This window comes from Quercus suber, unplaced genomic scaffold (genome assembly GCF_002906115.3).
Source record: "Quercus suber isolate HL8 unplaced genomic scaffold, Cork oak 2.0 scaffold_50, whole genome shotgun sequence".
Lineage (NCBI taxonomy): Eukaryota > Viridiplantae > Streptophyta > Magnoliopsida > Fagales > Fagaceae > Quercus > Quercus suber.
In genome coordinates, this window is record NW_027069515.1 from 1,768,111 (window position 1) to 1,840,199 (window position 72,089).

The 72,089-nt window shown below is 35.9% G+C and overlaps 2 protein-coding genes and 2 pseudogenes across 8 annotated transcripts; 2 read left to right on the plus strand and 2 right to left on the minus strand.

Moving 5' to 3' along the window:
- The first annotated feature begins 6,038 nt into the window (after positions 1-6,038).
- LOC112038130 (probable serine/threonine-protein kinase WNK9) lies at positions 6,039-12,246 on the plus strand. Of its 7 annotated transcripts, XM_065771876.1 has the most exons (8): positions 6,039-6,144; positions 6,288-6,468; positions 9,011-9,117; positions 9,407-9,455; positions 9,746-9,966; positions 10,161-10,318; positions 10,401-10,818; positions 10,932-12,246. In XM_065771876.1, the coding sequence occupies exons 2-8, from the start codon at positions 6,353-6,355 to the stop codon at positions 11,951-11,953; spliced, it is 2,091 nt and encodes a 696-aa protein (XP_065627948.1). In that variant the 5' UTR covers positions 6,039-6,144; positions 6,288-6,352; the 3' UTR covers positions 11,954-12,246. The 7 variants fall into 7 exon arrangements, with proteins under 7 accessions (XP_065627948.1, XP_065627946.1, XP_065627950.1 ...); XM_065771874.1 differs by lacking the exon at positions 6,039-6,144 and having other exon boundaries at positions 6,184-6,468; XM_065771878.1 differs by lacking the exon at positions 6,039-6,144 and having other exon boundaries at positions 6,184-6,468; positions 9,011-9,048.
- Positions 12,247-15,907: 3,661 nt separating this feature from the next.
- On the minus strand, positions 15,908-22,304 carry LOC112028567 (FLUCTUATING-LIGHT-ACCLIMATION protein 1, chloroplastic). Its single transcript, XM_024061262.2, has 6 exons — positions 21,665-22,304; positions 19,823-19,925; positions 18,519-18,574; positions 16,784-16,948; positions 16,316-16,429; positions 15,908-16,208 (listed from the first exon to the last, which is right to left on the minus strand). Exons 1-6 carry the CDS (start codon positions 22,058-22,060, stop codon positions 16,116-16,118), a joined length of 927 nt encoding a protein of 308 aa, XP_023917030.1. The 5' UTR covers positions 22,061-22,304; the 3' UTR covers positions 15,908-16,115.
- Positions 22,305-25,863: 3,559 nt separating this feature from the next.
- Positions 25,864-28,149, plus strand: LOC112017202 (calmodulin-like protein 8; annotated as a pseudogene).
- A 7,621-nt stretch (positions 28,150-35,770) lies between these two features.
- Positions 35,771-39,639, minus strand: LOC136066888 (protein BPS1, chloroplastic-like; annotated as a pseudogene).
- Positions 39,640-72,089: the final 32,450 nt, after the last annotated feature.

A 72,089-nucleotide genomic window follows, 5' to 3' on the forward strand; every position in this document is an offset into this window, starting at 1 on the left:
GGCTGGGCTAGTTCTGGTTTATATATGGAGAATTACTTGGTGTAGTTGGGCCGATTTGGGTGTGAGTCTGAATGTTCCTACAAACTGTACCTTGGGCTTTTGGGTTCATATTCTCACTCAGAAAGGGCCCAAAAAAGAAAGGAGCTTGGACTCGGTTGCTCAAAAATCAGGCCTACACTCACTCCTCCTCATATTGTGTCCCTGCCTTTTGTTAACTTTTTTGTTGGCATATTATAAGCTGTATTTTTTATTTTAACACAAAACTTAACTACAATTCTTTATGGGTTATACTTATATCTTTCGTTTATCAATTAAATTCAACTATTTGATTACATTGGTCAAAGAGTCACATGATTGAATTTGAAGATAACATTGTCTATGCTATATTACTAATTCTATCACATGGTGGAATTTATTGAGAAAATGAAATATACATAAGAACAAAAAGTATTTCAGTTTAGATCAAGAGAAAGAATGCATTAAGATCTAAATAGACTAGCTTCTGGTATATCAACATTTAAATGCTCAGACATTGGTGTTTGGATTGCTCTCAAAATTAAAATTTTAATTAATTTCACTTGAGTGAGAGTCAAGTGAGTGACTTGCAAAGTCTCTGACTATTTTAATGTTTTTCTCAAATGGTCTTGAACTTTGCTTGAGCAAACACGGTAATCTTCAAACTCTTTCAATAACAGTTTGACAGAATTTCTTACTCATAACCCTAGCCTGAAATTGGTTGAAATTCTTCTTCTTCTTTTTATAAATAATTCCATCTTTTATTAAGAAAAAAAGATCTGACCTACAAGCCTCTTGGATAGGAGCAGGCAAAACATGCATATTACAACAAAAACGAAATGTAACAATAGTATTACTAATTTGGATAGTAGTCTAAACCCAACAGAAATCACTTAACAAAGGAAATACAAAGTTCAACAATATTACTAAAAATGATTTTCACAAAGACTAAAGTTTAACCTACAAATACGTTGAAATGCAACCCTTGATTTTTTGTCACATGAAATATGCATGCCAACCTGAAAGTTAACAAATTGGGAATGCAAAATGTGAATGAAGTATTTTATCTCTGTCCACTTCAGTAAAAATATGTCAAGAGATTCCAGATGCACCGACAAGGCGACAACCTTGACTGTTGTGGATAAACTAAACTAATAATATATATATATATATATTTGATATTCTTTTATTCACGTAAACCTTTAACTCTTAACTTAGTCTAGGTGCTGCATATATATATATATATATATATTTAAATTCTTTTAGTCAAGTTTGTTTGTTATTTATTTTGAGATTTCCTAGGTTGATGATTGTCATTACTCATTATTATAGTCTTGAAGATATATATTGGATGTCACATGGAACTTATCCCTATCATCCTCTCAATCTTCCATTTTCTTGATTTTAAGGGCTTTTGTGTTGCATTCACAAAAAAGAAAAGGGCTTCTGTGTGTTCGTCTTTTTATAGACCTTCTTGATCGTGATGGTCTTGAGATAATGGAAACTGTTCGTGTCTTCATGATCAAGACTTTAATCCAATGAAGCAGGGCAGTAGGTGGAATTGTGTAAAAAACACAATAAAAAAAATTTATATAAGGCCATTTATTTTTAAATTAGAATTTGAGTGAAAGATGATACAAAATCATCCCCTCCTATTAAATTCTTTAATTCCTTTATATTTTTAATTAAATGTAAAACATATGACATTTTTGTTTTTATAAAGCCATTAGATTTAAGGATTTAAATGGTGTGAGACTATTTTCCAAAAAAATAGAACACGAAGGAAAGGTGTTACTTATCTTTTAATGAATTATTTTTCTCTGTAAATAGGGTGAAGTGGGAGGTAGGGTTCCAACTTCCAACCTCTAATACCACCTGACAATACCAAGGGTATCACTGTCACTGACTCAATAACTTGAACACAAAGAACTGTAAAAATATATATGTGGGGGGAAAAGCCCAAAGCTACTTAATGGGCCCGGAACCCCCTGTTAGGGGCCGTGGTGTCTCCGAGAATTAATAGGTAGGTTGGGGCGGCCCATCTAAAGCAGGAAGCCCAGAAGCAGAAGGGGTGTGTCGTTCGAGGAGGCCACCATTTGTCCGAGGTTGTCTTTCTCCTCGGCTGTGATGAGCCTAGATCAAACGAACGTGTGGAGGGTCCGACTAATCTTCCCAACGATCCCAACAGTGATGATAGGTCCTGAGTGGATCTGGAAATGATTAAAACTAAAAAATATCTGAAGGAAAAGCTAGTACCACCGCATTTAATGCGCTGCAACAGCTTTTCTGGCCGCATTTATGTGGAGAAGACCCCTGAACAGTGCAACCTCAGTTACCGCCACTCACAAAGAGCTAAAGTAGACACACGACACGACATGCACTCGAGTGGATGCGTGGATGAAGAACAAGTGGACGATGGAGATGATAGGAAGGGATGCTATATAAAGAAGAAGGGTCCCTGATAATAAGGGATCGGAAAAAAGAGGGAGAGAGGGAGAAAAGTTTTACTATAGTTCTGAACGTTGTAATCGCTGTTCATCCAATAAAACACCTCTTCGGACATTCATTCTTGGAGTTATCTGAGCTTTAGCTCATACTATCATTATTACATGTGACCTAGTCAACTGTTCTGTGCTTCATAACCAGCCCAGCTCTTTCGCCCACTCTCTACAAATTCATTGTTCTGGGTTCGTTGGGCCTCCAACCCATATCCTTTGGGCTTGGGCGACAAAAACTGACCCTACAATATAGTTTATATATATATATATATATTTAAATCATTATTATTAGTAATATTTATCTTCGTCAACAAATATAACAATATTATATTATTACAATCCAAATATATATATATATATATATAGAGGGTGAATCTTTAACATAGAAACTACCTCTAGGCTTTTAGATATTTTCAAGAGTTTTATGTGCAATTTTTTACTTTCAAAAGTTTGGAGTTCAAGTTTCCAAGTTAATTAACATAAGGTTAGGTTTATGTCAAAAATTAAGTTTACTAAATCAATGTGAATTTTTATGTACATACAAGCAGATTGTCACATTTTCAACTGGAGTAGTTGCAAGAAAAAAGTGAGGGATCAAAAAAATTCACCAGTGCTTCATGACAGAATCATTACAAAATGTCTAAAACAGTGAAAAGCTTTGAATGAGTGGAAAGAAATTATGTGCAATAAAAGTTTGAATGGCACCAAATTCTACGAGTCTATGAGTTTGATATGATGAGATAAACGCTTCCAGAATTCATTTGTCGTGCGCGTTATAATTGGATTTTGGTTCATGTCTTAGTCTTCAACACCAAAGGGACCGACCATATATGTGTGGATCCAGCTAGCCTAAAAAAAAGGCACTCCTCAACCAAACCATATAGATTTATGTGAATCAGAAGCATATACCAAACAAAAGGTAGTTCTTGATGAATAGCCTGTTGGAAGATATTCTTATAAAGAAACATTATCTGATGAGCAAAATTTGGGACCTCAAAAGAGATAGGCCAATAGTTTTTGAGTGGATGCCCTCAATTCATGGGTGGACATGTAGTCTTTGTTTGTTTCTTTTTACGGCTTGCTTGCACAGTTGCACCAAGTTTGATTGGTGTTTTTTTTTTTTTTTTGGGGAAAGTGACTCTGTTATATATATTTGTTAGAATTAACATTTCCTAAGATTATCAACGACAACATAAATTAACATTTGGTGTCACTTAAGTATTGTCAACGTCAAGAACTTTATAACTCGACTGACATTTTTGAATGTTTTTAATGCTAGTGTCCAATGTTAAAATCTCATCTTCTAATCTAAGGCTGCGTTTGGTTTGGCTTCAAACCACTTTCAGAAAAGCATTTTCGTAAAATTGGAGTGTTTGGTTGATTTGAAAACTTCAGTCAACTTCAAACCATTTCCCCTTTGACCAGAAAATAACCCAAAAATCCTGTAAAACCATTTTCGTTCCTATTTTCACTTCAAATGACTTTCGGAGAGAGAGAGAGAGAGAGAGAGAGAGAGAGAGAGAGAGAGAGAGAGAGAAGATCGCACGCACCAGTCCGACGATCACGCCTTCGATGTTGTCGGCGAACCCCGAGCTCCAGTCTGACAATCGCACCTGTCTTGTCACCGGCGAACCCCGAGCACCACGCCGATCAATCTCGCCTTCGATCTCGCCTCCGCTGCGCTTTCTCGCCTTCGACCCAGACCTTCTACCCACCGATCTTCGACCTTCGACCCACTTGATTCCTGTGTGATTTTTTATTTTTGTTGTTGTTGTGGTGGTGTGATTTGGCTAAGAAAAATTTGGCTGTGATTATTTCATTTTCTGTCATAAAATTTGGGTGTGGATTGAGATTTGGTTGTGATTTTGAAATTTTTTGCAATAAAATTTGTTTGGATGCTGAGAAAATGTGAAAATTTTGTAGGAAAATAATATTTTCAGAATAGAACCAAACACATGAAAATATTTTTTACAACAATTTTCATAATACAACTAAACACTTAAAAATATTTTCCTTTTTCGGAAAATAGCATTTCTGGAAAATATCTATTTTTCAGAAAATATTTTACGGGAACCAAACACAACCTAAATATCAAATTGAGTGGTGATAGCTATAATGTTATACAACGTATGTATGAAACAAGAAGGTATTTGGTATCAAACAATACTATGTCAGCAGTACCAAAATCCAATAAATATGAGACATGTTAGTAAAAAATAACTACCTTACTAATAAGTAAAAGACATAATGACATAGTATCATTTTATACAAAATACTTTTTTATAAAAAACACATAATGACACATTATTTAAAATCATATTTTAAAAACATGATTTCACCATTTTATAATTATAATTGAGATAAAATACGAAATCATAAAAAGTGCGGACAAAAGTGGGCAATAAGAAATATATAACAACGAGTAAACTAACAAACACACTAACACAGTCACACATAAGTAGAGCAATTCTTAGGTAAGAATTGCTGTGAGTTCTCACAAAATGAGTGAACCTCACACATGAGTACCGTCATGGAGCCCACACACCTTTTATGAGAGTCCAGAGCACGCTGCGCGTCTACCTAGCTAAGTTTTTCCCCGCATCTAGAGCCAACCACCTAGCAACAACCAGCATTTGATATGGGACCGCCGTGCTTTGTTACAAAAAGTACGACTAGAAGTAATTTCCATTCATGTAACCTAACTTCCGTACACGCTGATGCAGCCAATCGCTATGTTGAAGTCAACGAACGTTCAACATACTGTCGATCCCTTGGTCGACATTTAAAGAAGATCGACAATTCAACATAATTAGACACGTCGGTCTATGTTAGGCTATCATTTTTTTGTTGACTGAACCTTTTTTTTTTCTTTTTTTGATTAGTGATTTAGGCAATGACAATATATTAGTTATTATTAATTTATTATATGACAGTATAAGATCATTCATTTTGAACTGTTTTTTTTTTATGAACATTTTGAACTGTTATTAGCCCCCATCAGTTGGGTATAATACTATAATTATTTTAAATACGATAATATGATGTTCAGCGTATGGGGTTTGTAACATAAGTCTAATCTTATTTTTAGTTTTTACACGCATAAATAGTTTTTTTTAAATAAAAAGAGATAGAGGTAGTTTTGTAGCTTGAGTAAAGGAGGATTGAGTTATCATTAAGTTAGTTTTAACTCAAAATGTATTGAATTTATCTTCATCTTAATAAAATTATTAATCTTTTTATCAAATTTAAAATAATAAAAAAAAGGGTCGATGCTAATTATCAAGATGTAGGGGTCCGTTTGGATTGAATTTATTGTTGTTGAAACTGAAAACTGAATACACTGTAACAAAATAATTTTTAAATGTGTAAATAATACCGTAGGATCCATTTTTAATATTTTTTAGTGCGTGAACAGTGATGAACAATGCGTAAACAGTATTTTTTTTGTTTTCTACAAGATAAACCCATGTGATGATCCGGTGTTCATGCGCAGGAAAAAAAAAAAAGAAGAGAAAACATGAAACACAGACACAGACATAGGATTCAGTTAAATCCATACACATACAGAAACTACAAAAAACGTACTACCTTATTTATGGGCCTCCTTAAAAATGGTTTTATTTTATTTTGGGTAAGTTTCATTAATTATCCCTGAGGTTTTGGTAAATACCAAACAAGTCCAAAACTTTTTAAAACTCTTAGCACAGTTTAGTCCTAAACGGTGTCAACAAGGACGTTACTCTCTAACTCTCTTTTCTCTCTCATGGATCTCAGACCAGAAATTAAAACCCACAGAATCAGTTATTGAAGGCGATTAAGTGAAGCTTGAGGTCTCCGCAATGGACGTCGGCGATGGTCTCCGCAAGGTTGTTGCAGCGAGAGTTGCTTGCAAGTTACCACCACGATCTACTTTGAATCTTGGTTTCTCTACCCTTATGGTTGAGGATTGGCTTAGGTATTTGTTGGGTTTGATTTGGTATTTCTCTATGGGTTGGTTTTCTTTTTTTCTTTTTGAAATGGTGGTGGTAGTCTTCTCTATGAGTTGCGTATTGATGAAATTTTTGGTGTTTCTGGGTGTGGGCTTATGAACGGTGTGTGTGTGTGTGTGTGTTGTTTGGGTGCTGTGTATTTCTTGTTTATGTGAACAATTTTTGTGTGGGTATGAATTCAAACTTGGACTCTCTTTTGCTTGGATGCTGTTTGTGTTTGAATTTGGACTCTCATGGCTGGGTGGCTGGAATTGGTTTAGTGTGGTTTGGTTTGGCCGTGTGGGTGGCTGTAAGCGTGGGTCTGTGGGAATTCTGATTTATGGTTTTGGTTTGATTTGGGTGGCTGTGAGCGTGGCTTTGTAGCTATGGTGGTGGTTGTGGTCTCAACTAGCAGATCTGTGGGCTGTGCGTATTTTTTTTTTTTGTCTGATGAGATAGAATGAGAAAGGGGCAAGAGAAGCAACAAAGGAGAGAGTCAAGAATAGTTAACGTTCTTGACGCCGTTTAGGACCAAATAGTGGCCAAGGACCAAGTTGGTTAGTTTTAAAAGGTTTTGGAGTACCATTGCACATTTTTGGTGCCACAGTAATTCTACAAGTATAAACGCTTGTGGAGTGTGAGGAGTAAGGGCCGGATTTCAAGTCTCTAGTAGTAGTTAATGAAATTTACCCTTTTATTTTTATAGTCAAAATGGGGATGAAATTTTTGAACAAACAGTTAAAAATAATATGAAGTGTCATACTGGCTCTTTAAAAATACTTAATTTAGAGGTAATAATCGGTGTCTATCAATATTGAAAGATGCCTAAGTAAGGCCCAAACTTTGTCAAAGTATTGAATATTTAAGTTTTACTTAATAATAAAAATAAAATGTTCAACCTTAGCTTATGCTATTTATGAACACAGCCCTAGCCTAGAGTTAACTACTTGTTTTGTTTAGAGGGAGAAATTACCGTAGGCCCGCGGACAAGCCGAGGGGCTAAGCCTGGACCCAACTAGGTCTAAACCAAGATTACAATTTACAACTATTAGACTGACAACCTTGTGAGTTGTGACGCCGAACCATACTCAAGGCCTTTAGCCCCTGTTAGATTTTTCCCACAACGTTATTTTTCATCTTAGAATAATTAAAATAATAAGTAAAAATTCGTACAGCCTACTGTAAGCTTGTTATATTATATATATATATATATATTGTGAATTGTTGAAATATTTTATCATTTTTAAACCACAAAACAAGCTAATTTTTTTATCGATGATCAAAAGATAAAAGGGGTGGGAGACTAAACCAAAAATGCATAAGCTAATTAGAGTGTTCTTTAGTTTTTTCCATACTAAAAAAGATGAGGTAATTTTGTAAATTATAATCTAGTAGACATGCTAGAAGATATTCTATCTAATCTTAATGTTGTAATCTTATTCAATTTGACTATCTTTTCATAATAATATTTACGGTGTTCTAATAAAAAAAGATAATTTTGTAACTTATAATCTAGTAGACATGCTAGAGGATATTCTATTTCATTTTAATGTTGTAATATTATCCGATTTGACTATCTTTTCTTAATAATATTTACGGTGTTCTAAAAAAAGGAGGTAATTTTGTAACTTATAATCTAGTAGACATGCTCAAGGATATTCTATCTCATCTTAATATTGTAATCTTATCCAATTTAACTATCTTTTCTTAATAATATTTACAGTGTTATTCAAAAAAAAAAAAAAGGAAAAAAAAGTGTTTTTAAGGTGAACTTGGGAACTAACTTAAGGAAAACCATAATTCCCATTTATGTCACAAACCACATATAATATTGTAAAATATATTATTAAGTATTGGATGGTCCATGTCATGCTACATGCTTTGCAAGACACGAGAGAGTGACTGCGTTTGGTTTTACATACAGCTCGTGAATACTGATGAGATAGAAGTAAAAGAGGAAAACAGAGTGAGAGGATGAGGGTGTTTTGTCAGGTTTTGTCTTTGAGGTCACTTTCTAGTCCCTAACCCTTGTGAAAATCTTTGCCGAGTTGCCTCTGAGTAGTTGGCAATTAAGAACTTCTGGACCTTGTCCTATTGATGGACTCTCCAAGGTCCACTACTCTTGGTCTTACATATTGCTCTTCTTCAATCTTCCTTCACACATAAAAATAAAAATAATTTATTTTTATTTTTATTTAATACTGTATGACTCATCTCTCATAATTTCTCTCTCACTCACACGCAAAGTACAAACACCAGGAAAAATAAAACATTGTATAGAGTAAAAGAAGAAGCTTGTTAACAAAAGAGAATAGCTTAGAAAAGAAACTTAGGAATGAATGGTGTTACAGCTATTGAACCAGATTACACTGAGTTTGTTGAAGTTGATCCCACTGGAAGATATGGAAGAGTATGTTAATATAACCTTTGTTGCTCACTTTTGGTTCTTGCTTTCTCTCTGTGTTTTCCATTGCCTGTTGGTGTTTTATGCTCTTATTAACATGGTCTGATTTTTGCTATTTTTTGCAGTACAATGAAATTCTTGGCAAAGGAGCTTCAAAGACAGTGTATGGGGCTCTCTTCTCTCCATATTTTGCATACCCTGTTCAAATTTCTGCATGCTACCTACTCTTTTGGTATTCTATTTGTTATTCTGTTAATATAATGGTTTTGCAAATGAATGGGTGGTTGGGTTGTATTGGAATTGTTGCAGTTATAGAGCCTTTGATAAACATACCCTTTTGAAATTCTGCAAGTTAACTACTTTTTTTGGCATTCTATATGTTATTCTGTTAATTGGACTTGTTGCAGTTATAGAGCTTTTGATGAACATATCCTTTTCAAATTCTGCAAGTTATCTACTTTTTTATTTGGCATTCTATCTGTTAATATACTGGTTTTTGCAAATGAATGGGCTTGTTGCAGCTATAGAGCCTTTGATGAGTATGAAGGGATTGAAGTGGCATGGAATCAGGTAAAGCTCTATAACTTCCTGAAAAGTCCTGAAGATCTTGAGAGGCTGTACTGTGAAATTCATTTGCTCAAGACCTTGAAACACAACAACATCATGAAGTTCTACACTTCCTGGGTTGATATTGCTAACAGGAACATTAACTTTGTCACTGAGATGTTCACCTCTGGTACTCTCAGACAGTAAGCATCATAAAGTTCAAAACTTTATTGTTTCTCACCAATTTTTTTCTTATTTTTCTGATCTGGGATTTTGAAATTTATTGGATTTTCAATACTGGAATTGTTTTGTAGGTATAGGCTGAAGCACCGGAGAGTCAACATTAGAGCAGTGAAGCATTGGTGTAGACAGATTTTGAAAGGCCTTCTATATCTCCACAGCCATGACCCTCCTGTTATCCATAGGGACCTCAAGTGTGACAACATTTTTATCAATGGGAACCAAGGGGAAGTCAAGATTGGTGATCTTGGCCTTGCTGCAATCCTGCGTAAAGCTCATGCTGCTCGCTGTGTTGGTAAGCTGAAGTGTTTTAAGTTTCCCTCAAAGCTAGAAACTTGCTTACAATTTCAGAATAGTTCACTTAGAATACAAGTATTTCTGTATATGTAACCACCATCAGTTTGGCATGTTATTCTTAGACAATGAATCAATCTGGGAAGAGTTTTAGTAGTTTGTGATTATATCCATTGGTTTTCTTTTCTTTATCAGGAACGCCAGAGTTCATGGCACCAGAGGTTTATGAAGAGGAATACAATGAATTAGTAGACATATATTCTTTTGGAATGTGCATCTTGGAGATGGTAACCTCTGAATATCCATACAGTGAATGCACCCACCCTGCTCAGATATACAAGAAAGTTACCTCTGTAGGAACTCAGAACTTCAAATTTTCTTTCCAGATTGAGTTTTGTCTCCACCAACTAATTACTTATTGCATCTTGTATGTAGGGGAAAAAACCAGAGGCTCTTTATAAAGTAGAAGATCCTGAGGTGCGACTGTTTGTTGAAAAATGCTTAGCAACTGTGTCCCGTAGGCTCACTGCTAGGGAGCTTTTGAAAGACCCTTTTCTCCAAATTGATGATTATGGATATAATTTAAGTCCAATAGGGTACCGAGGAGATTTTGATGAATTAGGCCCTCTCTTAAGAGAACCCCACTATGGAATTTATCATAGTAACTGCTCTTTGATCAATGATTATGGCAATTATCTTGGTTATATACCTGAAAATGATTTTGAAACAAGTGAACTTGATCTCTTCACTTGTCAAGGGGATGAGCATTTGGCAGATGTTGACATCACAATCAAAGGGAAAAGAAGAGAAGATGATGGCGTCTTTTTAAGGCTCAGAATTGTAGATAAAGAAGGTTAGAGTTATGACATAATTTGTTTTATTATTCCAAAATGCCACTTTTCTTCTTTCCTTAAATGATATAAGTAAGCACTGAGACCAAATTGAGCCTTACTTTCCTCTGTGCAGGCCGTATTCGAAACATCTACTTCCCATTTGACATTGAGATTGACACAGCATTAAGCGTTGCGGCTGAAATGGTGACAGAGCTTGATATCACTGACCAAGATGTGACAAAAATAGCAGATATGATTGATGGTGAAATTTCTACCTTGGTGCCTGAGTGGAAGAGGGGGCTTGGCATAGAGGGAAGTCCACATAACACAAGTGCAAGTTTCTGTCACGATTGTGTTTCAAATGGTTCTCTATTGGATTATGTGTCATCAAATAATCCAGGTGCCAAGAATCTGCAAGTTCTTCAGTGTTCTAAGCAAGGAGGTGCAGCTGTCCATAGCCGTTTCGAAGAAATTACTTATCAGGTAGAAGAGTCTGAACAATGTGTCACTGAAGGTGCACCAAAAACATCAAGCCAGTCTGGTGGTGGCATCCATTTTGCTGACATCTGGGCTCAGCTAGACGGGCCGGAATTGAGTTCACAGAGGTCAAGAGAGATCCACTGGGATGAAGGAAGTAAAACATTGGACCAAACACCCTTTGGATCAGTTGAGAGAATTATAAATGTGGATGATCAATGTATATCCAATGCAACAAACTCTCTCTCCACAACCACTTCAGCTGACTATGCCCTCTTGGATGATTATGAGAATGATATTAGGCAAGAATTAAGATGGCTCAAAGCAAAGTATCAAATGCAGTTGAGGGAGCTTAGAGACCAACAATTAGGAGCAAAATGGAAATCTTCAAGCATGTCTCCAAAATCGCCATCATTGGATTATCCCCCACAAAAGAGAGCGAGCAATGAAACTCTCCTGGAATCGTTGTCCTCTGGGAAGCATTTCACTTCAGATTTTCCCATTGCTGCTGATAAGAAATGCTCCAGTGTGGCAAACCAAAGTGAAAATTCTGAGGGAATCAATGAGTCTTTTAGTCCTGAGAAGATGTTTACAACCAAGAATTTCTATTCAGGAGTTTTGCTTCCACACTCTCTTCACAGGGCAACTTCTCTTCCAGTTGATGCTGTAGATGTTTAAAGCCTGCCAAATATTCAGTTTCTCCCAATGCTGACACCGCAACCTCCAAGTTTTACAATCAGAGATGTAACTTCCAAAGATTGTAGGTCTGTTCCCAGGTGAGATCGTTTCACTTGGTTTTTTTGGAATTAATGTGCATTACTCACTAACTTTGAAGTAAACAAGGTTTCCAAAATTTTATGTTCATCTCTCAAAAGAAGGGAGATCCATCGATGACACTCTGATACTTTCATTGAATCCAATGACAAAATGAATTAATGTAATTTGAAAGAATGGCCTATTGCCTGTGACGAGGTTACTTGTTTTATTACTTAAAGAAGGTGAGAATCTGGTTTGTCTTTGCCAAAATGTGAGATTATATCAGTCTTTTGCATTTGCTTGTTTGATGATTTAGTTAATAATTGACACATGTCAGCTCTGCTTGGCTTACAGAATGATTTTGGAGAAGCACATATATGGATTATGGACCTCTACACGACTTTTCCTATATATGGACTTACTGGGAAATTAGACGTATCTCATAGTAGATGGAACCCATGGGACATCCCAACATCATGTCCAAACACCACCACAGGCACCCCTCTCAAGGCCATGTTCCACTTTTGTCTTCTGTATTGGCTGCACACCTTCTTGATGTGTGACCATAATGCCAACCTCCCAACCTCCCAATCCTAGAGACAGAAAAATCTCAACTTTTTTCACAATCCTAAAGACCTCTATCAATGTTACACGCAGTATCATTTTCAATTTTATACTGACACCACTTTTATTATTATACCAATTACAAAATGTTGCAAAACTTTTTTTGTCACTTTACTTATTGTATCAATGGACAATGGACAAACGGCACCACATAGTTCCAGCCTTACCAATGACCTCTACCTCTTTTCTTCTTCATCTTTTTCCTCTGTTTTTTTCTTCTGTGGGGACTCGGGTGGGGTGTTTAAGTCTTCTATTTTATACTTTTCAATGGTAAATCCTAAGAAAAGCATCACCTCAGGACATGGCGGTTTTAGTTGGATAGTAAAAGTCCAATGGTTTCAGTATTTGGATAACTACATATCACGTACCTAACTGCTGGACCCATGTGATTCTGCTTGCCCAAGTTGCCAACTTGGGTTATGCTAAATATATATAAATATATATATATATATATAATTTTTTTTTTTTTTTAAAAAAGGGTAAGGGGCCGATTTGAGTAGGCATTTTTCATCTGGGTGTGACCATAGTGACATTCTACTCACTAGAAAAAAAGGGTAAGGGGCCGATTTGAGTAGGCATTTTTCATCTGGGTGTGACCATAGTGACATTCTACTCACTAGACCTGAGCATGCGGGAGCAAGAAAGAAGGGTGTTGGAGCATAGAATATAGAAAAGCCATATGCCTGCCATACTTGATGACTCTTCCTAGTAGATGCCACATATTATGTTTTTCCTCGTAATGTCACTGGCCAATGATCAATCCCATTAATAAGGCAAAAGGTGTGGAGAAATTTCCATGCAATGCAAGGAGATGTAGATGAAGTATGGCAATTGATTTAGTCAAGTACCACGTAAAAGAGCTAGTCTCAAATTTTAATTAATGTATTATAATGTTAATGGTGGATATAAAAAGGAGGATATGATTGATTACTAGCTCTAAATTATTAGATTCCCATATTCAGTCTTATGCTTTTTCCTATCTCCTACTATTAATATTGCTGTTGAAGTGGAACTTTCACTTTTAACAACTAATTAGGTTTGCTTCCATGACTGTCTATGAAACTTTAAAAAGTTGGGTCACGGAAAAGTGATTAATATAATAACACGTAGACAGATTCCATTATGACTCTCTTTTAAAGAGGTCTTTACTAACCAAGCTTCCCATGTTGAATTTGGTTGTAGAAAAGCACAAGAATAAAGATACCGTACAACTATAACTAGTGCATTATCACCTGGACTCAATTATTATTGTTGTTTATAATGTCTAGTTTCTGTCATCCTCGGCCCCCCAATCTCCAATTTGTGACTCAAACCCCCCAACCTTTTTTCTTGTCAATTTAGGTTTGTTTTTGTTGTATGAAAATTGAATAGTCTCTATGTGTTGTAACATCATTCAAAGGTTAGAAGCTACAATCTACAATCACCTAAACAGAAATTTAACATGGTATCATGATTATTTTAATATGTGCTATGATGATATGATGTTGTACGATCAACTCAAAACCATTTTAATATGTGCTATAATGACATAACGTTGTACGTTAAATGATTAATCTATTTTGAAGGAATTCAACGATTAATCCATTTTGAAGGAATCGATCATTGTGTTGTAAGAAATAAATAGTCAAAGGTGTTTGATTCTCATTAGAAACCTAAACTTGCATGCACTACTTTTTTTTTTTTTTGCCTTGAATTTCTTTTCAATTAGTTTCAAATAAGTCTACAAGGTAAAATCTCTCTCCATGACTTAAATAGTGTTGGGTTCTTTTTCTTGTTAGCACATGCGTCACATTTTGATAAATAAATTATTGGACTAAAGTTTTTCGACATAGTTGAGCCTGAAATTCATGCTAATGGGTCATCTATGAACTGTTATCGATATATTTTCCTTTATACAATTAAATAATGTAATGAGTGAGGAGAGTAGAAAATAATGAAGAAAAAAATATATATTTCAAGAAAATAAGTAGGTTTTAAAACATGGAGGGGATGGGAATTAATACATGAGCTTATTGTTAGCAATGTCAAACAAATATATCTAAGAAGGTTAAATAAATATATTGGAAGATGAGTGGAATGATAATATATCGCCTAGGAAAGAATTAATGACATGGAAGCTTTTAGCCATTCCAAATAGCTTTAGCCGAAGCATGACAAAAAAAAGTGATGAAAGTCCACTAACCCGCAATCAACTTCATAGGTAGCCTTGGACTAGACCAAGCCCACGATCAACTTCATTGTCATTGGACAATGTCCAAAAAAGCATGTTCATCATTTAATCCAAGTCATATCGGGAAGTGGGCTTTTTGAGTTTAGGATGTTGTTGCCTTCCATGCTAAACAAGTAAAGTTTGTTTTTTGTTTTTTGTTTTTGATTTTGTTTTATTTTATTTTTTTAATACAAGGTAGAAATTCTACTTTAATATAATCTAAATGCATATGTGTGTGAAATTTCGTTCTAAAGACTTAAATCATAACCTTTGTCTCCTACATCCCACAAGCACTTATACTTATAGAGTCATTACTACACCAAAGATGCACAGTGACTCCACAAAAGATGCACAGTGGAGTTGAATGCTAAGTGTGATTGCATTGTGGAATTTAGGACAAAGGTAATTTAATGGTAGATTAGGCTAGCATTAATTATGGTTTGAGACAGTTTGCACTGTTTTATTAGAGGGATTTCTCACGTGTTTAGCTATGCAGCAAATGCTAGTTATGGGCTTCCCATGGGTAACAAATATTCTAAGATTATTTGCAAGCCCATTTGTGGGGCCAAGATGGTTTTATTTGCAAGCCCATTTGCAAATATACCGTGCAGGTTTTATGTCAATAATGCCCATTATTTTTATTTTTTATTTTTGATGAACTCAATGATGCCTATTATTTGGCAATTATATATAGTGTAAACTTATAGAATTTATAGCCGGTTTAATGGTTATAAATGCCCATTATTTGGCAATCGTAGATGTAAAAGTGGCTAAAAGTTTGTTAAAAAATTTATTCTATCAAGTAATTATGCTGCAAGTAGCTCAGCACCATGATGATGCCATAGAGAAATAAGAAAATTATTGAATACTTTGGGAAATATCATAAATGCGTACTCCCCCCTCTCACATAACTGTAGGTCTCACTAATTAAATTTATGTTGAGACCCACAATTCATGTGAGAGGAGAGAGTGTACATTTATGGTATTTCGGAAGTACTCAATAATTACACAGAGAAATATCACACTATCAAGCAAATAAGCTATTGACATAAGTGCCTAATGGCTAATATGGCATTTCAACTAAGTTAACACATTAATACATTTAGGTGGAAATGTAAAATAGGTTAATTTTGTACTTGAAAATATGTTACAAAGAGAAAGACAATTTCATTCCTCTTAATTGCCTTTGCGAGTCAAAAAATAGTATGTGTGTATCCCATACGACCTCCGAACAGATTGCAATTATCATTATCATATTGGCCTCAAAATCGGGTATTTTTCAAGCAATTCATCTTCTGACAATGTATCATGTTCTACCTGCGGGGTCCAAAGCACCTCTACAGCCTGCAAAATTATTAAACATAGAATTAGAGTCACAACATTCCTAACAAATTCTTAATGTTGAATTGTTAGAGTCGTGTTAGTGGTGGATCTATATATTCCAACTTTACCAATGTTTCTCTGGAAGTAATGGAATTCAAGTGATGCAAGGCCTTTCTTAAGTCCTCTGTACTTCTAATTGCAGGTAGATTTGGTGCACCTCTAACAGCAACCACGAGTGTGACCTGTGAATCAATTTACATTAAAGGAATAAAGACTAACGGACCTGAAAAAGACATAGAAGTGGGAACAAACTAGTACTACAGATCAACTCTACATGACCCAAATCATTGATTCTTGGTTTAGTTCTAGTAAGGATATTCCATAACTCAAAAAGATAAATTTCATTATTTAACAGCTTATGCTTGAAGTAAAGACCCAAATTGAATTATCAAGCTCTAAGACATGCTAACTCAAATGCTAACGTAAGTATTTAAAAGGAAGCATATGCAGTATGTGCCATGAGAAATTATGGCAATCAAGTAGCTTGAGGCACAATAGGTATGCATGATATCTAGAATCCATAAAAGATGACATACCACTATGAAATCATTTCTAAGTTTGTTGTCCTTTGGGATAAAGGTTCTTTGAACTTTTATATTGTCAACATTGACAAGTGACTCGATTTCAAATTTCTCCCTCTCTTCAGCTGAAAGTTGTCTGAATTCCTTTTCCACAGCTTCAACACCCCGCTTTTGTTTCACCTACAAGAAAATTTTAGTATGTGAAAGTGCTCTGTCGTTATATAATCTTTAAAAAGAAAACTTCTTTTATATAAGCCTATGGAGTTTAGTTGGAGTGAATGGCTGGAAGCAACACAAAACTTGAGCATCTTTTTCTCAGGATTTTCATTTCTCTAAAAAAATATTTTAGGCATTCGTTGGTTTTTGCAAATCCATTCACTTAAGATGCTTTTACATAACATCGAAGAGAATGAATTTCTCATAGGGCAACAATAGCCAGACTGATGGAGTAGAATTAAAATAACATAACTCTTCCAGCACAAGTTGTGGAATTAACCTGAAGGACCAAAATACAAGAGCAGCTTAACTTAATCACTTAACCCCACTGTTCTTTTCTTTCAACCTCACTCCCTAATACAATGTCATCATCACTGCTGTTCAAGCATAATCTGAATTATCAGATTCCAATTATACATTTTTTTTTTTTTGGTTTCTTCTATCAAAACCAATGTATTGTGCAAATGATATTGTCATCATATTAAATTCTAAAAAATCCATACAGCTGACCCAGCTTCAACATGTCCATCAAATCACCATCTACACAGAAACTAAAAGATGCAATTGGCCATTTCACCATAAACTGATACCAAAGGACTAACGCAATTCACTTAACAGGGAGAAAAATGTTTTTCAATTTATTTAAATATCAGAAATTAAGTTATAAATTATGGATAAGAAATTAGGTGAAAACAAAAAAGCAGCATTAATCATTTTCCTCTCTGTCAACATTGGGAAACCTGAATAACAGATATTAATTATGCACAAAAATGACAACATAGAAACCAAAGAGAAGTCATTGTAACAGAATATAAATCACAAGTATGATGAGTTTTAAGTGTTCTGATACACTGTTATCCAATGAAAGTTAGAAAACTAAAAAGATCAGCTTAGTTCAGATATTGCAGAATTGAATCGACTAACAATCCTTTCATCAACTTGTGTCACGTGTGCCATAGTAAAAATCTAATGCAACGAGAGGATGCAAGCCATGGAAGATGTATATGAAAGGTTAAAGAAGCTCAACATATTGAGGGAAATTCTAAAAAGAAAAGTTTGTGAAGATAAAAGTAGGCCCAAAAACTTTGATAAAGAATACTAGAGTACTCTTTCTAGTCCAGAAAAGGCAGAGAACCAATCATGTTTCTTTTTCTTTTTTTTTTCTTTTTTTTTTTTGAGGAACCCAATCATGTTTCTTATGATCACATATTTGCATTTACAGATCAACAAGAAATATAACCCCATCATACTAAAGTTAAAGTACACAACTTGAAAACAAAAGAATAGTTGGAGAAATTAAACAGGAATACTTTAACATTTAATATCGGTTGTATTAGCTACCCTATGCGCAACAAGAAGCTTAACACTATGGTTTAAATTACAGGATTTTCAAAATATAAGAACAGAATTGAAGAAATATCTAACTAATATCACTTTCAAGCTCAGCCTTCTCATGTATATATTGATTAAGAAGAACAATGACTTTCAGGGCTACTAAGCACCATCTAAACCTTCACAAGATTATTTGACTTACAGATGAATAACCAGAGATCCAGTAATTTTGATGCCGAAGCAGGGCTACTATGGACTCTGCAACCATAATAAAAAAGGAGGAGAACATTACATAAGATAACATGTAAAACTAGCTAAAGTTAAAGCCTTTAATGTAATGCAGTGATAAGCATGACTAGCAGACAAACTAGTAATGGCTATAATAATTAACTTCATTTCAATATTAGTGACATCAAACTATGCATTTTTGCCTGTCACCAAGGAAATAATAACATCAGAATTTATCTCACACACAAAGAACCAACCATAAACCATGCACAGGAAAATTGAGGGGAAAACATATTTTGACGTTAACAGAGAGGAATTTGTTGTCACCACCCACAAACTAAAAATTTCATTAAACCACATAATCATGCTATCCTGTATTGTACATGGACTAGTTTAAGTTTAAAAAATTTTAAAGCCATATTTACAAAAAGGGCATAGATCTTCAGTACAATTAACTTTTAATTTATTCTCATCTCCACCTTGTGTGAAATATGGTACAATGCTGCATATCTTTTCGGAAAAAAATTAAAAAAAAAAAAAAAAAAAATTCCCTCATAGGGTTTTGATTTTCACACATCCACTATTTCACATCTCTTTAATCACATCCACTTTTGAGTGATAAAATGTGGACATTCCCGCATCAATTGCGCGTCAATTGTGAATATGTGTGAAATAGTGGATGTAAATGTCCATGAAAGAATATCTAGCCTTCCCTCATCAATAGCTTCATCAATCACTGAAGGTACAATTCCTTTTTCTTTTTCTTTTTCTTTTTTTAATTTTGTGCTCTCATTTATTATAAGCTGTAAATATAGAAGTGATTAAGAATTCTTAGAAAACTTCTTGGGCACAGGAATTCCTGTGTACCAACCTTTCTGATACACTCCTTTTCCTAACTCCATTTAAAAAAAAAAAAAAAAACACTCCTTTTGAGAAAATATACAGAAGTAGTAATGTAAATATACTGCATATCTATACCCATGTCAGATCACATCCAACACAGGTATTGTACTCATTCTGAAGTGTCCATGTAGTAATGTGCTATAGGCTTACTCATCCTTGAAACAAATTTTACCCTATTGGGGATAAAGTACTGGAGTGGAGCAAATGACCATGAGAATACTGGATTATATGGCCGGTTGAAAAGAAATTGGATATATAAATTCATTTATAATGGTTGGTTCCTAATCCTTATGGTTCCTAAAGGAATGAAAAACATAGTCTAGTATAAATTTACAATATCATCAATGAAAAATATGCCATTAATTCCATATGAACCTGTTAATATGATGTGGAAACCCTTCTTTTCAGATGTGTCTCCAGCTCCAGCAAGATTATTAAGATCTCTTTGAAGTGAATGAGCCTTGCCTGATAGCCCAACCTGCAAGTGAAAAAACAAAATATCGGGAGTTTTAGAATTCTGGGAATGAGAAGGTCACAAAGATGAGGATGCAATACACACACACACGACCCACAGGAAAAGGATCTCAATTTGAAGTGAATCCATTTCATTATTCTGATTAAATAGAACAAATCCAAATGGTGTATCTAGTCCATGTCATGTTTGCCAAGAGCCTTGTAGTTCAGCTGGTTGGCACCTCCCGGTATGCATGACATCCACAATTCAAACTCCCCATTCGCTGTTGTAGCTATCAAATGATAGGGGGGGAAAAGTCTAGAAATAAAATATGAACCGTGAAACACACTCTTCATTTCAATTGGGGATCCTATCTCCTAGGGTCCACATGGAGACCTGATTTATCAAGTGGACTTGAATTTAAAAACAAAAAATTAGAAATTAAGAGAGAGGGGGGTGGGGGGGCTAATAGTGTAGAGGTCTCTCTTATTGGGATAAAAATCAGCCACAGACTGCATACTGGAAAAATAATAAATAATGTTTTCAATATTACTTAACCCTTCATTTGGTATTTCAAAGAAGAGGATGATTGAAAGGGAATACAGATCTCAAGATTTTCAAACTTTATTTTCATATTCAATTCACAATTAGAAGTACTAGTGTCATTATGTTCTCCTTTCTATTTCCATGGCCATAATTGAAAACACAAATTATGCACTTTTGTGAGTATATATATATCTCACTCTAACTACTTAAATTGTTACTCCATACCAGTATAAGACTCTAAGTTCTATTTGAAATTCCTGAAATTCCTAAACAATAAGTCTAGGCACACAACATTTTTCATGATTGCTGATGTGATGATGAATAATAAAAGTGATGTCAATGATCTATTTGGGTGAGGAAAAACAAATTTTGATGAACATCGAGTATACATCCTGTTCAATCATAACAGGCCATATCAATACTTATGAAAAATGTTTACAGCAGCTCAAGGCCAAAGGCACATTAATAAGAAAAGGCCTTAAACTGTGAATGAATAATTGGTTTAAAAAAAAGAAAAAAATAAAATAAAATAAAATAAAAACACAAGCATAGGTGGGTTGTACACTCTCTTCCTTACCCTCAAGAAGGTCATCAAAATTGTTATCCAATAGAAATCAAACCCAATTGAAAGTCAAAGTTGTTTAAATAACAAAGGTTATGATTATGCCAAATCATTAATTGATGATGAATTTCCCCTAACATCTTGAGGCTTCAATTTTTGTAAGTCAGTATCCCTACCATATATTGTCAATTTACCCACTCAATCTCCCACGCGGCAACATATTAAATATAAAATTGGAAATTATATTTCATTTTTCCTTCTTCATGCATCACCTTACCTCGTTTTTTTAATAAGATAATAAATTTTGCATCTCTTTAGTTAAATTTGATGCCTAAACCATGATATTTGGTACTCTATATGAAATTAATTTTGGTTTGGTTCACTGAATTTTTATGTGTTGAATCCATCTTTGTTTGAATAGGTTAAGGCTATTGGGTGATTCTAATGTGAAGTTAAGTTGATATAATGCATTTCATGAACATGATTCCTACTCTATTGAAATGTAAAATTACTAATTTAAATATATATGAATAGCCAGTATACATGTTGTGTGTACTTTGTGATTTCTAGTTTTTCTAATAAAATTTATTATGCATTAAAAATAAAAACTCCACACATATTTGATGAACTAGGAACAAGCAGAAGTAAACAATACCTGAATCTTGACAACACTCGCTGCTGTATCATAAGTACAAACCATCCAAAGTAAAAACCCACCAAAAATTCCCAATGGCAAGAGAGCAAACCACGAAAAAAAACCCTTGCCACTCTTATTCATATCGTTCTCTCTCTTTGGCTCTGCACTGACCCTTCGGCTATTACCATCATAGGATTCATAGCCACGACTGTACCCTGGTTTACCATAGTGATAATGATATACATCGTAAGAATTAGACGAGGAATATGACGATGTTTCCTCCTCTGAAGAGAAGGAAGTACCACCCATTCTGCCACCAGAGGCAGCAAAGGCTGTGTACAAAATTTCATGGGTGAATAACAAAGCTAGAATGAAAGCAAGAATTGGGTGGTTTTGGAAAATTTTGAAGGCCATGTTTGTTGGGCTCTGTTAGGAATTTTTATCCCATAAAAGATACTATCTGGGATTTGGATGAGAAAGGCCGAGAGAAACAAGGTTCATAGGATTTATATAACATGTACGAGAAAACTTGGAACAAAAGGTTCCATTTTTAATTGGGATTTGAAATTACTTGGAACTTGTTTGGAATTTGGATGGGAATCACTAGGAAGCTCGGTGGGAGTGTTCTTCTTTGCTTCCAATGTACCGAACAAATTGCTTTCTATGGGTGTTCTTTATTCGGACGAAATGGGTAAATAGCCATAAAATTCAAACTATGTAGTTAGTTGTCACTAGTTTCAAACTATATTTTTTACTAACATCTCGAGTCTAAGAGGCTCGATTTAGGGGCTATAAATCGACTGTTTGAGGGTCGATTTTCATATTTTGATCGAGTCTGAGTTGGCACTTTTTCTACGTGGCGTCCACATGGAAATCGAGTCTCTTATAATCGATTTATAAGCCTATATATAAAAGAAAATAGCAGCAACACAGCAAAAAAGAAATTAGAGCAGAAGAAAAAAAAAAAAAAAAAAACCCGAAGAAGAAGGAAAGAACCCAGGCCGGCGCACCCAGGCCAGGCGAGCTCAGGCCGCGCGACCCTGGGCTCGCCGACGCGGGCCTAGGTCGCGCGAACCCAGGCCGGGCCTGAGCTCGCGCGGCCGCTGGGTTCGCGCGACCTCAGGGCGCGGCCTGAGTTCGCACGGCCTGGGTCGCGCGAGCCCAGGCCGCGCGGCCTGAGCTCACGCGAGCTCTTTCTCTCTCTCTCTGATCTCTGATCTGGACTTTCTCTCTCTCTCTGATCTGATCTGATCCGATCAGGCCTCGCGAGCCCAGGCCGCTGTTTCTGGATTTTTTTTTTTTCTTCACTGATGAACATATCTGAGCTTGATATTTTTCTGGATTTTTCCGGAGGAAATAGGTAACTATTTTTTTTCTATAACTATCTAGTTAGTTGGTCCGTTCGGAAATTATATCGATTAGTAGCACCTCGAGTCTCAGAAAGTCGAGTTGTGCGCTCATACCTCGAGTCTTTAAGACTCGATTTTTATAGTTTGACCTGGCCTAGTTCCACGTGGCATCCAACGTGGAACTCGAGTTTTTGAGACTCGAGGTCTAAGCCCATATACCCAGAAAGAAACCAGAAAGAAATTAGAGCATGAAGAAAAAAAAATTAGAGCATGAAGAAAAAAAAAAAACCCCGAAGAAGAAGAACGAAGCCGAAAGCCAGAAAAAAAAAAAAAAAAAAAAAAAAAAAAAAAAAAACCCAGAAAGGCCGGCGCGACCGGGGCCGCAGTGCGGCCAGGGTCGGCGCGACCCAGGGCTCGCGCGGCCCGGGTCGCAGCGGTCGCGCGACCTGCGCGACCCAGGGCTCGCGGGCGCCTGCGCGACCCAGGGCTCGCGCGGCTGCGCGACTCGGGCCCCGCGAGCCCTGGGTCGCGCGACCCTGGCCGCGCTCGGCGCCAGTCGCGCCGGCCTGGGGCTTGCCGGCCTGGAGCTTGTTTTTTTTTTTTTTTTTTTTTTTTTTTTTTTTTTTTTTTTTTTTTTTTTTTGATGAACACATATATGGTATTTAGCATCTTTTTCTAGATTCTTTCTCTCTCTCTCGTGATCTGATTTTTTTTTTTTTTTTGGTATTTTGGTTTGTAGATGAGAGACTTGGATACTTGAAATATTTTCAAATTTTTTTGATTTGGAAATCGAGTTTCTGAGACTCGAGGTCCACGTAGACGCCACATAGACCTCGAGTCTCAGAAACTCGAGTTCCATGTGGGATGCCACGTGGAACTAGGCCAGGTCAAACTCGACTTTCTGAGACTCGAGGTACTACTAATCAATATAGTTTCTAAACCGGACCAACTAACTAAATAGTTATAGAAAAAAAAATAGTTACCTATTTCCTCCGGATTTTTCCCTCTCTCTGATTGTATTTTTTTTTTTTTTTTTTGGTATTTTGGCTTGTACACGAGGGACTTGGAGACTGAAAATTTTTTCAAATTTTTTTGAATTATAAATCGAGTCTTTGAGACTCGACTTTTAGGTGGTCTCCACGTGAGCAAAAAATGCCACATCAGACCATAAAAATCGAGTCTTTAAAACTCGATTTATAGTCTAAAATCGAGCCTTTTAGACTCGAAATGCTAGTAAGTAATATAGTTTAGAAACCGGAACAACTAACTAGATAGTTAGAAAAAAAAAATTAGTTAACTATTTTCCCCTTTGTTTTGTTTTGATTCAGGGGAAGGGAACGACGACGTCGTTCCTCTTATGTTTTTTTTTTTTTAATAGATTTTTCTTATTTTCTTTTAATTCTTAATTAAAAAAATTGTAAAATGGTATAGTTTTAGAAGTTCTAACAGCAGTTACTAATTGAGTTGTAACGGAACCTTACATTGACAAAAATTGAAAATTAGAGGATTGAATTGACAAAACTGAAAGTTAAAATACTGAAATAAAAAAAAAAAGAGTAAAAGTTAAAGGGTCAATTTTATATTTTTGCTATAAAAAAAAAAGTACCGAATATAACTAAAGTAGACTGAATGTAGAACAAAGTAGGGTGAATGGACCATATAGAACCACAGTGGATCAAATAGAACCAACTTGGACTGAAGTGAACAGATTGGACCGAATAGGACCAAAGTTGACTAAATAGAACCAAAGTGAATTGAATAGGACCGAAGTAGACCAAATGGACCGAAGTACAAAACAAAATATAAGAGAAACACGCATGTGGTGGTAAAATTTAGTTTAAAAATCAAATAAATAAATAAATCAGATGTTATGAAGCCTTAAAAGTGAGGTAGCAAATATAGATATAGAATACATATGATATTAAGTTTTTTTTTTATTAATTCTTATCTAAGGGTCCGTTTGGATAGCACTTATTGTTGCTGAAACTGAAAACTTGTTGCTCAAAACACTGTAGCAAATAATTAGAAAAACGCGGATTAAAGTAACTAAACGCGGTACTGTAGCGGAGGTGAATGTACTGTAGCATATAAATACCAAATAAATCTCTTTTTTCCTTTCTTTCTCCATTCACTCCTCACCCGAACCCTTGCTAGCGCCTGTGCCGAGAGAGTTCCACGCCCACCAGAGTTCCACACCTACATCGGTCCGACTCCGGCGAAGAGCGCCGGTGAGAAATTAACGAGGAAGAAAAGCCCAGTCCGACGCCGGCGTGTGCTCTTCCTTCAGAACAGGGATCACACAACTCACAGCCTACACCCACCTGCACTGTAGCTTCTTCCCCACAATCCCAAAGAATTCTCAGGTATCAAGATCAAGCTAATCCAGTGTAAATTTATACTTTGTTAGCTGAAATTTTTTTTTTCCTTTTCGTAACATCCAGACGAAATTTGTGGGTCAGATTGGCCTAATCTGGGTTCTGATTCATATGATGTTACTGTTAGATGAGTTTTTATTTTTTCGGTATGTGTTTATTCTTAATTTTGATTTTCTGTCTCTTTATTTTCGATGATTTTATAGATTCTGTTTTAATTTCTGATGGTATATGTTTGGATGCAAGCGGTTTATGGTTGAAAGTTGAACCTTTGCCGTTGATGTATATTAATTTGTTTTGCAAGAAGAGGGTTTGGGTTTTGGATCTTCATTTTTTAAAAAAAAAATTTTTGCTGTAAATTTGTAACAAACGTAGGAGAAGAGAAGGGAAGCCTTCTCTTTCAATTTTTTGGTTTTAGTGTTGCGCTTGAAAGCTGGGTTCATGAGACTACCTCTGTGAAAATGGAAATTATGGGATCTAGATCTGTTGTCCGAATATGATTTGTAGGAAATCAAGGGATTATTTCTTTTGGGTTATGGACAAGGTATAATTCAGCCTCTCTGTTTCATCTTTTCTTTAATGCAAAGATTCTAATGTTTTTGTCCTTTAAGCTGTTAACCTAACTTGTTTCTAATGTGTGTGTGTGTGTGTGTGTGTGAAATTCTGGTGCAAATTTATAAAATTGATTGTTTATAGCAGATGCAGAATGTTTTAGAAAGGATATGGATTGACATAGACATTACCCTGATTGTGTGCACGTGTATGTGTGTGAAATTTCATTGGAAATTGTTGCGTTTCAATGTTTGTGACTGACGAAGAATGTTTTGGAAAGTCTGGGTTGACAAAGAGATCACTCTGTCCTTAGGGTCATGTTAGTTAGATTGCTTAAAAGGGTTTAGCAATTAAACTAATCTGTTTTGAACAAATTGGAAGAATAATATTTCATTTTATATTTCTCTAACCTTCAAAGCTAATATGTTTTGATAAGGGTTGGTTAACTTCTTTGCTGCGTAAAGGAGTTAAGTTGCTTTGTCTGTTTCTCTATGCATTGTAATCTACTAAGCATATTTTTCATTTATCTTTGGTCAGTTACTTTTGCAACTCTGGGGGAGAAGACCACAGTGATGTCACCTGAAGTATTTATCAGTGCAGGGGTTCCATGTTGCAGGTGAGCTTGTGATTTGTGTCCCTGTTCTGCTTCTCAATGTTCTGTTTTGGCCTTCTATCTGTGCCATTCATTTTGTCTGTTTGACAAAGATGGAGATGGTGAGCATTTCCCTCTTATATATGCTTATGTTTAGTGGCTCTACCTTATTTATTATATGCACTTATGCTTCAACATCTATAAAACATGTTATCTCTCTGTTTAGCAATAAAAAAGACCTATAAGACATGTTTTCAAGAAGATGTATGAGTGGAATAGCATATTTATATGGTGCTCAAATACTTGATTGTGTAGGTTGCATTACTGTTGAGGAATTGGCAACTGTTATCCGGTCATTGGATCAAAATCCAACGGCAGAGGAGCTTCAGGACATGATAAGCGAAGTTGACGCTGATGGAAACGGAACTATGGAGTTTACAGAGTTCTTGAGCTTAATGGCCAAGAAAATGAAGGTAACCAATTAAAGTTATTACTTTTTAAACATACCAAACTACACTCATTCACCAAAAAACATGTTAATGTATCCTACCAAAGAAAAAGAAGTAATATCCCAAATTGGCAATTCTAATATTTTGTTCTACATGTTTGTCTTCTCCTTATGTATACTATTAATCCTAAAAATTTAAACGGTTAAGAAACTATGAATTTAATATTTTAATAGTAAAGACAGCAAGAATTAAACAAATTTACAACCAAACATAATTGAACCATTATCTATGCTTATGGTTGGATATTTGTGTGTTCTTTTGTAGGAAACTGAGGCAGAGGAGGAGCTTAAAAAGAGGATTTCAAAGTCTTTGACAAGGACCAAAACGGATATATATCAGCTACTGAGGTATATTTTTATCTCTTAAATACTCTTTAGTTAATATATGAATACGTACATGTATGTAAGCGAAAGTGAAAGCCTCCTTTTTGCCTCTAAAATGACACTTTTGTTTCTTGCTCTTTCGATGACCACTTTTAGCTTTTCCATGTTCAAATAATAATTGGGTTACTCTTATTTTGGCTGCCACTTTGGCTTGTCGATAAGATACTGCTGATTCTAGCTTGGTTGATTCTTGGAAATGTTGAAAAGTATGGTCTGAGAAGGCCATCCATAGGTCCTTTACAACTCAAAAATAGTGCAGGAAAGACTCCTGTGCTGGACATTGGTGCATTACAAAAAATTAGATCTGGTGAGATCAAAGTGGTCCCTGGAGTGAAAAGGTTTTTCCCTGGCAGAGTTGAACTTGTTAATGGAGATGATATTGAGATTGATTCTGTTATCCTGGCAACTGGGTATTGCATCAATCTTCCTTCATGGCTAACAATAAAAACTATGTTAACGGTTGTAGAAAAAAAGATATAAAAAATTGATAGATTGATTTTTACCATGTATTTATTGGAAACCTACTAAATTATTCTAATTTTTTTTTTATTACCTATTTTAAATAATTCTTTCTTATTTGTGTTTTAATTTTGTTTTAATAGCTATCTGTGCAGCATATTATGCAAATAACATTGTCCTTTCTCATGGAATAATATATATTTTGTAGAGAACAAGCTTACTGGATTGACTTCTTTTCCCAAGATGGGATTCCAAAAAATCCATTTCCTAATGGGTGGAAAGGGAAAGCTGGGCTCTATGCAGTTGGGTTCACATGGAAAGGCCTCTCTGGAGCATATTGGGATGCCATTCATGTAGCACATGACATTAGCAAGAGCTGGAAAGAAGAAACAAAAAGCATTGGATTTTTTTTTCTTTTATTTTTGTACCAAGGAAGATTTGTTTTTCTTGTTCTAAGGACACCTGTACCAGTAATATATAAATTAATATATAAATTTTTTATTTTTTTATTTTTTATTTGTAATTTAATAGTTACAATTTTGGGAAACGAGATTTAAATTTTAGACATCTTATTGAAAAGACACCCAAAAAAAAAAAAAAACACTAATATTTTCATGTGAAATATTAGGAATTTTAATTGATAGAAATTAAGATGATACCTTTAGCTGACCGAACAACAACAAAAGCAAAAGGGAGATCCTCCAACCAAATGAAGACATTAGCATTAGCCTCAGCATATACAACAATTTGCCATGCTACTATTAGAATCTTACAAACAAAAAAAAAAAAAACAACAATACTGACATTGGTTACACAAAATACTAATTATCTTCTAATAAATGGCCATATTAACAGTTTGATTTCGCCACTGCTGCACCACAAATAAAAAGTACAAGCTAGAACTACAACAATCTTGACACTCATTTATTATTATATTATTAAAGTAACATAAATCATGGTTTTTTACCGAGTCACTTTTTATGATAAAATGGTTAATAAATAATACTTTTCAAACATTTTCTTACCAGTGTATTGTGTGGGGTATAAAATCCTAATCAAATGGGTAGGGCCTCTCTTTCGCTTTTACAAGTTTTTTAGTCGAACACAGTCCAGATAGCCATTAATAAAACTGATGGGTTCTCTCTCTAAATCTGGTCAGCTAAGGCCCAATATATTTGGTGGACCCCAAGACCACTAAACCGACGCCACATATCTCTTTCAAACTAGAAAAGGCCTACTTAAAATCTGAAAATTATTCAAAAATATTATTGCACTAGTATCCACGAAATGGAAATGGAATTCATTAGGTATTTTGTTTGGTTCTAGTTATTATCCATAGGTAGGTGCTTTCATATATACATCTTTGCTGAAATGATTACTTCCCTGCTGTGTCAAGGAATTGTTTATGCTGCATGCAAGAATGAGCCAATTGTATTAATTATTTTCATATGGTGCAAGAAATTGGTGATTGTGTTCTGTTTTTTCTGCTGCTTTTCTAATGTCATCCTTGCTCGTTTTAATTTTCTTGTGCAGTGGCTTTCATTGACATGAGTTGTCCACATGACTTACCCCATCCCTTCTTCCACCTATTCAGTGTGAATTTGCTCGATATATGCAATGTTTTTAGCTCTAAAATCTCAAGGTTGAACCAGGGCCATCTCTTGCTTCAGTGTGTGTTGCACAATTTGGATTCCAACTCTTCAAAGCAGTTTATCAAGGCTCCATCGTCACCTAATGCATGGAGACAGCATATTAGTTCAAAGAACCCTAGAGTTGAAAACTATTCCACCATTTTGAACTCAGCCAAATGGATGGTTTTAATGCGTGCTATGTATTTTAATATGGTGGAGACGGTATTTATCTGCAGTGTCTTTGCTTTAGCCTTCGTTGGTTTTACAAGAAAGTTGTTTGATTACTAAATGTTGACATAACTTACCCCATCCCTTCTTCCACCTATTCAGTGTGAATTTGCTCGATATATGCAATGTTTTTAGCTCTAAAATCTCAAGGTTGAACCAGGGCCATCTCTTGCTTCAGTGTGTGTTGCACAATTTGGATTCCAGCTCTTCAATGCAGTTTATCAAGGCTCCATCGTCACCTAATGCATGGAGACAGCATATTAGTTCAAAGAACTAATAGAGTTGAAAACTATTCCACCATTTTGAACTCAGCCAAATGGATGGTTTTAATGCGTGCTATGTATTTTAATATGGTGGAGATGGTATTTATCTGCAGTGTCTTTGCTTTAGCCTTCGTTGGTTTTACAAGAAAGTTGTTTGATTACTAAATGTTGACATAACTTACCCCATCCCTTCTTCCACCTATTCAGTGTGAATTTGCTCGATATATGCAATGTTTTTAGCTCTAAAATCTCAAGGTTGAACCAGGGCCATCTCTTGCTTCATGACACGAGGATTTTTTTTAGCTGCCTCAATAATAAGAGTTCCAACTTCCCAAAAGCTCCAGCTGGTTTGTAAATATGTAGTCTAATTACAGTATTAAAGTATCTATTAATGTAGTGAAAATGCTAATGTAATAAATGTGTTATTTGCAGGAAAGTATTATTTGGTTGATTCAGGATACCCTATGAGGAAAGGGTTCCTTGCACCATATAAGGGGAGAGGTACCACATTGGAGAATTTCGACCTTCTGAAGTGCTGCATCGTCCAGAGGAGAGATTTAATTATCTCCATTCATCACTCCGTTCAGTTTAGAACGAACTTTTTNGAAATGAACAGTCTTCTTTGGAAATGGTTTCATTCTAGATTTCATATTAAATATTATAAAAATAAAGGTACAAGAATTGTTCTATTAATCAAAATTTAAATGACATGATAATCTATACACGAGTAGGTCTAATATATAATTTTTTTTCTTAACTTTTTAGATAACTAGTCATTAACCATGAAATGCGCAGGGTAGTTAAATAAAATTGAGTAAAATTAGTTCAAAATAAAGTTTCAATTAAAAAATTGGCCAAAAATACAATTAGTTTTTATGTCTTTGAAATTGAACCTAAAAATAGAACCGTATATATGTGAGGACAATGAAAATGATATCAAATATTATCATGATGAACGAACTGAAAATTCACGACTGCCTTAAATTTAAAGAACAAGGACATCTATTTCACAACATTATATTGAATGATTAAAGCCCTCAAAATGAGTGAGGAAGACAAACTTTTGTATACCAAGAAATGAGAGTAATTTGGTAGAATTGTAAAGAAACGCTTTCTTTCATAAGAAAATATATCTTCAAAGTAAAAAGCATCTAATAGAACCAAAGAACATGAAAATATATGTTCTTCTCACTAAGATACAAATAGCTTAATAAATTTATGACTAATAGAACTAGCAAATAAACATGCTATCTATAAACTATTGACTCCTTGAGAAATGCTAGAGTTTCAAAAATTGGCCATTTGATTGCATCAAGATTTAGATTTTAAAAAGAGAGAGAGAGAGAGAGAGAAAGAGACTATTTGATGGTGGGTGGTCGACTGGTGGTTTGTTCATTTCTCTCTGTGTTTGCCTACGGTTCAGTGGTCTAAAGCTGCCGTTGTAGTGAAAATTGATGGTCATGGTGGCCCTTTGATATTTCTTCCAAACTGTCTCTCAGTTTCTCTATTTGCATCTTCCATATTTCAAATACACAATCTCAAAGACCATTGTGATTTCATCTTGGATCAAATTAGAATGTATAAATTCCAAATTTCCAATAAAAATAAAAAAAAAAATTTCCCAATAGGCAAAAAAATCAAGTTTATAAGCCAAAAACACGAGTAAAATAACTGAATAGGAAATATTACTTACACAACAATAGTAATTTACTCTTGGAATCGACAAAAGAAACAAATCCAAAAAAAAAAATTAAAAAAATATTTAATGAAAAAGTCATTGCTTGAAATCAAATGTTAATTGTGAGTTGTGTGAAATTCAAAGAAATTACACTGATTAATTATGAAAATTTAATTCAACTCTTCTTCTATTAATTATCAGTTTCCTAAGCATTGGTTGTAAACTTGGAATAAATGGTTTAGGCCAAGTGCCTTAAGTTCAAGAGGTATTTTGAAATGGAGTAGTATAAGCGTTACTGAAAACTATAATCAATACATTGTAGGCAATCCATTATGTTCATTTTTAGACCCCTTAAAACACAACTAGATTAATCTAGTTAATTAGTCAAGTGATTACTTAGTCAAATTATCAGATCTAGGTTAACACAAATATATCATATCAATGTAAAGTGTGGAAAATAAAGAACACAAAGATATGATGACCTAGGAAACCAAACCGGTAAAAAACCTAGGGAGGATTTAACCTAGTTATCCTCAAGGTAAACCAAGTCCACTATGAAGGAATTGAAATTTACACAATTGCGACTTAGACCACTATTGCTACCTTGAGTAAGAAACTTACTACCATAACCATGTGATAGCTCTGAGTCCACTAACTACTTCTTTCTTGGATTCTTAGCAAGTACAAGCACTCTTGCTTGTGTATCTTTAAGCTCTTGGATCAGCAACTAAAATGATCATCAAGTTCTTGACATAGTCTTGATTCTTGATAACCCTAAGTATGTGTAAAGGCAAACACCTCTAGATCTCACAAAAGATTCACACACACAGTATAAAGAACAACCTTTAGAGAGCTTTAGGTACAAAACCTAAATACAAAAAGGCATAAGAGGCACTATAATCTCTCTAAAAAACTTATGAAAATGTTTTAGGGTTTCCTTTATATATATATGAGTGTTTTACTTGAAACCCAATACGTTTAGCAGAGTTTGGGCTGAATTGGAATTCTACAGAAAAAATAAATCTACACGTAGTTCGATCAATCGAGTCTAATTTTCGAATAATCGAGCCTTGCAGATTTAGTCCAATAAATTTTGCAATCACTCAATTCCAATTTTACAAATAAACATACTTTGAGCAAACCTAAACCTAGACTCTATGTTTTGATCATGGTTTGCTAACATAATACAAATTGAAGTTCTAATACGTTAGTTCCTAAAGTCTCAGAACCTAACACATTAATAAAAAAATTGAAGCTAAATTTAACTCCAACTATTGACTAAATTTGGTTTACCGAATAGAGAAATAAATAAATAAATAAATAAAAACTTAAATAAAATTGACCACCCTACTAAACATGTGGCATAGTATTCTTAAATTTCACATTTGATGCAGTGAAGTTGATGACACTTTCAATATAATTAGACAAAGAATGATGAATGAAATAATAATTTTACTACCTTTATTGTTGCAATAAATCTAATAAAGCACACATGAACAATTTTAATCAGTTCTTGTTGGACTATTTTAATATTAATTGATTAAAATGGTTTTATATTACAACATAAATTAAAGATGTGGAGTTAATATGGAAGATGAGGAGTTAATGAAAATGTTTATTCCACATTGAAAAGTAGAGAGACTATTTTTATTCATTTTAATTATGGTGATTAATGAGCTAATATGAATTGATTCAGATATTAGGCTAGATACGGGCACAAGGGGGAGGTGAAGGGAGGAGGTCCAACCAAGGCTTAAATCTCCTTAAAGAAAGCGAATGTTGCACCTCATTCCAAATAGTTGTGTATTTTCTAGTCTCAAACTAATAACATTCAAACTTATTATTCAGTTTCTCTTTGTGTTATTTCCATTATTATTATTGTGTTTACACAATAGTTCTGAAAACCCATTTATCAATGAAGTGCTAAATTTTGTTTTCTATTTCTTTGTAGGTAAAGAAAAGGATAAAATGGATAATCAAACAAATAGTACCAAATAAGAGATATGATGTAGGACATATGTGATTCAATGTTAGGAACATATGTCCCTATTTTATGTAATGGCTAATCTTTTGACAAAACGCACTTTACTTGTAATTGGGTAGATCTATGATGTGTCTCAAATTAATAATATTCAAACTTATTATTTAGTTTCTCTTTGTGTTATTTCCATTATTATTATTGTGTTTGCACTAACAGTTCTAAAACCCATTTATCAATGAAGTGCTAAAATTTTGTTTTCTATTTCTTTGTAGGTAAAGAAAAGGATAAAATGGATAATCAAACAAATAGTACCAAATAAGAGATATGATTTAGGACATATGTGATTCAATGTTAGGAACATATGTCCCTATTTTATGTAAATGGCTAATCTTTTGACAAAACGCACTTTACTTGTAATTGGGTAGATCTATGATGTGTCTCAAATTAATAATATTCAAACTTATTATTTAGTTTCTCTTTGTGGTATTTCCATTATTATTATTATGTTTGCACTAACAGTTCTAAAAACCCATTTATCAATGAAGTGCTAAAATTTTTTTTCTATTTCTTTGTAGGTAAAGAAAAGGATAAAATGGATAATCAAACAAATAGTACCAAATAAGAGATATGATGTTAGGACATATGTGATTCAATGTTAGGAACATATGTCACTATTTTATGTAATTGGCTAATCCTTTGACAAAACGCACTTCACTTGTAATTGGGTAGATTTAGGATGTGTTTAATGCTTCAAGAAACAAGGTTTCAAGTTCAAGTGTTAAAGCCATGCAAGTCTCTCCAAGAATCAAGTGAAGAAAATGCTATTCATTAAAGCATGACAGCTAATATCTATCGAGGTTTTAAAGAGCTGTTTCAGCCCGAGAATTCAAGGCAATCACTTAAAGTGTCAATCATCACTTTAACATAGATAGGAAGTGCCAAATGACATTAACTCCCGTACTATGGCAGGAAGGGGATCACCACTACAAATTTCATGTGCGCATTGACTTTGACATGAAATTCACATTCGCATGTGTTGGATGGGAAGGGTCAGCGCATGACACGAGGATTTTTTTTAGCTGCCTCAATAATAGAGTTCAACTTCCCAAAAGCTCCAGCTGGTTTGTAAATATGAGTCTAATTACAGTATTAAAGTATCTATTAATGTAGTGAAAATGCTAATGTAATAAATGTGTTATTTGCAGGAAAGTATTATTTGGTTGATTCAGGATACCCTATGAGGAAAGGGTTCCTTGCACCATATAAGGGGAGAGGTACCACATTGGAGAATTTCGACCTTCTGAAGTACTGCATCGTCCAGAGGAGAGATTTAATTATCTCCATTCATCACTCCGTTCAGTCATAGAACGAACTTTTGGAGTTTGGAAGAAGAAATGGAAAATTTTGAGGAGTATGCCATGCTGTGAGTTAGGCACTCAAAACTTGATCATTGTTGCTACAATGGCTCTTCACAATTTCGTTAGAGCACATGAGATAAACAATGATGCTCAACGTTCCAGATCTATAGGGGCACATCTGGACGTAGTGAGAGAGATCATTACGATGCCGTGGCAGAAGCAATCTCAGTCTTGGACGAACCTGAGATGAAACAAGTTCGTATTGATATCACAACATCGATATGTGCGGACGATAACTGATTTTTGTGAGGACCATCACTGTTGGTTCAATTGTCATTCAATAATGTAAATGCATTTGTTGTTGTATTGTTGGTAAGCAGAGCTGAGGGTTGTGACAAACTTGAGACATCTCACATTAACTCGTGGATTTGTTATGTTGTAAAGCATAAGGTTCAAGTGTTAAATCTGTATCTTAGAAACTTTCAGGACACTTGATAGGCACATCCAAATTCACAGAAGAGTGTTTTGTTCTTTGCCATAGAGTGTTTATTTTCACAAGTACAATTAAGGCCAATTATTACTTTCATACTAGACTGCTCTGAAGAAAATATATGATACTTTAGTGTTAAAAGATTTATTGAACACTCAAAACAGAATTCCAATAACTTGGAAAATAAATTTGCATAATAAAATCTAAAACAAATAGTTTTTCGTCAAATAGATTGGCAATTGTCGCCAAATAAATAACGTAATTCACAAATGTGATTTGCCTAGTACCACTCTTTTAAACATTACACAGCAAAGCATCACGCCCAGTGAAAACTACATGAAAAAAGCCATTAACTTCCTTTGTAAGAAGATCTAGTCCTTGTGAAAGTCCCTTTGCTCTCCTTGCCAAATCTGAAACGGAATTCTGGAATGCTTCCACTTCAATAAGGTCCAACTAGAAGCTTGGATCATGTCATACAATGTTTTTACACTTGTATCAACTGCTTCGAGCTCTTTCAAAACTGTAAATCTTCCAATTGAATATAAATTTTAATATCGCTATTAATGCTAATTTGCAAACGGGTAAAAGCTTGAGCCCACATATATTTGCCATCAACATTCAAATCAAACAACTTTCTTGTAAAACCATAGAAGGTAAAGCAAAGACACTGCAGATAAATACCGTCTCCACCATATTAAAATACATAGCACGCATTAAAACCATCCATTTGGCTGAGTTCAAAATGGTGGAATAGTTTTCAACTCTATAGTTCTTTGAACTAATATGCTGTCTCCATGCATTAGGGAGATGAGCCTTGATAAACTGCTTGAAGAGCTGGAATCCAAATTGTGCAACACACACCCTGCGCTGACCCTTCCCATCCAACACATGCGAATGTGAATTTCATGTCAAAGTCACATGCGCACATGCAATTTGTAGTGGTGATCCCCTTCCTGCCATAGTACGGGAGTTGCTCATGTTCTGGTACGACCACGGGGACGTGGACCCCATCAATTGCACCAATGCAACCCTAATCATTGTCACAAAAATACCATGTGCAATGAAATACGTGGTATAACCATAAATATAATTTGAATAAAATCAAGTCAAGATACCAAATTCACAAAGTACCTTGAAATGTGGCCAATATCGATCTGAATGCTGAATATGTTATGGCACGTCCTGAAATGTACGATCAGCAGGCCTTATAATGTCCGGTGCCATAACGGTGGCTAACAATTCAACTACTATGTCCACATGTCTATGCACTGTCTCACCCGAGTGCTGAAATCTTTCTTGCACCATTCTGTTACCATGAGCATGACCAAGTACCATCAATGTCATTGCTAGAGACTCCTCCACGCAAACTCTTCTGGTACCGTTATATCCATACTGGCGCAGTGTATGACACAATTGTCCAAACACATAGCTTGACATTCTAAAATTTCTTCGACATTTCCTCTCATTTCCAGTTAATATATACTGTACCCATTCTAAGCCTGTTTGTATATTCGTATGCAATGGTACTTTGGTCATATATGTCTCCACGTAAGTTAGGCATGCACACCCGCCTAGATATGCTGCGAGTAGAAGGTCGTCAATTTCCTCGAAGTCTGCCTCCCTGCACAAGTTGTTAAATTTTATTGAACCTTTATTAGTAATAGGCTCAAACTATGGTCGTACCAATAAATTAACAATCCTAAGCATCTACTTTCACGATTTATCCAAGATTTCTCAAAATTGTAGATTCACATCTAGAGGGGAAAGTATATAGGAACTCACTGGTGCTCGGAATCGGAGGAGTCATTTAGCAAATCCATCCTTTTGTATACCTTGACACTGCTTTACAGCTATTAAGCAATGATGTAAAAGATATATTGAGCTTAAAATTCAAAGCCTCGAAATCTGTATACCAAAGATTAAAGTAAAAAACAAAAAATATCGAGAGATTACAATTTTATGTAACAATTTCAAAGTAATAATGTCTTAGCTTAAATTTGATGACTAAAAATAAATAGATAAAAATTTAGCAACATAAAGAAATATGTGTTTATCCAATTTCCAACTAAGTTACACATCTTATTCAAATAGTCATTGCTATTATTATTTGTCATTACTCCCACTGGGTATTGAGTATTGATAGCGCCACATCCTAAAACACTCCCTACAAAACTCTATCTCTTACTTCTACAAGACCAAGACCCATTAATAGGCAAAATTGTGAACAACTTATCCATGAAACACTAAAGCAAGATGCACAATTCCATGAAACTTGTCATATATGTAACAAAATTAATCTTTGATTGGCCATTTACATAGTAAGAGTGGTGGTGTCTATTTATAATGGAAATAAAGGTTGCCCTTCCGACCGTTGGTATTAATTGGAAAATTTTAAATAACCCTTTTTTTTTTTTTTTTGGTTCCTTAGTAAATAAGGCAAGCTTTTTCTTAACATTACTTTATTTAAAATTAAGAAAAAGCTCACGTTTTTTATTTTAGGCAACGAATTAAAGTAAAAGTCCAATGTAAAAGTAGGCTATCTAATTAAATTTAAATATATGTGTGTATAATTTAATAATTAAAAAACAATAACAACGTTTCTATTGTATTGTTTAATGTGAGGTTTCTTAATTAAATTTATGATTATGTTGAATTTAATTTTTTTTTTAAGATGACAACATTTGTTATGTCATACTATTTGATTCAATCATGTATTTGAATTTATTTCATAATATAATACACGTACGTATTGTAAATTTGTACTTTAGTGTTACTCATAATTAAGTGCCCATTTGTTTCAGCTTTTAGAAGCTAAAACGCACTTTTTGAAACCAAAAAAATATTAACTTCATGCAGAAAAAGACCATTATCAGTAGCTAGTCAAATCAAGACTATTATCACTTTTTTATCTTGAACACACATTTTTTCTAACTTAAGCATAATAGGGATTTTTTAGAAGCAACTCCAATAACATGTTTAGTTGTAGAGGTGTTTATAACCGTACCCTTACATACAGCTTGAGATTTCTACTTTCTAAGAATATATATGCCCATGCCATTAGAATGATTAAATGGACTCTTAAAAAGGCAAATCAAGTTGCCCATATTTTAGCTTTTTATTGTCTTTTAAAAATAAGTATTTAGGTTGTTTTGTTCTTGACCCTACCCCTTCGGTTTTTTGTGATATATATTTAGCTCTTAAACAAGCTAAGATTTTGGTTTCTTGTATGTAGTTCCTGGTTCCTTTGTTAATAAAATTTGTTGATCAAAAAAAAAATGTAATGCAATGCATATAAATGCTCCAATCTATCAAGTCTCTTCTACTAAAAATTGTTTTCTAATATCCTTTCGTATGACACGGAAAGATTTCCTTTGATACTTCCTTGAATCAATATACTGATGAAAATTTTTATTTATCTTTGGGTAAAATGTCTAAACATATTGGTGTAGAATGAAAACTTTAATTGCTTTTTCTTCTCAAAGTCATCCATGAGGAGTCCCATCAACTTGTCATTGCCAATGAAAACAACTTGTAACGAAACTATTTTGCCCACTATAAGTTTAGTTGCGGTGTATGAGTTATCTCCAACTTATTCTATTTGTATAACAACTCTTTTAGTATTATTTTATTTGTCACAATTTATTAAAGTAATCAATTATAAATAAGAAATAACCATCAATACATGAATTTATTATTTTTTCTATGCCATTCACGATCGAAAATATCAATATTGTACGACTGTAGCAAAGATTCTGGTATAAATGTGGTGTATAAACTTTCTCTTCCTAGAAAATACGATCTCATCCTCACAACATAACAACTCTCTATCCAATTACCCTACAAGTGGCAGACTCATATTCATCCCGATCAATCAAGATCATCACAGCATGTGAGAGTGTGTCCCATTCCCATACTATGCTGCAGTTCTGCAGCTGATGCACTTGCTGCCACACTGGTGCAGCCCAGGCTGCAACACAGTGCAGCAGACAATGCACCAAGGCAGCACCAGCATCAGCTGCAGAACTGCAGCAGGTGCTGCACTTGCTGCAGATGCAGCACCAGCATCAGCTGCAGAATTGCAGCAGGTGCTGCAGTTCTGCAGCTGATGCAGTTGATGTCTTCTGTTGTTTGATTTCTATCACACTCATCCTCATCCCCCACACTCAGTATCATTTCCTCAATTCCAATGGCTACCTCTTCTACGTCTACAACCGTAATCAATGGTTCCGCCAACAGCAATTCCATCACCAAGAATCAAGCCTTGATCAACTCTATCATATTTTGCACACTATGAGACTTGTACATGAAGCCGGGTTATCAAACACTTGAATTGAATGGATTCCAACGACCCTTGCCTACTTTCCTCACATGCTCAATGAGCAACTTTTACTAAGCTACGCTACACGTCTATATGAATTAACACACAACACCTCTAACTTCTAAGTCCTACAATTCCGTCTCTCCTGAGGTGACTCAACAATCATTCTTTTGCAAAAGCCCTATCAAAGAGGAACTCTATAAGATGGATCCACCATTTTCAAAATGAACAAATTACCTTTATCACCTCTTCATACTCTGCAAAAACAGAAACTAGAATTTAGCAAAAGTAAAGGGCTGAACAGAATTTCAAATTCATGAAATCATTAGAATTTTAATTTATATGATTTTCTGAAGCAAATAGAGGTTGACAGTAGTAACATTCTTTAACCTTTAGTAATTATCTGGAATCACATGAGGAAATAGTCCGTGTGAATTATAAAAATGTAAAGAACTACAAAAAATGCATTGTCATGACATAATTATTTGTAACTAATTCAGAATTTTTTACAGCATTGAAGATATTTGCAAAAACATAAGCTCTTTGCAAGATCTAAAGTATAGACATGCCCCTTACATCTTGAGCCCAAGCCTAGGGCGTAGGGTTATGTTGGGATGGAGATAGACGGGGGGTAGAGGAGAGGAGAAGGGAGGCTTGGATAATGTGAGACTTTTATTACAATGTTTAGTTTTATTGTTACCATTATACTAACATTCGTGGAAGAAGAATTACTTAGACACTCATAGACCGTAGAATCAATAGTTTTGTGTTGCTTACCTTAACTCCTCATCCAAGTAAGTTATTTCCAACTGACCACGACCACTTCCAGGTGATTTAATAGGTATCAAACCAGCAATACTGAAGAAATCAAATTTAACAGCCACCCTTCTTGAGTTTAAGGGGACTAAATTAGCTGTGACCTGCGTAAACATTAACAGATTAACCTTAAGCACATGAGCTATGAAGAATGATAAAACTATACTGCATTTGGGAAAAATCAGCACTAAAAGGTCAAGACAAAGACGAAACAGCATCAACACAATTAATGGGGGAGGTGTTTATTAGGCTAGAATGCAGTATGAGAAGTCATAGAACCTATTTTTAAGCACACTCCTATTTTAGAAAACATCGATGCATCATTATTGACATTTATGCACGTTGGCATGATGGCATGTATCACTAGTCACATTGTTTTGGATGTCTTGTACCAAACAGGTTGTTTGTTGTAGCTGTGCACATGCTGACATCTATGTTTAAGAAATCTCAAATGATAAATTTTTTTTTTAAATGCACACGGCGATTTGTGGCTAAATTAATCTGCTGCTTATCCATTTGGGGTCTAAAACAGATTTTTTTCAGTACCCAACAACTGCCATCAGACTTTTGACTGCCTTCTTTGAATCATGGTTGGATCAAATTTTATCATCCAATTTAAGCCATTTCAGATTTTAGCTACCAATATTTTCAATCATGCTACCATAGCTCTTATTCTTTTTGTGATTTTTTAGCTTCTGCCCATGATAGGAATAGCTTCAGGGGAGCTTTGTGGAGCAGTCAAACTTGCTTCCAAGTGAACATGTCCCTCTTGTAGCAAACTATTATGTCAAAGACTGAATCTTACAACACTTTTTTTTGTGCATAGGTAGCCAACATTCTAAAACCTAAACCTAACCATATAGAAAGATTAACAGAACTTGACTTAAGACAAAAGAACCGAATGTCAAAAAAACAAACCAATTTATTTTCTTAATGCTTCATACTACTAGTCATTATTAAGACTACAATGAAAGAAAAGTAAGTCCTTTTCTTGACTTGGCTTGTGACTCTCATAATTCTTCAAACTTAGACTCTCATACCAAAAGTGATGGTTAACAGGCTCGGTACTCCATCTTAACAATCTTTTATTTTTTTTTAAATAAAAAAAGAGCCCTCATGACTGATTGCTCAATTCAAGAGAAGTATCAATAATCTGTTAGCTCAAGTCACAATCTTGACATGACTTTGACAAAATAGAACAGGATTGCCAAGCATGGTTGTACAAGAATAGTTCAGTTCAATGTAAAAATGGATCCACCTAAATTCCTGTGTATCAATCATCACTTCCAGAATTAGAAAAGAAGATTTACTGTTCACACAATTTACCAAAAATACAAGCAAGAGAGCCATGCTTAATCAGATGTTGTTGTGCTATGGATCAAGTTATTAATCTTATAAAACCCGGAATAGTATTAGGCAGAGTACACTACAGAGCATCAGAACTCAGCTACCAGATTATATATGGTTAACCTGGAATTTTTTATTTTGACTAGAGTCTGTTTGATTAATGAGAATGGCTAACTTTGAAGTGTTGCTCATCTAGAATCAGATGCAGACAACGCCTGCAAGAACATGTAGATGGTAGAGCATATGAAGTAGGTTCAAGGTTGTGAAGTATTTGTACACACCTTATCACTTATCAGTGGTGTACTCCACAGTCAATGAATGGGCTGGTGACTGCTATATACTTTAAAAGTGGAGCAACTTAAAGAAGTCTGTTGTTAGAATTTGATACTATATGTTTAGCTTTCTTCGAATAGTTACATATAACTCATCAAAGGAAAGATTAAACATACATGTTTAAGTGTAGAATAGTTTAGTTCCAGTTAATGGATGCCACTAGCCAAAAACAAAAACAATAAGTGTTGACAGATGGTGCAAGCCAAGGCCATGTCAGGAAAGTAGGCAGCCATGGCGGCACAAGGGCTTGGCCGTGCCTTGGCTTGCATTTTAGGTGGTGTGCCTAAATCACTATGTTGTTTCCATGCCTTAATAAAATATTGAAAAGTTGAGATAGTGTGGAAGAGATACAGGCTTAGATAGTACAAGTACAAGCTGCAAGGAAGATAGATTTAGCCTTAACTTACAATTTAATAAAATGTTTGATGTTCAAAAATGAAAAAGAGATGTTAACTCAAATAAACCTTTGTCTGTTTATTGGTTTCTTCTCTCTCTCCACCCCTATTAAAAAATGGGGTACATCTCAGTTTCTTGAGCCATTCATGAGAATTTACTAAGTTTTATGCCAGGTAACAACCTACTGCAACTCTCTCCTCCTTTCCCCAAGGCACACAATTGGCTGTGTGCAAAATTTAGGACAACAGGAAGAGATGCATGTTTCCAGCATTAAAAGAAGCCTTGGATTACCATGGCTGTTACTAGCTTCAAGTTTGTGACATGATTACACTCTATTGGGAGTCATCTGCGTAGAGCTTGCTTGATAATGTAGGCTTGGGGGGAAAAAAAGAACTCTACTGTGAATATTATTTTCCCAATTTGACTTTTGTCTTTGGTGGAATTCTTGATAAGGTTGAATTTATATAAAACTAATATTAATACACTTTAGTTGTGCTTTCCTTATCATATTCAAGACTCGTGCTGCGTTCATTATAGCCATGAACCAAGACATTTATTCCCTCTACAAGTTTCTGCTCACTCTCATTTGATGGACCTAAGGCAGAGCCTTCACAAAAATACAATCCTCTGAGTATGCGAATCAGAATTAATGATTTAGGATGCTGCAGACATGCATCTGGTATTAGTATTATTTGATTTTGTGGTCATTGTCAAAAAGAGAAAGATGTTTGGAAATCTGCCTGAATAAAGCTTGTACAATTTATAGATAGAATCAGTCAATTAAAGTTCCTAGTTGGAAATGGTTGCTCATTGTTTAATGATTACATATACTGAATTTCCATCTAGTATATAAGAAAGGATATAGAAATAGAGTGCTTCTCCTCTCCACCAACACCACCCCCCTCCCCTCTCCCCAAAAAAAAAAAAAAAAAGAAAAAGAAAAAAAAAGAATGAAAGAAAGAAAATAACCCATCATTTGTTGTAGTACTTTGAATTGGGGGTAAGGTTGCCTAAGTTGGAGCCTTGTGCACTGACATGGCCTTTTAATTTGTTTTAGGACTTTGACTTAACACTCATTTTTCCAAAGATGGTTACTATATAATTACACTATATGGTGCATGTTTCACTCAATTACTTAATTCGAATGGCTTGATGGTGTAGTGATTGTAATGTTTTGTTGCTCTCAAAATACTAATAAGCTCATTGTTTTGGTAAAATCAGGAGGATGCAGCTGATGAACTATCTGAGAATATTGTTCGGTTTGTATCGTCGTTACCCAAATCTGTGAGAAAAGTTGAGGAAGACCCTATCCCAGAGCATATTCAAAAGAAGTTAGATGCAGCAAAAAACAGTGATCATCACCATCACCATCATCATGGTCATGGTGGCCATGAACATCATGATGATCATGCTCATGTTCATGGGGCTGGTTATATGGATGCATATGGGCTTGGTCAGGGATGGTGAAGTCGGTGTTTTGCTGTCTGGATCCAGAATGGAAAAGTTTGCATTTGAGCTAGAAGTTAGACCTGGGTCATGGGATTACCCTTTTCATGGCATAGATGCTTTGTAATTTTTTTTTGGGAGAAGATTGTATTTCTCTATTGTTGTGCTGCAAGATAACACCAAAGAAGCTTGAAATCATGTAGGTTTTTATTGTGAACTTTTCAAGCTGTAATGTTGTAAGCTATTTACCAAGTGAACTGGATTTAAGATGGTCAAATATAATGTTTCTGATTACTTTTTCTGAACTTCTCATTTTGTGTTGATGATTAAGCTAGCTACTAATCCAAACTCATGATATCATATAATGCATGACAAAACTTTACAGAATCCAAGTACAATCATTCAAATTTGAAAGAACAACTGTCCTTTCCTTCAATGATATTCATTTGAAGATGGTTAAGATATTTTCAACCACATCTTCAAACTTGGGATATGGTGTCACAAAAGGATTCTATACATTTATGCTATCTGATGATGATGCTATCTGAGACAACCACAGTAGTCAAGCTGCCTTGTTCTGTAACCTGAACCTCTAGGACAAAATTCTCTTCACATGGACTTCTTTTGACCTTACTGGAGAAGCAATAAGGGCTAAATCAAAGGGTGCTCTTCTAGCTGTCAATAAAGCTACAAATTTGTGCTTCAAGAGGTTATTTTTGAAGGGGATGCTTCTTGTGCAATTGTACCAATACAGAGCTGTACTTATCGCCCACATTAGCTCATTGCACCATTGATTGAAGAATTCAAAATTAGTTTCTCAATTTTCAGAAAATATTTGTTTCATGTGTTTGGTTGGACAGAAATTGATATCCAAAAACTACTTTCCGCATTTTCATGTATTTGGGGCAACTAAAAATGTCAGCCACCCTCTCCTACTGTTAGCCACCCAACCACCACCATAAGGACCTTTGCTTGTCATGCACTATATGTCTAGGTTGTATAATTACTTTTGTCCTAACCCCGAGTTGTTCACAACTTCACATGACCAAAATCATGGCTGCCACACTGGTGCAGCCCAAGCTGCAACACAGTGCAGCAGACAGTGCACCAAGGCAGCACCAGATAATTGCACCCGTGCATCAGCTGCTACACTGATGCAGCTCAGGCTGCAACTCAGTGCAGCAGATACTGCACCAGGGCAGTGCTAAACAGGTACAAGCAATGAGTGTTCAATGTCAGTGACTAATCTCTATACACAAGTTAACCACAAATTTCTTCTCTTAACTCCTAAACAAAAATTGTGCAGCAAGACATACTTGCTGCATCAACATCCCTAAACTCAACCATGTTGGTGGCATTTTTGCGGCCACTATCTTCTTCACCACCTCAGAACTATGACCCATGCTACTGTCCAGCAATCCAATAAATGTCACACAAGTATAACACATGCAATTCAGAAATTATACACTAGAGATTTATTTAACATGCTACTTTGTTCTGGTTTTGGAAATGCAATCATCAAAAATGAAAGCATCAATAATTAGCCTCTTATATCAATCTTACATGACTAATAATGTTAGACGACATGTGAGTGGGTTAAGATAGCAGTAACAGGGCACAAATCAATGTGAGGAATGTAAGACATGCAAGCTATGAGCCCACCACCCTAAATGTAAATGTGGAACAAACTCTAATATTTTCAAGTATGAAGAAGAACCAAATCACAAGGTCAAATAGAGAATAATACTTGGCTGTATCAGTGTCCTCAACAAGTAGTTGTACAGCACGTTTAACCAGTTGCTTTTTTGACCCCTGCAAGATTCAAATGATGTTACCATGAATCCAATAATTTGATAAACATCCAGTTAACATAGCCAATTGACTATATAAAAATCAAATGTAGGAAATGCTATAGATTATATGAAGGCAAAATGACACCAATGGTAGAAAACACCATTGGTCGCAAGGCAAGGAAAAAATAACCATCATCAAATTTTTACTACAAATAACAGTGCATAACCATCAAAAATACAAAAAAGTCAGATAAAAGAAGCATTGGACAAAAATATATAAATATAGCTCAAACACATAAGAGTGATGAGCATTGTCTTACATACACACCCATAACAAGCATTAATTTCTACCAATCAAAAAAAAGAAAATAAAAATAGTAGTGCAATAGGTACAACACTGACAGTTTGATTACTAAACCAAGCCTACACAACCCTATCGAGACAATCTATTGTTCCTTCACTCCGTCAATGATATTCAGGGTGCCTTTGGTACTCTTTTTCTAGCCACTTCAGTTGGATTTCCTTTTTATCAAAAATTGCTTGAAACATGTGCCTAGCCTGCTCTTTTTCCATGAAGTAGATGGTGCTGAACATATGAAGCTCATGACTCGGGTACACCCCTGGAAGACTCAACACCATGTCCAGAATTGCTTTAACCTGAGCAGTTGCTGCGGGAATAGATGGTGTACAGGCACTTAAACTAGATCTTTCAACGAGAACATTTGAGATGCTCTTCAAAGTGTCTGACATCTCTTGCGCAGCTGAACGCTTTTTTTTTTTGGTTTCTTGGAAATTGGCTTGAAAATGTGGACACTAGTTGCCAATCCTTTCCCCTTATTCACTGTTGGTCCTGCCCTCGACGATGATGGACCTTCAACCTCCATTGCGTCAACATTCACAACGGGTTCACATTGGGGGTCTACAAATTCTACGCTATCAGCGGAGTCCCCAGACCCTTCGTTGGTTTCCGTTGGTATTGGACCACTCGTGCAGAATGCATTTCTCCCTGTTGCAACCGTGCCTCCAAACATGATGTTCAATAGGTCACGATTCGGCAAACCATATAGTTTAAAGGTTTTTGCATCAGGACATGCCTACATGTGGACAACTAGTAGTTAGAACACAAGAGAAAATAGTTTTAGACAGTAAATTTTTCACAATTATATATGTATTGATCAGAACTAACCGCAATTTTTCGGTTCCACCACTCATCAGGTGCGTCAAACATCCCAGTTCCTGCATCATAACCCAACCCAGTCTCATTGTCCATACACTTGTTATAAGTCTTCCACCTTTTTCTCAGATTATCCCATTTGTTTTTAATTTGCACCCAAGTCACCACTTTTCCCATCTCACCCAACTGCCGAATCACTTCATTCACCCCAATTTTGGACAAAAATAACAAGTATAACACATGCAATTCAGAAATTATACACTAGAGATTTATTTAACATGCTACTTTGTTCTGGTTTTGGAAATGCAATCATCAAAAATGAAAGCATCAATAATTAGCCTCTTATATCAATCTTACATGACTAATAATGTTAGACGACATGTGAGTGGGTTAAGATAGCAGTAACAGGGCACAAATCAATGTGAGGAATGTAAGACATGCAAGCTATGAGCCCACCACCCTAAATGTAAATGTGGAACAAACTCTAATATTTTCAAGTATGAAGAAGAACCAAATCACAAGGTCAAATAGAGAATAATACTTGGCTGTATCAGTGTCCTCAACAAGTAGTTGTACAGCACGTTTAACCAGTTGCTTTTTTGACCCCTGCAAGATTCAAATGATGTTACCATGAATCCAATAATTTGATAAACATCCAGTTAACATAGCCAATTGACTATATAAAAATCAAATGTAGGAAATGCTATAGATTATATGAAGGCAAAATGACACCAATGGTAGAAAACACCATTGGTCGCAAGGCAAGGAAAAAATAACCATCATCAAATTTTTACTACAAATAACAGTGCATAACCATCAAAAATACAAAAAAGTCAGATAAAAGAAGCATTGGACAAAAATATATAAATATAGCTCAAACACATAAGAGTGATGAGCATTGTCTTACATACACACCCATAACAAGCATTAATTTCTACCAATCAAAAAAAAGAAAATAAAAATAGTAGTGCAATAGGTACAACACTGACAGTTTGATTACTAAACCAAGCCTACACAACCCTATCGAGACAATCTATTGTTCCTTCACTCCGTCATTGATATTCAGGGTGCCTTTGGTACTCTTTTTCTAGCCACTTCAGTTGGATTTCCTTGTTATCAGAAATTGCTTGAAACATGTGCCTAGCCTGCTCTTTTTCCATGAAGTAGATGGTGCTGAACATATGAAGGTAATGACCCGAGTACACCCGGGAAGACTCAACACCATGTCCAGAATTGCTTTAACCTGAGCAGTTGCTATGGGAATAAATGGTGTACGGGCACTTAAACTAGATCTTTCAACAAGAACATTTGAGATGCTCTTCAAAGAGTCTGACATCTCTTGCGCAGCTGAACGCTTTTTTTTTTGGTTTCTTGGAAATTGGCTTGAAAATGTGGACACTAGTTGCCAATCCTTTCCCCTTATTCACTGTTGGTCCTGCCCTCGACGATGATGGACCTTCAACCTCCATTGCGTCAACATTCACAACGGGTTCACATTGGGGGTCTACAAATTCTACGCTATCAGCGGAGTCCCCAGACCCTTCGTTGGTTTCCGTTGGTATTGGACCACTCGTGCAGAATGCATTTCTCCCTGTTGCAACCGTGCCTCCAAACATGATGTTCAATAGGTCACGATTCGGCAAACCATATAGTTTAAAGGTTTTTGCATCAGGACATGCCTACATGTGGACAACTAGTAGTTAGAACACAAGAGAAAATAGTTTTAGACAGTAAATTTTTCACAATTATATATGTATTGATCAGAACTAACCGCAATTTTTCGGTTCCACCACTCATCAGGTGCGTCAAACATCCCAGTTCCTGCATCATAACCCAACCCAGTCTCATTGTCCATACACTTGTTATAAGTCTTCCACCTTTTTCTCAGATTATCCCATTTGTTTTTAATTTGCACCCAAGTCACCACTTTTCCCATCTCACCCAACTGCCGAATCACTTCATTCACCCCAATTTTGGACAAAAATCCGGTGGCCTTCCTCTGGCCGTCCATGACTTGCACAGCACAGAACCGACAAAATGCTTCTAGTTCCTTAGGGGTCTTTCCAGTCAGCTCTTTCATCTTTACCACCACCGTCCATCGATTTCTTTTGTTTAACCATTTTTTCTACAACTTCCTATACTCATATATTATTGAGGCATTTAAACAAACACTTCAGGTGCATATCAATAATCAGTTAGGCATGCCCACATGACAAATGCAAAGTAAACTCACATATCCAAATACAACAGAGAACCAATGGCATTACACGAAGGATAAAGAAACCCACATACTACACTCATGGAAAACACAACAGAGAGAACCACAACAGACGTTGTTGAACACAAAAAAAAAACCACATGCAAACATATTATTGAATACAAAAAACCACAATTTGATGAAGCCTCATGGACAAGCACAGATGAGAGAGCATGAAAGATAAAAAATGACTTACCTGTGAATGTAGACACTGACAGTGGTGGCAACGGTGATGTCCCAAGCGGAGAGAAGCTTGTGAGCTTGAGCGTTTGTTGAACAGAGGGGATCTTCTTTTCTGTAAATTCCGCGTAATGGGTTTGTGTCCACAAATTGCTGTGCTCTGTTTTGATAACTTCGTGGTTGGTGGGTAGGTGCAAGACATTGAAGATGTTTCGGACACAGCATTGAAGAGGATTGAAGGCATTTCTGCCACGGTAGTTGGGAAGCAAAATCAGGAAGCTTGAGGAGATTGGAATTAGCCGTTGAGAGGCAACGCACCGTTTTGATCAGAGATGAATCACACAGCTTCTGTGATGAACAGGACGCGCAAGAGTTCCCAAATCCATGAACAGGACGCGCAAGAAGAGGCTTGTTTCAGCTCTTGCAACAGCCGTAGAAAATGTGATGAAACGGTGCATAGAGATTTAATTGAAACGGTGCGTAGAGATTTAATTGAAACGGTGTGTAGAGATTAATTGAAACGGTGTGCTTTGCTGAGAAGAAAACTTGCGTTTTTCATCCTGCGTTTTATCAAGGCTAGTGCGCGTGGGTCCCAGTCCCAAAACGTGGAACGCTTCTTTCAGTGACTTGCCGTGCTATCCAAACGTATACTATCTCAAATTTGTTCAAGCTCACTTGCAAGGTCACTTAGCTGACATCTTTGGAGCATCGGTGACTTACTTTGTTTTCCAAATCAATTTACACCATGACTTGCGTTATCTGAATGTTGCATTTTTAGGCTTCATCTTTTGGAAATAAAAGTCCTCCTAGCAATGCTGGTGGTCCTTCTAGTCTTCCTCCCCATTTTTCGACATGGCAATATAATGTAATGAATCTAGATGGATCTTTCAACTCTAGGATCTTGACCAGCTAGAGTATATGTCAAATGTCCCTTGGATTGACCTAGTACATTCCCAAATCTTTTAGTCTTCCTTCTCATTCTTTGTCCATTGAGTTATTTCTAAACTTGTGGCCTTATGCTCCAGGTGGGTGTTGATGTGGTGGAAGAAAGCATGTGGATGATTGGAGGCTCGCAGTTGGTGGCACGCATGCAATCTTCCCAATATGTACTTAACGAAGTGAATTGGGTAAAGGATGACACTCCCTTAATTATTTTTGCTTGAAATTCATAGTAATGAACTTAACACCAGTCTTTGGTGATTTTGCAGAGCAATCAAATGGTAGCTGTAGAGGCCAACATAAGATCCTTGGAAGAGGGAATCAGAAATCTTGAATTTCACAACAGGCAACAAGAATCTCGGTTTTATGCAAGTCAATAGCGAGAAAGAGACACAGAGGGTGGTTCCTCTAAGGGTGGGTCTAGAAGATCTTCTCGCAGGCAGACTTGAAGTTCGAATGATGCTTGACTTGTATTTAATTTTCTTGCAAAAGACAAAATATTCCTTAGTCAAACAATTTGTATTAATTTCCACTTTTAGCTCCTTGTCCTTAGATGACTTTTACCCTTGCTAAAATTTAGATGAAACAAGTTTAGAATTCACTTAATGAAACTTTGTAGTGTACAATTTGAACTTATCTTACCACTCCTGATGTGATTGTTACTCACCTGAATGAGGCAAGGCAGAATGCTCCTAGTTTGAAAACTTATGTTGAAAACTTATGCATGATGATTTTTTTTTTTTTTGATATAAAACTCTTCCTCTTCTTTTTCTTCTTCTTCTTTTTTTTTTTTTTTTTTTTTGAAAAAGAGATGGTTGATTTCATTTATTTCTGAAGGGGGATAAGGCATGGCCGAATGCCCCTAATTTAGAAAATGAATGAACAATTTTGAAAAATTTTGAAGTACGTAATTTAATCTCCTTCCTTTTTTTTGAAACAAATGATGAAGATATTGATTTCTTTTTTTTTGAAAGATAAACAAGGCATGGCCAAATGCCCCAGTTTGACAATCAATGTGAATTTTTGAGAGATTTTATGGCATAATTACTTTTTGGAATGAAGAAAGGGGCCAAAACGGGCCTAAAAACACAAAAAATTCAAAATTCCCATAAGGGGAACGGGTGCCATTTAGCACTCTTAGAGTGCTGACTGGCACTTTGGGGTGTTGATTGGCACACCCAATCTTGCCCCGACTTTTTGCGTTTTTGACGCATTTTCCTTCTTTTTTTGTTCTTTGAAAAATATTTTATCCGTTCTAGACTATGAAACACTTTCCCAATCAGCTTCAAACTCTCTAAACTTATTTAAACATGGTTAAATACTAGGAGAGGCTATTGTTAGGTTCTAAATTTTAGAACAATTGGCAAATCGTGAACACAAACTTGTCTAGATATAGATCTTAGAGTCTATAGGTTTTATTAGACAATCTCAAGGTGATTAAGTCAAGATTCAAGAACATACAAGCTGCAAGAAGAAGATTCATATTCTGCCTGGTTCGATCGATCGAAGAACAGGCTCGATCGATCGAAAATCGTATCTGCAGAATTTTAAGTCGGCCCAAAAGCACTTAAGCCCATTAAGGATTAGGTTTCAGATCTATTCTCCCACTATATAAGGAAACCCCTAAGCCAGTTTTTGAGAGCTTTGGAGAGAGAGAGATTAGAGTACTCTTGTGCCTCCTTTTATTTTTAGGGTTTTGTACCAAACCTCTCTAAGCTTTGTTGCTCATATTGCTTTTATGTGAATCTCTTGTGAGATCTTTGAGGAGCTTTCCTTCACATAAATTAGGTTTTCAAGGTAGAGATATTATCTACATCTTGATATCAACAAGGTTGCTACCATTGAAGCTTAAAGAATATCAAGCGTGGGTGCTTGTAGCTGATTGAAGAATTCAAGAAAGAAGGAGTCCGTGGATTCGAGTTGCACAGGTCGTGTCAGTAAGTTCTACTGGTAGGTAGCATTAGGAAGTCGAGCGGGGAGCTTGTAAGTCCTTTTTATGAACTTCGATTCTTTCATAGTGAATTCAGTTTTGCCTTGAGGATCGGTGGGTAAAATCCTCCCCAGGTTTTTTACCGGTTTGGTTTTCCTAGGTGATCATATCTTGTGTTATTTATTATTCGCTGTATATATTCTTGATATGATTGTTTGATTGTTTTAACCTAGAATTGCTTAATTTGACTAGTAACAACTTGGCTAATTAACTAGGCTACTCAATCTGGTTGTGTGTTAAGGGGTCTAAATTTTCAAAATAAGGTTTGTGTTTTTCAAAACTGTGATTTTTCTCAAAATTTTTGTGAGCCTCTGCCCAATTCGATCGATCCATTCTGATTTTCGATCGATCGAAAAAGTGCTTTAATTTGTTTAAAAATGACTGTCTCATTCGATCGATCGAATGTATTTTTCGATCAATCGAAAGTCGCGAATCAGGTTTTTAAAAACACTGTTCTTGACTTTTTCAAATACTTTTTCAAAAGTTTTTCAAAGTCTTTTCTCTCTCTCCGACTTGGCAAGCTCAACTGTTCAAATTTTTGTCTTTTTCCTCCGGATTTTTGCAAGAATTCTCTCTCCTCAAGCCGGTATGTCTATCTTACCCTTCCTTTTTGAGTTTATTTACTAATTTCATGCATTTTTTCATGCATTTATACTCAAAATTTCGGACCCTTTCTCTTTGGGGATTGTTGTTGATTTACACCCAATTTTGTGTAATTGATCAATGGGTTTTTGTGAGGACATACTATAAACATGTTCTTAATAGTTTAATTTGATCAATTTTGGGTTTTGTGTGAAATTGAAAATTATAGGGTTTATAATTGATCCGAATTGGGGATTTTTGTTCAATTGGGTTTAATTGATGAAATTGGCTTGTTGTTTTGATGAAATTGGTTATTCTAATCTGTTTTCAACAATGTGTGATAATCAATTCATCAATTTGTTTCAAAATTATCAAGTGGTATCAGAGCAGGTAGCTCTTTCGTCTGAAATTTTTTGATCTCTGAGTTGATCCTTGACCCCTGTTGTCATGGAGCATGGACACTCTCTTGTTGTTCTTCCTCACTTTGATGGGAATAACTATGCTTATTGGAAAGTAAGGATGAAAGCATTCCTAAAATCCATTGATGAGAGAGTTTGGAATTCCGTTGAGTACGGATGGCAGAAGCCCACTACTCCTGTGAGTGAGTGGCAAACTTCTGAAAAAGAAGCAACAGGCTTCAATAGCAAAGCTATGAATGCCATCTTCAATGCTGTTTCTATGGAGGAATTTAAGAGGATCTCTAATGTTGAGGTTACTCATACTGCTTGGAAAATCCTCCAACTGTGCATGAAGGCACAAAGGCAGTTAAGATAAACAAACTACAGCAATTAACTTCTAGGTTTGAGAGCATTAAGATGTCTGATGATGAATCCTTTGATGAATTTTATGTCAAACTGAATGATATTGTTAATTTTGCTTTTAATTTGGGTGAAATCTATGATCAACCTAAAATTGTTAGGAAGATACTTAGATCGTTAACTAAAGACTTTAGACCCAAAGTGACTGCCATTACTGAGAGCAAGAATGTGGACTCCATCCCTGTTAATGAGCTTGTAGGATCTCTTCAGTCCTATGAGTCTGACTTACCAAAACAAACAAATCCAAATCAATGGCTCTTAAGTCTGTTGATGATGTTGAGGCTGGAGGATTTGATGATGAGCTCTCTGCTACAGAGATAGCTTACCTTGCCAAGAATTTTAGAAACTTTCTAAGAAATACAAATAGAAGGGCAAGAGCTACAACACTGTTGAACCGAGAAACTTTAGGAAGAATGATCCTACTAAGGTTAATAACTTTGAAAAACCTAGAGAAAAAGTAGGTCAATCTTCAAACAATTCTTTGGGTGCTCAGTGTTTTGGTTGTCAAATGTATGGTCATGTTAAATCTGAATGTCCTACATTCTTGAGAAATAAGAGTAAAGCTATGGCTGTAACCCTTAGTGATAATGAGGTTTCTGATAATGAGTCTGAATGTGATGAGGATGGAAACTTCATTGCTTTCACTTCTACTGTAGTAGTCAATGAAAGCATATCTGTTGAGGAGAACCCTTTTGATGGGGAACTCTCTGAGGATGCAGATCTTCAAGAGGCCTATAATAAACTTTGCAAAGTTGCTGCAAAGGATGCTATGAATGTGAATTTGGCCTGAAGAAAATTGATTCTCTTGAGCTTGAAAAGAAAAATTTGCTTGTTAAATTATTTGATGCTAATGATCTTTTGAACCATGTGAAATCTGAGAACATGCTTTTACTTGATAAAATTAAAACTTTAGAACATGATTTATCTGTTGCTAGAACTGCTAGTTCTAAACTTGATCACATGCTGAATGTTAAAAAGTATCCTTCTGATAAATCTGGGATAGGATATGTTGAAAGCATCTCTGTGTCTACTCCACATTCCACAAACTTTGTTCCTTCATCTTCTTCTGAACCTTCTATGAGTGAGGTTGTGAGTGAAACTGTCAAACACCTGTGAGTGAGGTAGTCAAATCTGTAGAAGTTTCACCTCCTAAGAAGATTAGGGTTGATCTGAGAGAAACTAAACCTACCCTTTCTAAGGACAAGATGCACGGTAAACCTGTTTGGGTTTGTCATTATTGTGGAAAGTCTAGGTACATTCGTCCTAACTGTTACAAGCTTCAAGCTGCTAAGAGAGCAACTAAACCAAAGGTGTCTGTGCCTCATGCACAAGATCCTATGGCACTTATTGGTGAATTGGTAAAGGCTTTGAACCTTTATTCCAATTCTGGAGTTGGAAATCATGCGAATGTGAATAAGAACTCCAATGCTCATGGTGCATCTAAAAGGTTTTGGATGCAAAAGACTCGACCTAATTGAGTCTTTCTGACATGGTCCTTGCACTTCATTACTCATTCCTCTGTGACCATTGTTCTTTGGTTTTTGTGTGTTTTTTTTTTCTAGGACTTGCATTGCATTACATTCATGCATTTCATTCTAGGATTTATTTGTTTTCTCTTTTGAAATTAAAAAAAAAAAAAAGAAAGGAAAAGCAAATTGTGTTTGGCACTATTTCTTGTGGTTGTTGAAAACAAGGTTGGTCAATTTATTTTCACATAACATGCTTATGTACCTGTTTAGTTTTGATGAGCTTATTTATTGCACTTGACTAGTTAAAACTTTGTAGTGCATGTTGTGTGGGAAAGATATTTATGGTTATTGATCACTTTTCTTGATCTTGAAGTCACATGTTATTTGACTGTCGGACTTGATCCTTTTAAGAAAGGCATAAATAACCATCTCACCACTGTTCACTAGCCAATCATGAACACCTTAGTGCATATCATAAGATTCTGTGCTTGAGAAAGTGTAGTAGATGCACAAAAAGAACATAAGGTGTTGCCTCGGCTTAATGCTTAAATTGGTGTATATTATTAGGCTTGATGCCATCTCACCAAAAAAAAAAAAAAAGAGGCAAAAATACAAGAAACTTACATGATTGCAAGCTTTTGTTCTAGGAGATGTGGGAGTTATAGGATGTAACTCTTTAGGTGATAGTCTCTTTTAAATTCTATGTGATGGATTGTGTAAATTTTGTGATTAATTGCTATTCACATATCACCTCACATGTATCTCAAGTTTTTTGCTAGTTGCACACACTACACAAGTTACTCTTTACTAAACTTTGTACATGTTATTGTGTGTGTTTTTGGTCTGACCAACCAAGTTTGAAGATACTTTGAGAATTATGCAAAACATTTTTTTTGCTTGAGAATTTAAAAGGAGAATGGCTGAAATTTTCTTTGGAATATCTGGGTTAAATTCAAGTGTTTTTGAAAAACTTTTCGTCTCATATTCATGCATTTTTTATAAAACAATGTGCTTTAAGGAGTTTATGCATTAACATGCTCTGTTTTTCAAAAATTTGATTTTTCCAGACTTTCGATCGATCGAACCTATTTTTCGATCAATCGAAATTGCGATTAAAATTTTTGATTTGAGTCTGCCTGACTCAATTGATGTTCGATCGATTCTTGATCGATCAAAACTAAAAAATTTTCAGTTTCTATGTTTTTTAACATATATTTTTTTCATGCATCATTTGTGTTTAGGATTCACATGCATTGCATTGATTTTTGTATCCATCTTGCAGTTTTGCAGTCATATCTCTCATTGTTTTCAATCATAACATGCATACACTTTGCTACATTGGGTACTCAACTTGATTTAAAAATTGATTGATTAATTTTTGAGTTTTGTACATTCTAGTATATGCTTTTTCTTATGTGTGAACTGTAGAAAATATTTTTCTTAAGAGATATGATGGATAATTAATGTACAAATATTTTCTCTGCTCATGCAACTGTTTATAGGTCACATAGTGCCATGTTTGTATTTTATTGAAAGAGAGAATTTTTTTTTTTCATGTGTATCCTCACCTTAGTTTTTAACTTTGGTCCTGCTGGTGAGGATGTACCTGATCCTGTTGGCGATGCTGCTGCTGCTACTGATTTTTCCCACCTCCTTTATTTTTCCCCAAAACTGTTTTTCCCAAAACTTGTTTTGTTTTTCCTATTTTTGATAGGGGGAGAAAAGTTTTTTTTAACCTGTGTTGTTCATAGGGGGAGCTGTCTCTATTTTCTATAGAGTTGAATTGTTTTGTGTCCCCTTCTTTCTCTATTTTCTCTTATCCTTTGTTGCGTATGTTGACTGTTTACTCTTTGTATGAAATGTCTTTGTCAATACGTGACAAAACGAGGGAGAAATAGTTGATATGTGGGAATATGTGTGGAAAATACAAGAATGTTATGTTTAGGGGAGTTAAAATTGTTTTTGATGTATCTAACTTAGGGGGAGAGTTAGTTTGCATATTTGTTGATTTACTGTTTTTCTGTCACACATGCGTTTATGCGTTTGTTGAGTGTTTCAGGAAATATACAGGTTGATTCAATTGAGCTGCTGTCTACACTTACAACTGATAGATAGTAGTTAGGTTGAATTTGTTGTAATGAGCATTTTATTGTATTGGGTTGTTCTTGTATTTGAGCATTTCATTCTGTATGAAAGTTTTGTCACGAATTGCCAAAGGGGGAGTTTGTTAAGTTCTAAATGTTTAGAACAATTGGCAAATCGTGAACACAAACTTGTCTAGATATAGATCTTAGAGTCTATAGGTTTTATTAGACAATACTCAAGGTGATTTAAGTCAAGATTCAAGAACATACAAGCTGCAAGAAGAAGATTTCATATTCTGCCTGGTTCGATCGATCGAAGAACAGGCTCGATCGATCGAAAATCGTATCTGCAGAATTTTAAGTCGGCCCAAACAGCAGCTTAAGCCCATTAAGGATTAGGGTTTCAGATCTATTTCTTCCACTATATAATGGAAACCCCCTAAGCCATGTTTTTGAGAGCTTTGGAGAGAGAGAGATTAGAGTGCATCTTGTGCCTCCTTTTATTTTTAGGGTTTTGTACCTAAACCTCTCTAAGTCTTTGTTGCTCATATTGCTATTTATGTGAATCTCTTGTGAGATCTTTGAGGAGCTTTCCTTCACATAAATTTAGCGTTTTCAAGGTAGAGATATTATCTACATCTTGATAATCAACAAGGTTGCTACCATTGAAGCTTAAAGAATATCAAGCGTGGGTGCTTGTAGCTGATTGAAGAATTCAAGAAAGAAGGAGTCCGTGGATTCGAAGTTTGCACAGGGTCGTGTCAGTAAGTTCTACTGGTAGGTAGCATTAGGAAGTCGAGCGGGGAGCTTGTAAGTCCTTTTGTATGAACTTCGATTCTTTCATAGTGAATTCAGTTTTGCCTTGAGGATCGGTGGGTAAAATCCTCCCCAGGTTTTTTACCGGTTTGGTTTTCCTAAGTGATCATATCTTGTGTTATTTATTATTCCGCTGTTATATATTCTTGATATGATTGTTTGATTGTTTTAACCTAGAATTGCTTAATTTGACTGAGTAACAACTTGGCTAATTAACTAGGCTACTCAATCTGGTTGTGTGTTAAGGGGTCTAAATTTTCCGTCACCTATCTTAGCATTAACCTGCAAACAAATCTTTGCATCAAAAAGCTATCAAGAAACAGTAATCACATACAAGAATTATTAATGGAAAACAATCAAAATCCTCCTCATTCAATCACACATGATATCAATAGATGGGTTTGTAGCTTTGATTTTGTCACCAAGACCAATTTTACTACCTACAAGCTAGAGGGATCAAGGCTTTAAGGAATGTCAAGGTCAAGTGGGATTTTCTTCGTGCTGCTTTGAAGTTCTGGGATACTAAAAACCATGTATTCTAGTTTAACACTGCTGAACTTTGTCCTACAATTGAAGAATTTTTTACTATTCTAGGTTATGGACCAGGCAAAAAATCTGTAGTAGTTTCTTGTGATCCCAAGCATACAGAGATTTTATCCGATGCCCTGGGCCTTTCAACTTCAATTACCAGTAACATGATTGAAGGCCACATAGTGAATCTTCATGTAGTTGTCACAAGGCCTACTGATAAACGTACTCATGGTCTGTTTGTCAACATGCAAAAAAAGTTGGTTTAGCTCTTTGCTTCATGGGAAAAATCTTACTTTGCTCTGGAAGACTTGGTTTTGTAGATGCTTGAGTCATAGGTATTGTGAGTCAGGTTATGGATGGTGATAATCCTACTTCTTTGATCTTGGCAGAAACTCTTTTAGGGTTGGACTCTATATTTCTTGGTGGAGAATGACAACAATTCCTCGAGAGTCCCTTGACTTTGTAGATATGGTTGATGGAAAGACCGGACATGATAGTTACACCCACTATTGCCAACTATGGTCCTTGTTATTTCCCTAGCAGGGCTGTATTCCAAACCAAGTGTCAGACTAAAAGCGATTGGGTGAAATTTTTGGACAAGAAATCCAATATCTCAATTTGATGGGATTGTTATTAGTGGAAATGCCCACCTCCTTTGTTGCGATCTCCAGGATAAGATCATATCTTCTTGGTTGGTTTAAGGAGGGTGACTTTTTATAAAGCTAATAGACTCTTGAGACAATTCTAGTATGAGCAAGGAATGCCTAATGGTAGAGGAAGAAAACCTTTTATTCCTATGGACACAACTTCTACTTCTGTAAGGAACATGTTGTTAGGTTTAGACATGGTTGATCGAGTTGATCAATCTTTTGTTAAGGTTTACTTTCATAGGATGATTGTGGAATACTTTAACTGGCTGGTGAACATGATTAGGGATAAAGAGATTGACATGGCTTCTATGAGAAAATAGTTTCTTGAAGATAACCAAGACAAGCGAGGGGTAATTATATGAGTTCAAAAGGAGAGATAAAGATGATAAGGTACTTACTACAGATGGAACCAATGAACAATCAAAGAAGAAAATGATGAAAAAGACATGGTTCTCTTTTCTTTTTTTGGCTTTGAACATGTTTATTTAAAAAGTTAGTTTGAAACTTTTAGCTTTAGGAATTATTTAGGACTTTCAGCTTTAGGCTTCTATTTAGGGTTTGGTTTAAGGTTTTGTTTATGTAATGGCATGGTTTGTGTTGATGGAATGGTTAGATCTTGGCAAAAAAATTTCTCTTCTTTTTTTATTTGATGGGTGAATGGTGGGTTTGGGTAAGTTGTGATCAAACCAATATATGGTTGCCTACGTACCTCCTTGGTAGAAGGATTAGGTCACCATGTAGCTTATTTTATTTGCCTTAATATTTGCCTAGGCCACCCTTTCAAGTTTTCAACCTAGCAGGCTCTTTCACTCTCTTTTTTTTACTCTCCTTTTGCGTAGATCGCCCTTTCATGTTTTCAACCTACCATTTTTAGCCTTAATTTTTTCCTAGACCGCCCTTTCGGGTTTTCAACCTAGCAGTTCATTTTTTTTAATCAAACCTAGGAAAGAAAATGACATAAACTTCAACCACTTCAGACGTGGCCATTCCTCAATACCAACTCAGACATGGTATTTCTTCAATTGATCCATATTATTCGACTCAGTAAAAGGGTTTGCATCTGAGTCCATCAACCTTACTGCTCCCCTAGAGTATATATGTTTGATGATATATGGACCTGCCCAATTTTACTTGAATTTCCCATTTGTTTCCTGAATTGGGGCTTGAATCTCCTTCAGCACTAGATCTCCTGTCTTCAAATCTCTAGTTCTTACTTTCTTGTCAAAGGCTTTTCTAAGTCTCCTTTGGTAGCATTGAATGTGATACAAGGCCTTGAGCCTCTTCTCATCCATCATACATAACTGGTCATATCTACTCTGCAACCAATCTACTTTGGGGATTTCACTCTCCAATACTATTATCAATGAACGAACACCCATCTCAATGGGAAGGACTGCCTCCATCCCATGCACCAATGAATAAGGAGTAGCTCCTGTGGATGACTGAATTGATGTCCTGTACCCCCAAAAATGCATAGGGTAATTGTAAATGCCAATCCTTTTAGTTCTTTGTACTCTTCTTCAAGATCCACCCTATGTTCTTGTTTGCAGCCTAAACTACTCCATTTGTCTGAGGATGGTAGGGTGATGATTTGTGGCACTGAATATTAAACTTAACTCATGGACCTCCTCAAATACTTGTTGTGCTTTTCTAGTAATCACACAAAGGAGATGGATTCCATCATAGGATCTTCTGTACAACCTTTCACGACAAATAATGTAATTAGTGGACAACCTTCTAATAGTCAATTGGTCATTCTTATCTGCAAACTTCAGGTATGTCCCATCCTTGAGGTACTGTAAGATGTCTGAATACCATTCACCTTCCCTATTTATTTTTTCATCTCCTTCTATTGACATACAATAAGCTAGCTCTTCTTTTTGTTCCACCACTATTGGCCAAGCTTGGTCTTCCTTAGGCTCATCCATCATGGATGCCATTGTTGCTAAAGCATTCGCAATTTGATTCAGCATTCTTGCCACATACTGGTACTGAATCTTTCCAAACTTTGATGCTAATTTCTAAAGATATTCATGATAAGGCATTAGCTTTTCTTCCTCATTCTTCCATCGGTTTTGAATTTGAGAAATTATCAAAGCTGAGTCACCATACACTTCTAACTCTTCTACTTCAAGACTAAGGGTTGCTTGTAACCCCATAATACAAGCTTCATATTAAGTGGCGTTATTAGTGGCAGGGAAGTTGAGCCTATTAGAGAATGGGATGTGTGTTCCTTTTAGAGAAATTAGGAGAACTCCAATGCCATTTCCATTCTAATCATTCCATGGTTCTAACTCTATCCCTATGATATCCTTATCTAGAAAGTCCCCTTGGATTTCTTCAGCTTCTTTGGGTGAACAATGGGCTAAGTGATCGGCAATTGCTCTTCCCTTTATAGACTTCTGAGTCACATATTTGATATCAAATTCTAACAAAAGAAAAACCCATTTAGCTATCTTCCCATCTTGCACCAGCTTCTCCATTAGATATTGCAAAGGATTCATTCTTGCAATCAACAAGACCTTGAAAGCAAGCATGTAATGTCTGAGTTTTTGGGTAGCCCATACAAGTGATACACATGTCTTCTCAAGTGCTATATATTTCTCTTCATAAGCCAACATCTTCTTGCTATATAATAAACTTCATTTTCCTTTCTAGACTTCTCTAGATATTAAGTAAGCAAAGCCCCCATTGCTATATTTATGGTTGTAAGATATGGCAATAATGGCTTTTTAGGTACCGATGGAACCAATATCAATGGCTTCATCAAATAACTCTTAATCTTCTCAAAGGCTTCTTGACTGTGGGAACTTCCTTCCTTAGTAATCGAAAAAGTGGTTCACATGTCATGGTGGGCTGGGCTATAAACCCCTAGATCTCCTTCTCAATCTTGGAGGCTTCATCTCTACAATTGCCTTGATCTTCTTGGGATCCACCTTAATTCCTCTCTGACTTATCATAAACCCCAACACTTTCTCGGATGTCACACCGAAAGTGCACTTCTTCAAATTCAAAAGCAACTTATAAACTCAAATTCTCTCAAAGAACTTCTGTAAAGCCGATATGTGCCCTTCACGGTCTTTAAACTTCACTATCATGTCATCCACATAAACTTCTACTTCATTGTGTATCAAATCATGCAACAGAATAGTGGCTACTCGTTGGTAAGTGGCACCAGCATTCTTAAGGCCAAATGGTATGACCTTGTAGCAATCAGTCCCCCATGAAGTAATGAAGGAGGTCTTTTCCATATCTTCTGGAGCCATCTTTATCTAATTGTATCCCGAAAAGCCATCCATGTGTTAGGGTTTGTGCCCTAAAATCCAATTTATTGGCATGTCATGAATAATTAAGTTGCTTAATTATTTGAGACTATTTATGAACTAATGGGACATTATCTTAGTCCATGAGATGCATAGTATGTGATTTATGTGATTTAGTCACAGAAGATATAAATCATAAGTTCTTTGTAAACTCAGAATTTTAGTTCGTAGTCGGTGATGAAATTGGGCATTTCATCTGCGAAGACTATAACATAACAACTAAGATGATTTGTCTTGATCATGGAAATGGAGACTTCTAGTTGGTATGTTGATATGTTTTAAGAGTTAAGACATATTGAACTGGACCGCTGTGAGATTTATTATTCTCCTAAGGACTGTCAAATGAATAATAAAGCTCATGACTTCTATTTACATCAACTCTAAATCCTGAGAGAATAATGGACCTGATCATGAGATGTAGGTTACTTTGATATATCAGGAGTGAGATCTATAAGTTATGGTCAAAACCTCAGTATGTTGGGCAGCCGCATTTAGTGTTGATGGAACATATATTCTCAAGATGGAATTCATAATCTCTTAACAGAGATATAAAATATTCCCTTGAGATAAGTTTAATGGGTTTGGTTATTCAGAGTGTTAGGCCCAACAACTTTAGTAAAGAGTTACTAAAGTATATATTTATGAAATTGGATTTCATAAATATATTATGAATAACATAAAGGATTAAATCGGGTACTCAAGGATTAAGATGTAGTGACCTTCAAAGTGGCAGTCAATATTAATGACTTTGTATTACTACGAATATTTTAATGAAAGGGTTGAATGTATAATAAAGTCTTGGGAAATAATTTATAGATAAGGCCTAGAGTGCAATTATATTCTTATAGTGGTATTGAATATAATTAATGGTAACTTGGACTTGTCAAGAGTTGACGGAAAAGCCCAAGGCCCATTGGAGCTAGTGTCTTATTAGTCCCTTTGGTCCCATCTCAAGTCACAAACTAAAGCCCAATTGGGTAGGCCCAAAAGGCTAACCCAATTAGAAATTAGTCATTATTTAATAAGTGTTATTAAATAAAGAAACTGAGAGAATTTTTTAACGTACGTAAGATGAAAAGAAAAAGAAATCAGTTCTTCTCCACAAGGAGAAGAAGAAGGTTTTTTTTTCTTTGAGAGTTTATGTACAAAAAGACTGATTGAGAGACCACACATCTTGGGCACCATGTGGAATTGAGATGAAGATTGAAGGTATTCTCAAGTCAAGGTTTTGAAATTCACTGCACCAAGGTACGCTTTCTATTCTTTGATTCTAGAATTCATGGTTACATGTTTATCTTTCATGATTGAAGTAGATCCGTGTTTTTTGTTGCTTCCACTGCGCGTATTTTTGTATGAGATACAAAAACCTAACACCATGAATGACAGCAATGCATGTCCTGTCATATTGCCAACCAAGATATCAATATGAGGCAAGGGAAAATCATCCTTTGGGCTTGCCTTATTAAGGTATCTAAAGTCTAACACATCCTCATTTTCCCATCCTTCTTTGGTACCATAACCACATTAGCTAACCATTCTAGGTAGTTGACCACCCTTAAGAATCCCGCATTGTATTATTTCTTGACTTCTTCCTTGATCTTAAGAGTCCACTTTGGCTTCATCCTTCTCGGCTTCTGCTTGACTGGCTTCATGGCCGGGCCTATTGGAATGCAATGTTGCACTATATCTATATCAATCTTGGGCATGTCCTCGTACAACCATGCAAAAACCTCTTTGAACTTCTTCAATAGTGTAACTAATGCATCCTTCTCAAAGGAGGTTAAGGTATTACCAATGTGGACCATCTTAGGTTCATCATGAGGTTCTAGGTTAATAGATTGAGTTTCTTCTTTTATAGGTTCTACATGTCCTTGTTTTAATTCCTCATTATTAAAAGTTTCTTTACTAATTTCTAAAATATAAACATTCAAAGCCAACAAATAAACAAAATTAGAAATCATATTATAAGAAGTAGATTTCTTAACAGACTCAACAGGAATGGACTCTATAGGAATAGAAACACGATCACAAACAGTCTTAACAAGAATAACAATACTAGCAGAGATAGACTCATTAGGGATAGAAACAATGTTTTTGGTAGGGTGAATGGCTCGATGGTCTTGATCTTCTCCAGAGGGTCTTCCATGGGGTAGGTAGCTCCCTCCTATGCCCAGTTCTTGAACTTAGTTGTGGCTTCGACGATGGCAGCTAGCTCCCAATGAGTTCCTTCCTCCTTCAACATCAACACTCTAGGGTCTTCATCCATATAATCTGGGCTTTCACCATCAACTTCGATGTTTGCAGGCTTGTCAAATGCATAGCCATTTAGGTGAACTATACTATCCATCTACACCTTAAATAAATCTTGCTTCCCTTTATTGCTTGGGCGGACATATTGGGGGAAGTATTCTGATTTACTCTATACTATGGATCATTAGATTTCTATCCAGTGTCACCAATCTTGCATCTATGTCATCTTCTTCATCTGTGTATGCAATCAATGAGCCAAATTCTGAATTATGAAACGAACCAAGGTCGGGAATCTCCCTACCATGCTTATCATATCGGGGGCCTGATTTTGAACTAGCATTTGTAATACAATGTAAAGTTGTGATTTACAACTATGTTTTATGTTGGCTTTATTCCATGACAAAAAAGTGTTATAATTACTTTAATTTTGTTCCTTGTATTTTGTGTGATTTTATTGTATTGGGTTTAGTATTAAGTTGGTGAAAACTCAAGCTTAATTGAAGATCAGTGCATTTTGGGACTAGCTCGTGAGAAATTTGCAAGAAGGGTTCCTGCGAAAAGGGCATGTGAGAAGCACATGACTAGAAGATAAAAAGTCGTGCCAGGCTGTCAATTTTGCAAGTATTTCGCGGGTAAGGCCTTCCCGCAAGATACCCGCGAGACTCTTTGCCAGAAGGTTTTTTAAGTGTGACTTTCTTACCCTTCACCCATATTATATATATACCCTTATTACCCACAAATGTAAAGGAACCATTCAGAGAGAAAAACCCTAGATAGGTTTTCTACAACACGCACACCCATCTTTTAGAGAGAGAGAGCTACTCATCCTTAGTGAGAAATCATTCTAGCTTCTTCTCCTTGCCTCTCCTATTTTCATACCTTGAGAGGAGATTTGTACCCAAACACAACCTACACCTATTCAGAGTGTAGAAAGTGTTTTGGAACTTGGGAAGCTTTGGGGATTTGCCAAGAGAAGCCGATGATGCTTGGCAGATGCAATCGGGCGTATTGTGGGATCCAGAAAGTTAGACAAGACACGATTCCAAGAAGCCTTGTTGGAGTAGGAGCTTGGAGGGTTTAGGTACATTAGGTAGATTGGACTTGGAGAGTCTCTTGATATTCCTATATCCTAACTTATTGTCTAATGGATCAATTTACCGCTTGGAGGGCGGCAGAGAGGTTTTTCGCCGAGTTCTTCGGTTTCCTCTTCAATAACACGTCTCGGTGTTATCTTGTGGTTGTATCTCTCTTCCCTTACTATTGTGATTTACTTTTATTGTTTATTGTTCATGTTTATACACTAGAGTAGTATCGGTTGATTGCGCTTCATTTATTCTTGTTTCTGCACTTAAATAAGTTAGAGTAAAAGAAATCTAGCCGTAATTTTTAATTGGAGGTCTAAACAACTCTTGTGTTTTAACACAAATCTGAGCTTTCATACAACTCCAATCCGAAGGTCACCCATAAAGGTATTCATCATAGTCTCCACCCTCAGCTTCTACATCATCCTCTATGTCTCCATCATAATAGTCCATGTTGTCATCAAAATGGTCTTCATAGAAAGGTCCTGCATCTTCATCGTCTCTATCACTAGGGGGTTCACCCCTATCATTTTCACTATCCTGGCTACCATAGTCTTCACTATTACTTCTTTCACCATCACTATCATTACTGTTATTGTCTCTACCGTCATTGTCTCCACTATCATCATTGTTGTTGTCACCACTAATATCCTCTTCACTATCACTACCTTCATCGTCATCACTAGGGGCTTTTCCCCTTTCATCATTTTCATCATCCGTTCTTGTTTCATATGGGTTCTTTAATGCATGTTGGCAAGCCTCCCAGCATTCTTCCTCCTCTATGTTGAAGATAGCATCTTCCAACAGCATAGTCATTGCATTAGGATCCATGTAATCCGCCCAATTAGTTGGGACCCAATTTGTATTTTCCTTCTTTAGTTCTGGAAGCTTATTATCACAATCAAGGAATAATTCAAATCTAGGCACCATTTTTTTCGACTTAGGATTGTATCTTAGTTCAAGAAATCTCCAATAATGTTGACTATCTCCAACTTTGACAAACTTTCCATTCAATGTAGGATTGTAAGGCTTTAAGGGTTCTAGAGGACTAGGAAGTCCCTTTGCTTTAGCCTTTGCACAAGCCATCCTCCTCACTTTCATCTCTAATAAGTCATCATCGGTAGGTTTGTAACCTAACCCGAAAGGTGGTGTGGCCATAAGAATTGTCAGAACTCGAACAGCTACCTCTTTCACGGTCCTCCCTAGGTTTATCCCTAGAAAATAACTCATCTTTCTCATCATTTCTACCACCTTGTTATTGCTGTAGGGATCAAAGTCCATAAGGATCTTTTCAACCTTGTCCTCCCTTCTTTCAAAACCAAGCTTCTCAATTTCAAAGCCATCTAGGGTTAGTGGCTTATTCTCAAAATCGATACCAAAAATGGGCTTTGGTAGAGTTAGAGTGTCACCATATATAGTAACTATAGCTCCTTCATGTGGAAACCGAACCTTTTGGTAAAGGAATAAAGGCACGGCTTTTGTATAATGAATCCATGGTTGCCTAAAGAGCATGTTGAAGCATGAAGCTATGTTTAGTACTTGCAACTCTACCTTTTTTTTATCATTGGCCCTATGGTGAGCTCCAATATCACAACCTTTAAAACCTCCCTTCTACTGTAGTCATATGCTCTCACATGCTAATCAGACGGCACAAAATCTTCAATACTCAAGCCTAGGCAACATGCTGTTTTTAAAAGACACACATTCAGAGCATTTCCATCATCAATTAAGACCATTGGTATCCTTTTTCCTTTGGCATCTATAGTAATGTGCAATGGGTCATTATGGCACTTCCACTTCTTAGTTAAGTCTCTATCTGAGTAGGAAATAGTATGCTCCCTACTTATAGACCCAATCATAACATTCAAATCTTGAGAAGCGGCAATTGTAGGGACTTGGATTTGATTGATAAGGTCCACTAAATTCTGACAGTGTTTATATGAGGCCATAAGTAAACCCCATAAGGATATATTGGCTTGCATCTATTGCAACTGCTTGAGGACCTCATCCTCTTTATTGGGTGTCTGTTAGGTTGCCTTCTTCAAGGCTTCTACTAGTTTGTCTACCTCCAAATGTGGGGGTTTGAAGTGTCTACCCCTTATGAGGTGGGCAATTTTTGTTGGGTTATTTGATTCAATGTCTTGGGGTATGAAATGCCTCTCCCCATATGTGGATGTTGGATTATCTAATTAGGGTTTGAAATGTCTCCCCCCATATGTGGATGTTGGGTTATTTGATTGAGGTTTAAAATGTCTCCCCATATATGTTGATGTTGGGTTATTTGATTAAGGTTTGAATGTCTCCCCCCATATATGGATGTTGGGTAATTTGTGATTTCTGCAGTATCCTCACTCCATATATCGTATCCTGCTGCAGACATCATGCCCATTAGCTCTTCCCAAGTCATCATAAAGCATTCAGGTAGGTCATAGATCAACTCAGACGGATCCTTTTCTCCTTCCTCCTCAGAAATCAAACAGTTGATTCTTTGTCCTTTCCCAAAATTTTGGTTAGGCAAGGGGTTATTGGTGATATTGGTGATATTAGACCTAATCATAACATTCAAATCTTGAAAAGCAACGATTGTAGGGACTTGGATTTGATTGATAAGGTCCACTAAATTCTGATGGTGTTTATATGAGGCCATGAGTAAACCTCATAAGGATATATTGGCTTGCATCTTCGACAACTGCATGAGGACCTTATCCTCTTTATTAGGTGTCTGTTAGGTTGCCTTCTTCAAGGCTTTTACCGGTTTGTTTATCTCCAAAATGTGGGGGTTTGAAGTGTCTCCCCCTTGTGAGGTAGGCAATTTTTGTTGGGTCATTTGATTCAATGTCTTAGGGTATGAAGTGCCTCCCCCCATATGTGGATGTTGGATTATCTAATTAAGCTTTGAAGTGTCTCCCCCCATATGTGGATGTTGGGTTATTTGATTGGGGTTTAAAGTGTCTCCCCCTATATGTGGATGTTAGGTTATTTGATTAAGGTTTGAATGTCTCCCCTATATATGGATGTTGGGTAATTTATGATTTCTGTAGTATCCTCACTCCATATATTGTATCCTGCTGCAGACATTATGCCCATTAGCTCTTCCCAAGTCATCATAAAGCATTCAGGTAGGTCATAGATCAACTCAGAAGGATCCTCTTGTCCTTCCTCCTCAGAAATCAAATAGTTGATTCTTTGTCCTCTCCCAAAGTTTTGGTTGGGGAAAGGGTTATTGGTGATATTGGTGATATTAGACCCAATCATAACATTCAAATCTTGAAAAGCAGCAATTGTAGTGACTTTGATTTGATTGATAGGGTCCACCAAATTCTGACGGTGTTTATATGAGGCCATAAGTAAACCCCATAAGGATATATTAGCTTGCATCTTCTACAACTGCTTGAGGACCTCATCCTCTTTATTAGGTGTCTGTTAGGTTGCCTTCTTCAAGGCTTTTACCGGTTTATCTGTCTCCAAATGTGGGGGTTTAAAGTGTCTCCCCTTTGTGAGTGGGTAATTTTTGTTGGGCCATTTGATTCAATGTCTTGGGGTATGAAGTGCCTCCCCTCATATGGGGATGTTGGGTTATTTGATTGGGGTTTAAGGTGTCTCCCTCTATATGTGGATGTTGGGTTATTTGATTAAGGTTTGAATGTCTCCCCCCATATATGGATATTGGGTAATTTGTGATTTCTGCAATATCCTCACTCCATATATTGTATCCTGCTGCGGATGTCATGCCCATTAGCTCTTCCCAAGTCATCATAAAGCATTTAGGTAGGTCATAGATCAACTCAGATGGATCCTCTTCTCCTTCCTCCTCAGAAATCAAACAGTTGATTCTTTGTCCTCTCCCAAAATTTTGGTTAGGCAAGGGGTTATTGGTGGTATTAGGCCTTATAGGCAGTGGAATCACCTTGTTGTCTATTAAATCTTAGATTGCATGACGAAGGTTATAACACCTATTAGTGTCATGGCTTGGTCCTTGATGGTAGGCATACCTTTTACTCACATCAAACTTTGCAAGTAATGGGTTTGGGATTGGTCTTGAGTCTAAGGGTTTCAGTAACCCTTTTGCTTTTAGTTTTTCAAATACTTGACTCATTGGCATATAAAGTTCATGAAATTCCCTCCTAAGCCGTAGCGGCGGTCCTTGTGATATTTGCACTAGAGCAATAAGGTCGTAGGGATCAGTTTTATATATATTACACACTTCTATAGTTTTGGAGCTAAAAGGCCTAAAATTATTTTTAAATTTACGCATCCTCATTTTTTATGGTCCTATTAGTTATTGCATCCTCAATCTAAATACCAGCAGCAATTAAAGCTTTAAAATTTGGAAAATACTAAGCAAACAAATATTTATAGTATATAGGTAACAAGTTTTTTACAACCATGGATAATGAAGGTTGAAAAGGACTCCTTCGGCTCTTGTTTAGTGGTCTCCAAGTCTGTTCTTGTCATGTTTACTTCTATATTGTACTTGTACTGGTTATGGAACTCCCTACAAATGTCTTCCCAGTTTTTGGCTTGATTGTCTTCCATATTGAGGAACCATCTAAGAGCAGCTCTAGTTAAGGTGTTTTGGAACATTTGTGCCAACATTTCTTTAGTAGCTCCCAGAGGCTGCATAGCCTTTATGTACATCTTTAATTAGGATTTGGGGCAATCAATGCCATCGAACTTGTCCAAGACCAGCATCTTAAACTTCAGGGGCAATCTTACACCTGGGAAAAGAGAGAGCGATTGATAATCCATGAGGTCTTCCATCTTGCATGCCCTTTTGATCATCTCCTCCATCTTACTTATCTTTTCATTAATCTTCATTTCACTCTCTGAGATAGGGGGATTTTGATCGATCTTGTTTTCCTCATGGCTACCCTTTAGGCTTTGAAATTGCTATACTATAAGGTTCATGTCTTCCCTCAACTAAATTTGGCTTGCCACCATAGTGTTTAGTAGCTCTTGAGTGCTCATTGGCTTTTCAGTGTTTTAGTGCTCCTCTCCTTCTACCATGGTGACAGAGCCTTCAGATTTCTTGTGGCTTGGGCTGTCTTGCAAGTTGAACATGGGGTTGAGGTGTTGTAATTGTAGGGTGCCTTCTATACTCAAGGCCTTCAGTACTGTGATAGGCTTGGAACTGGAACTGTTGGCTTAACTGTCATTCTTGGATTCTTTTTGGAGTCTTCCCTCTGATCTTGACCAAATTCTCCCCTAAGAAAAGGCTTGGTTGGGTCAAACAAAGCTAGGTCCCCATCTATATCAATCTATCAACCAAAAAAACACATACAGAATGCAATGCAATTTTAACAGAACTGGCTTAAGGATAGTTTCTAAGTCATTACATTGTAGGGTGGGTTTGTTGTTGTATTGTTTCCCATAGTTAGGACGTTACACCTCCTAACTTGTAATGTAATAAACATTACGTTGGTCCATGTACTCGTACTTAGTGCTTGCGTATTATTTCCAACCTGCGTACGTGTACTTGGTGCCTGCATACGCGGACACAAACCTGCATGTGCATACTGCCAGGCAGAAACTCTAATTTCACTTTTGTTTAATCTATTTCACTTTTGTTTAATCTATTTCTCATCCAAATGCAAATCTAACACCTTTTTTTCAACATTTTGCAGATTTCACCCCCATTTTCAAGTAGAGGCAGTACCAACAATGTGGCAGCATGGTACAAGGTCCTTTCCATAGAGACGAGGGCCTACATTCGTGCAGTGGATTTTAAGCCGATCATCTGCTTACTACTGGAGAGATCTGTTAGTACCATTCTGATGTAGACTTTGGTTAAGAGGTGGTGGGACATTACCCATACCTTCCACATTACTAACAGAAAGATAACTGTGACTCTCCACAACTTCCACCGCATAACTGGCCTTAGGTACGATGGGGCCCTCATAAACTTGGAGGGTGAGTCGGGCATCCAGTTAGGCATTAACTTGCTCGAGAGGTGGAACTCCAATGAAACAACCCAATACTTCTGAATGTTCAAATAGCGTATAAA

Excerpts from the sequence above, each read along its gene's own strand:
- LOC112038130 (XM_065771873.1), top strand. The coding sequence starts at position 8,817 with ATGAATGGTGTTACAGCTATTGAACCAGATTACACTGAGTTTGTTGAA. Across the intron at positions 8,892-9,010 it reads CCACTGGAAGATATGGAAGA|TACAATGAAATTCTTGGCAA; the intron begins GTATGTTAATAT and ends TATTTTTTGCAG. Across the intron at positions 9,635-9,745 it reads ACCTCTGGTACTCTCAGACA|GTATAGGCTGAAGCACCGGA; the intron begins GTAAGCATCATA and ends ATTGTTTTGTAG.
- LOC112028567 (XM_024061262.2), bottom strand. The coding sequence starts at position 22,060 with ATGGCCTTCAAAATTTTCCAAAACCACCCAATTCTTGCTTTCATTCTA. Across the intron at positions 18,575-19,822 it reads TTTCCACATCATATTAACAG|AGTCCATAGTAGCCCTGCTT; the intron begins GTTCATATGGAA and ends TTATGGTTGCAG. Across the intron at positions 16,949-18,518 it reads GGATCTCTGGTTATTCATCT|GTGAAACAAAAGCGGGGTGT; the intron begins GTAAGTCAAATA and ends ATTTTCTTGTAG.